Source organism: Andrographis paniculata, unplaced genomic scaffold, assembly GCF_009805555.1.
Source record: "Andrographis paniculata isolate CXL003 unplaced genomic scaffold, ASM980555v1 Contig46END, whole genome shotgun sequence".
NCBI lineage: Eukaryota > Viridiplantae > Streptophyta > Magnoliopsida > Lamiales > Acanthaceae > Andrographis > Andrographis paniculata.
Window position 1 is genome coordinate 4,052,287 of NW_026137580.1, and position 72,089 is coordinate 4,124,375.

Below are 72,089 nucleotides of genomic sequence, written 5' to 3' on the forward strand. Positions count from 1 at the left end.
AAGTGTTTATTTTTCTTTGTAAGCTCAGTCAGTGGTACTGCAGTGGAGCTAAAATCTCGCACAAAGCGGCGGTAAAAGCTTGCAAGTCCAAGGAAACTACGAACTTCCTTGATCATTTTAGGTGTTGGCCAATCCCGAATAGCTTGTATTTAAGCTTCATCCACACTTATCCCTTCAGCATCCACAACAAAACCAAGAAAAATACAATTCTCGACACAAAAGTCGCATTTTTTCGGGTTAGCATAAAGCTTTTCAGCTCTTAACACTTCCAAAACACTACGAATATGCTCTACATGTTCTTCCATTGATTTACTATAGATGAGAATATCATCAAAGTGAACCATAACAAACTTTCCTATGAAAGTACATAAAAATACATGATTCATTAACCGCATAAACGTACTTGGAGCATTCGTAAGGCCAAAAGGCATGACTAACCACTCATATTAGCCGAATGTAGTTTTAAATGCAGTTTTTCATTCGTCACCTTCCCTCATTCTAATATGATGATATCCACTTTTCAAATCAATTTTAGAGAAGTATTTTGACCCATGTAATTCATCTAGCATATCATCTAAATGAGGGATAGGGTGTTGATACTTTACCGTTATGGCATTTACGGCTCGACAATCGATGCACATCCTCCATTCACCATCATTCTTTGGGACAAGAAGAACCAGTACAACACAAGGGCTTAGACTTTTGCGAATCCAACCTATGTCAAGCAACTCATCTACTTGCTTACGTATTTCCTTGACTTCCTCTGGACTTGCCTTGTAAGATGGACGATTTGGAATTGATGCACCCGGAATGAGATCCATCTGGTGCTCAATGCCCCGAATAGGTGGTAATCCTCCGGTTACTTCATCAGGAAATACATCTTTATATTCCTGCAAAAGATAAGCAACATTGGAAGGGAGTTCCATTAGCTCTTGCTTAGACAAATAAATAGGTTAAATCAAAAGTAAATAAGAACTTCCCTCGTGAACTTTCAAATTTTTTGTCTCTCTCAAGCTCACAAATATTTTTCTTTCAAGTTCACTATTGTGTTGTCCACTCACTTGCTCTCTTTTGTCACTCTTATTTTTTTTGCTCACTTTTTTCACTATTTTTTTTCAATCTTTTTTTTTTCTCTCTTTTCTTTGGCTTCTTCCACAAATTGACGATGCATATAAAGTTGGTCCTCATGGACATCCATTGGAGACAGCGGCTTCAAACATATCTTTCTACTCCCAAACTCAAATAAGTATCTATTAAAATATCCATCATGATGAGCTTTTCTATCAAATTGTCATGGCTTCCTAAGTAAAACGTGACAAGCTTGCATCGGTAGCACATCACAGACGACTTTGGTGCAATGCAATTCATATATATAAAACGTGACAAGCTTCCTACGTCAAATATTATTATTGGGTACTAATTAATAAAATATTATTATTTTTTAATATACAATAAAAAAATAATTGGGTACTTTGAGTAGGAATCGAGGGACAGACGAGGTCGTCAAAAGCGATGATGAACACTACAAAAACATAATATATTTGTAACGGAATTCCGTCCCTAAAGTTCACGTAGCTAACATGATTTCATTCCTAATTCCGTCTCTAATGTCATTAATAACGGAAAAAGTAGATTTAGAGACAAAAGTATTTTGTTACAAAAATAATTTTTTCTTGTAGTGGAACCTGCACTACCACCAGGTCCGATTACTCGAAATCGTGCTAAGAAGTTTCACACTAATATTATGGCATTAGTTCTACACTTGGAAGAGGAGAACATGCATAAGGTGGAACCATAGAAGACAATAGGAAGTACATTGTTAACATTGGAGTCAGTGCCGGATCTAAGATTTTGAATTCGGTGGGTCGATAAATTAATATAATTAAATTAAAATTAAAATAAATAAATAAATAAACAAAAATTTACATTAGAAAAATACGAAACTTCAAATTAACAATCATTTATACATCAAAATAGTTACAAATGTTCACGACGAGATCTTATATTTTGGTATCGGCTGACAGTAGCATCTATACTAACTTTTTGTAAACACATCTCTTTCTAGGAATGTAACGAAACAATCATTTAATAATTACTTTTCCATGTTATTCTATCATTTTTTCTTGATAATAGTTATAATTGAAAATAATCTTTCCACGTTTGCAGTTGCTATTTTTCTTTGTCTCAATAAGTTTTATAGAAAGTTCATTTAAATTCTTCAAATCTCAAGATAGTTCATCACATTGAACATCACTAATGAAATTACCTAATAATAATTCAAAAATCATCAATTTTGCTTTTGACAATTCTTTAGAATATAATTATGCAAGTAGTTGCAATATTTTTTTATTAAAAGAGGAAAGACGATTTGAGGGGAAAAAATAAGACATCAATAATTCTTTTGGTGGGTCTTGTTGAATACACAAACCGTCACTGATTCATGAAATAAAAATAAAACTAATATTTAGGGGTACATTTGTAATTTAGTAATAATTAGTATTATTTTTAATTTTATTAGGTGGGCCACCTTGCCTAATATTGCATCCGCCAATGTTTGAAGTGTATCCATATCCATGCACTTCATTCATTTGAAGACCACAATTTATAATACCTATGGGAGTTGTTACTCACATATTATCTCATGTGGGATAAGTGGTGTTTTGTTTTTTTTTTAATAAGGTGGGGCCCTTTTAATATAATTAATTGGACCTTTCTTAGTTATTTAATTAGTTGGGTCTCTTATTTATTCAATTAGTGGGCTTTAAATAATATATATTTAAATAAGACACTTGGTTTCACTTGTAAGACACTTTGAAACTTATATCAATTAAAGTTTTTCTCTTTATTCAATTATATTGGAATTAGTGTGTGAGCGAGAATTACCTTTGCATATGCGTATCATTTTCAAATCGAGCCCTTGGGTTGATTCCTTGGGTTCGTGGCTTTCGAAACCGACCGGAGTTTCTAGCCAAATCGTTCGAGTCTCCATTGGTTTAGAGGTGGTGGGTAGGCAACGCTTGAGTTCACATCCGATCGATTGAAGAATCGGACACCAGTACTATCTCTCTTTATTTGCTTAGTTTTCATTCGAATTTAGTTTTAAGTTTCAATTAGTATACCTTAGTTACTAGGGCTGCATCATCAATTTGGTATCAGAGCCCGTTTTTATCGGAATTCTTATTCCGGTAGTATTAGTAGTCTTTTATTTCATATTGTTAAATTATGTTAAGATCTTTTAAATTTTGGTAGTAGCATTATCATTGTTGGACAAAATACTGCAAAAATACTGCAGAAAAAATAAAAAAAAAATACTGCAAAAAAAAAAAAAAAACCCTCTTTGAAATATATTGTGATTTTGAGTATTGTATGCACTTTTTTATTTGTGGATATAGGTTTTTCTTGCGGTTGTGCTTTCATTGTTGGTTCGTTGCTATTGCTGAATTTGGCTTCTTGGGGTATACGCGTCAATTTATATTGGTTATATTCCGTGAGGTTTAGTTGGCTATAACTCGAGGGGCTTACCAAGGACCGTGAAATTTGAGTGCGTGTGTAAAACGGAGAGGTACATTACATGGGTATACATAAGAGGGTGAGGAAATCATTTATCTAACCATGTATATATATATTTCCACTATATATTTTCTATGGCAGGTGAGAAAAGTGACGAGGAACATGATATGACATCCATATCAAGCTTTGACCCAAAAATGTTCGTGAAGAATATGATGGTGGAAGTACAATGGGTACTTCGACATGAGGTTGAGAGACTCCATGCCCGAATAAATAAATTGGAAACATCAAAAGTAGAAGGGAATGCAGTCCCTCCACTCCCGCACAATGGCATTCCACCTTTAGGACGACGACATCGTGGGAATACTTCAAGGCATGAATGAGTTCGTGATCCTCTAGAAGATGATCGCGATATGACTGAGTATGATGGAGAAGTAGAGGACAATGTTCCCTTTCGAGCACGACGAAGGGCACATAGGAGGGATGCCAATAATCCAATTCGCTCTATAAAATTCCAAATCCCAGCCTTCTACGGGAAATATGATTCAGAAGTATATCTTGATTGGGAGCGGAAGATTGAGCTGATCTTCGATTGTCAAGATTTGGATGGTCCACAAAAAGTCCGAGTTGCGGTCTCCGAGTTCAAAGATTATGCTATTCATTGGTGGGACAATATTTGCCTCAATTGGAGGCAAGGTGGAGCACCGGTGATTAAAATATGGGAGGAGTTGACACGTGTCATGCGAGCTAAATTTGTGACGAGTTCGTATATGCAAGAATTTCATGTTCGACTGCAATCGATGAAGCAAGGAAATAGGACAGTCGATGAGTTCTACAAGGATTTGGAGGTGACTTTAACGCGGGCTGATGCTCGAGAGAGTCAAGAAGCCACGGTAGTGAGGATCTTGACTGGGCTGAATCGAGACATTGCCGACAAAGTGAGATTGTATCGTTTTGATGATATTGATGAATTGGTGGAACGTGCTATTACAATTGAGAAGAAATTGAAGCGTAAGGGCAAACAACAAACATTTGGTACGAAACCCTTCACACCAACTTATACCAAGAAGGATGACAAATCCCAAGTGGCTCAAGGGTTCGGTAAAGGAAAAGATGTTATCAAGGATGACACGCCAAGGAAAAAATATGTTTGAGCTGATCCGGAGAAGCCGAGGAATCGAGATATCATTTGCTTCAAGTGTCAAGGTCGAGGCCACATTGCAAGTCAATACCCAAACAAGAAAACGATGATCCTTAGCAAGTTTGGGGAATACGAGACGGAATCTGAGAATGAGGAGGGGGTTGATCAAAGAGCACATGAGGAAAATAACACGGATGATGATTCTGACTCCGGTGTTGGTTTGAGTTTGGTTACCTTACGAGCCTTAAGCACTATGTCAAGGACCTTTGATGAGGAACAACAAAAAAACCTCTTTCAAACTCGTTGCATAATTGGAGGCAAAGTGTGTAGCCTCATTATTGATCGTGGGAGCTGCACAAATATTGGAAGTGAACTTGTTGTTCGAAAATTAAATTTGCTAACAACACTCCACCCCAAACCATTCAAATTGCAGTGGGTTAGCAATTGCGGAGAGTTGAATGTGAACAAACAAGTGACGGTTCCTATCAAGATCAAGAATTATACAATAATTGGGTACTTTGAGTAGGAATCGACATTTTTTAAAAGAAAACAACTGTTTTGTGAAGATTAGATTAGGTATTTTATTATTTATATATGAATTGCATTGCACCAAAGTAACCCACTCTCACTTTAGCTATTTATTTATTTATTTTGATCGGATTCACCTTAGCTATTTATTATTTGCATGGAGTGTTTGTCGCGGTTCTTGTGGAAGCAAAGCCATAAACGAGAGAGAGATTGACTACCACTGGGATTGTATTGTATTATGACCAAATTTAGATAATAATATACCAATATTCTATTGAGTTGTGTTTCAAATGTTTTTTCTCTAAATATAAATATTCATTACAAAATATTATATTAATATATACTTTTTATTTAAAATATTATTTTAAAAATATATTATTTATTTAAAATAATACATTAAAAGCATTTTTTTTATTTAATTTTAAAATAATATTTTAAAAGTAACTCAAAATACAAAAATATTTCCTATATACATCCAAACGCATATCTTCTTTAGAATTTTCATTAGGAAGATGTTTGAGAAATAACTTTTAGAAGAGTTTTTTAGCTTATTGAATAATTTTTTAGTTGTTTGACCAGTTAAAAAGTTAATCTAGCTATTTGGTAAATTAGCTGTTTGAAAAAGCTTTTTGGATAAAAAAGCTAATTTCTGAAAAGTTCGTATGTCTTTTCATTTTAATTTTGATTATTCCTTATTTATCCTTAAAATTTAATTATTTATTTTATACATATAAATATATTTTTATAGCAATATTTATTAATTATTTTTAATTTATTTAATTTATTAAATTATATTTTTATTTTTGTAAATTTAAAATAATTACTATTATTAATTTTTATTTGTAAAATATATAAAATTTTAAAACTAAATCAAATAGAAAAAACTAAGGTTGTTAATTTATTTATATATATTAAAAAAATAATTAACATAATAAAAATATATACGAAAAATTTATTATTTTATATTTTACATAATTTTAATAAAAAATTATTATTTTTTAGTAAAAATAATTTTTCAGATTTAAATAATAAAAAAAATATTTTATAATAATTTTATAATTTTCAATAATTAATAACAAAAATTCTCATAAATTTCAAACCAAAATGAACAAAATTAAATATTTTTAAAAATAGCATATCAATATCTTTAATAATAATTTTATGTATAAACAGCTAATGTCAAACAGTTATTTTACCAAACATTTTAATACAAACCGCTAATTGATCCTAACAGTTAATTGAATCAGGTAACAACTAAAAACTAGCTAATTCTCAAACGCACCCTAGATTGTAAAATTTGTATATATAGATAAAACCAGAAAAATTCGAAGTATATGGGTTTGTTTGGTTTGTGTAATTTGCTTTTAATTTTTTATTGAAATTTTATTTTTATTCAATATTTTATAATAATCAGTATATTTTTATTGATAACGATCTGAATTGCATATTAAAAAAAATAATAATAATAATAATCTTTTTCGAGAAGGTTTGAAGCATGTTTATTTGAATTTGAATTTCAAAAAATTGATCGTTTGAGTGATAAATCTTAAAGAAGCGAGCGACCCTTCATTTGTTAACAAAGATTGCTCATAAATTTGGCAAATCTAAAAGTTTAATAGTACTGGTAATATATGATAGTGCTGTAGAATATAATTATTGATAAAATGAAACCAAATACACTAATCTATATACTCCCATCGTCTCATGTAATATAGTTGTATTACGGTAGACACGAGAATTTAAATAAAGTATAATTAGTAAATAATTAAGAAGTGTATTAGTAAAAATAATTATTATTTAGTAAAAATAATTATAGATTAAGATTAAGATAAGTTAATAGTTTAATTAAAATTAAAAAAAATTATAAAATTTAAAATTTAAAATGCGATTAAAGTATATAATTATATTTTCAAAAAAAAAGGACAAGTTATGTGGGACTGACGAAAATAAAAAATAGGGACAAATTATGTGGGATCGATGAAGTATTACTTTTAATTTCCGATAGACAACAATCACACTTTATTATAAATAATAATAATAATAATAATAATAATAATAATAATAATAATAATATATTACTCCCTCCGTCCCATGTATTATGGGCCTAGATACGAGAATTTAGGTAAAGTGTGATTAGTAAATAATTAAGAAGTGTATTAGTAAAAATAATTATTGTATAATAAAAATAATTGTGAATTAAGATTAAGATAACTAAATAGTTTAATTAAGATTAAAAAAATTATAAAATTTAAAATGAGATTAAAGTGTATAATTATATTTCAAAAAAAAATGAATAAATTATGTTAAACAGACGAAAATAAGGACAAATTTGTGGGAAAGAGAGAGTATCTATAAGTAGATAGCGCCCCATAGAAAACAAACAATACAGAGAGGGGGGGAATAAATTCGAGTCGACAGGTGGCGGAATCCCATTGGCCATAAGTGTGTGCATATTTCTGGCAAAGACGGTCAGTCGACTCGTACAGAATATGAATATATATATTGTGCAGTTCCTCCTCGACGTACTGATACTGTAACAAACTTTCATTCTCTCTTGCTCCTACTGTCTGTCCGCGTGCTTTTTAATTTGTGCTTGATAATGGAGCCGGGCAATTTCAACGGCTCAGATTTACCCATCGCCGCCGCCGGCTGTTTCATCCCGACCGTCGATCGGGATCATAACCATATGCTCACCCTCTCTCTCTCCCCCTTCCGTTACTCTCCACCGCCTCCTCCCGTCGTCGCGCGGCGGCGATCAGCACGGAGCGCCGGCGAGGAGAAGGAGCCGAACATCATCCCGCCGTACGAGTGGGCGACGAACCGTCGGGCGACGGTCCACAGCCTGGCTTACCTGGTCTCGAAGGAGATAACCGTGATCCGCGGTACGGTCCAGTGCCGGCGGTGCGAGCGGCAGTTGGAGATGGAGTTGGATTTGCAGGAGAAGTTCGAGGAGGTGGCGGGGTATTTCCGGCAGCACAAGGCGGAGATGTGTCACAGAGCTCCCAAGGAATGGCAGTGTCCGGTGCTCCCTCGGTGTGGATACTGCGAGCAGGAGAACTCGCTGAAGCCGGTGATTTCCCCGAAGAAGAGGTCCATAAACTGGCTCTTCTTGTTCCTGGGGCAGATGATCGGGTGCTGCACGCTGGAGCAGCTCAAGTACTTCTGCAAGCACACCAAAAACCACCGCACAGGGGCCAAGAATCGGGTACTCTACCTCACCTATTTGAATATCTGCAAGCAACTCGATCCCAACGGGCCCTACGATCTCTAACTCATCATTTTCATTTTCCATATATAGATATATGATGATGTCTTTAACTGTCGTCTGGGAATTGAATTAGCTAGGGTTAGGGTTTCTACCACATCCATGATACGTAGGGAGATGCTCTTTCATCTCATCTGATAAATCTTGGCTTGATCATGTCGCTACGTGCTTGCCTACCTATTGATATATTTCAGTTAGTGTTTCTCATTAACTAAATAAGTAATATGCTGCCTTGCCTGCTCATGTCGTCGTTCAACGTCCTCTCTCTTTTGTCCATTGCTGAAAACCAATACAAGTCATGACACTCTCAGTTAGTTAGTAGGGTCGTTCCAAATTATTTAATTAATTAATTATATATCCAAATGACTGACAGTCCTTTAAAAGTAGTTAAAGGTATATAAATAATAATACTGTATGTATTTACCCTATGCAAACAATAAAGCCAAAACTATTATATACATGTTCATGTCTGTCTGTTTGATTAATGGATTCAAAACCAGAACAATAACATATCCCTTGCTTTAATTTAATTTGTTATCGAAACTAGGGGTGGACATTCCAATCCATAGGATTCTATTTAATTGGATTTGTGTTTTTTTAATTTCTCAAAGAAATATGTACAAATTTTTCGGATTAAGAGTACCCAATGAAAAAATCAGGTCGGGATCACGAAATTTCATACCTAAAACTCAAATGATACCCGACTTTTATTTTTTAAGAAAATATAATATTATATTTTTCATAATAATATAACTAATACAAATCATAGACCTTAGAATACTATAAGTTTTCAATATAATATAAATTTCACTATTAGAATTTTACAATTTGATCTCGAAAAATTGGTTCGAAATTTGACTACTTCCAAACCAACTTCCTTTTAACGTGGAAAGAAGACTTTAACTAGTGTCAAAATTTTCAAAATTATTTTATAAAGTATCGGAAGAAGACTTTCACTAGTCTTGGAATTTTCAAGACTATTATAGTCTCAAAATTTTTGAATTTTAATCTAAAACTTCATTAGTAATAGCGCCGGCAAAAATTTTAATTAGTTTCAGCTTTTCAAAATTAACCTATTTCAAATGCCCACATAATTTTTAGAAACTGTTTCAAATAGTTTTAGAATTTCCAAGAAGAGTTACATAGCCTCAAAAATTTGGAGTCTAACTAATACTTTTAATTAATATATAATAATAAATTGGATTATAATAAAATTTCAATAAAGAAAAAAAATAAAAATTATATTTCATATTTATTAAATTTCAATTTTAATTTTCTTAAATATTATTACAAAATAATTCTACAATATTACAACAAAATGCACTTTAAATATGAGCATTCAAAAAACAGTATCAGGTACACATTAAAATCAGTATCATATTTGTCGTTCATCTTAAAAATAGTTCAACATAATACATCAAAATCCATGCGTCCGTACATTGTAAAACTACTTAGTCAACTAAACACTATACAAAAAATTGTCCTTTGATACAAAAATAAGGGCAACATCTGATACTATTTAATTAAACCAATCTATTTTATAAATGCCAACAGTTCATTACGCACAGACTATTTCAACATTCATATTAATTACTTGCGAAAATTTATTAGTCTTAGAAAGATGTATAGTTTTATTAGAGTCTACTTTGTCGTCATCATTATTCTCATTGATAACCCGGACAGTTAAATGATCCTTGGGGAGGGCCCCGACTAACAACTCTCTCCGTCACAAATGCATGTAAAATCATCTTAATGCTCCGTTGCATCTATAATATAAACTTTGTCAAAGTAACACAACAAATATCACCTTAGACAACAACAACTTGATAAATATGTCACATCGTCAAAGTAATACAACAAATATCAACCTTGAAGGTTTTTATACATCAAACATAACACTATGACTTATCATACATAAAAATGGCATCATGCTTATATACACAATTAAAATTTTTTGCCTAACAACCACAATATATAACAAGATATAAAACATAACATTCTAATGACTTAACAACTTAAATATTACTACAATCAATATTTTTTTCTACCTTCAAGAGCAGTTTCCATTTGTCTTAATATTTCTTGTTGAGTTTTCATGTTTGCCACATAAGGGCAAGTGCGAGCCTATAGAGTGCTATAGACAACTAGCGAATTGAATCTTCGTAAAATAATTCAGCAGTGCTCCCTTGGGAGCCTAGTCCTGCGATGCACCATTTTTTTTGTAGCCTCGTAGGATTTAATAAGATCATTTTTCATTGTGAGTGTAATTTAAGTATCATAATCTTTAGACATTAATTAGTGCATAGATGTATTAGAATCATTGTAACATTTTTCAAGCGCTATCAAACTCATGATTTTGTAACTAATACGACTAGTGTATAGTTCTAAAAGCTTTCTAAGAGAATTTCTCATATAATGCATGGTCAAAACTAAATTTTATATGTAGCTTGAGATTTATAATAATTTATTGCTACTTCAGCTAATTTCGTAAAAGGATATGTCACATCCTTCTTTTTCTAACAATGCTCGTGAAGCTCGATTGTCGATGGAGGTCTACTCAATTGTACTTCATATTTAAAAAATATGTTAATATTATTTAAACAATTTATATCAAGTTATTTAATTGTAACTATGAAAATAAAACTCTTTTGAATACTTTAAATATTGATGTTTATAACCTCACTAATTTATTTTTTACGAGATCAATGCACCAAAGTCCACCTCTGTACTTATTTAAAAATGCATTATTGTTCTTGTTTTACCTATTTTTCTGTTGTCCTAGACTAAAAAACTTGTAGCATATTTCCGTGAACAATTTCGGCTTTATCGATTCTGGTGTTATCAATCTCCTCCAAGCATTCCTAAAAATCTGTGACAAAAATTGAGATTTTTTTTCACTCAAATAATGTCCGAATACTGCTTTTGTCATTGAATTCTCATCAATTCAAGTTCTTAATATAACACACACAAAAAAAAAAAAAAGATGTTAATGTATTTGTTTCTATAGGCCATCAACTGTTATGGATTGTAAATCCTTTAAAGACATATTTAGGTTCATTTTTCCTCAATTTATCAATAAGAAAAGTAAATGGTGGACTCCTTATAAGGTCCTATGGTTTTTATCATTCACATCAAAAGAGTTTTTCACATATGAATCATGTATGGAATTTGGAATATATTTTCTATTAGTTGTGAATATTTTTATGTCAATATTGCTTCTTTTCAGTTGATGATTTGATTGTGTGACTATTTGGATTGTTGAATTGGTTGATCATCTTGATTGTGTGGCATTGTGAGTATCATAGAAACCTCATTCAAACTCTACAACTTGGTATCATAGACTGAGTTTAATTTGTCACATTATGGGTCGAGCAATGGAAATTTGATGATAAAATTGCCTCAAATAATTATATTTATTTGAAAACCTATGATTCAATTGAAACTATCACCAATCTAATGGTAGTGTGGTTAAATCATCTAAATAACGTAAATTGGAGAGAGAATGGGTAAAGTTGAATATAAAGGATTTGGGTACCATCAAACAATAAGTTGATGTCAGTATTTTTAATTATGTTTCACAAGAGTCTTGACCTACATGATTTGTGGAAGAAATTAGGTTTTTATAAGCTGAAGACTGCTCGTAATAAAGCTTCTTTGATTAAGAAACATGTCTGAATCCAGTGACAACAAAAATGTGATTACATGCCATTAGTTTAGAAGCCTGATTATATCAAAAAGTATTTTTTCGTCTGAAAAGAGAACAAAGAAAGAAGAATGACTCACCGAAAAATGAAGATGATAAAAATACAGTAACAACTGCTTCTAAGAGTGATGATGATGATTTGTGCAACTAGTGAATGTCATCATGTTGATAGTTCAAAATCAAAATGATTTGTAGATACAATGCATCATACCATTGTGTTCGTAGAAGGGAATACTTCTGAACTATAGGGCCGGTGATTTTGGTAGTGTTAAGATGGGTAACTAGAGTTCAACAAGCATTGTTGGGCTAGGTGACATTCGTGTAAAGATTGATATTGACTGCACACTTACACTAAAAGGTGTGCGCCATATTCCTGATCTATATTTTAATTTGTTGTCTGCAAATGTGGTTGATCAAGAAGGCAACACGCCTTTGAAAATAGCATGTGGAAATTGTCCAATGGCTTTATGATAGTTGCAGGAGGTAAACTGTGTTGCTCTTTTCTTCTCAAACTTCTCACAAAAAAACCTCATTCTGCCCACTTTGTGTCTCCAACAATTGTTTTCCGCATATGGTTAAGCCACTACTTCCTTTCACTATTTTCTTCTTTTAATTCGTAGTCGAGTCAAAAGAGAACAAAAAATTACTCATTCCATCCCAACTAATTTGTCCACTTTAACTGGGTACAAGATTTTAGATGGGATGTAATTAAGAAATATATGTAGTAGGTTAAATCCATAATTAATAATGCATGTACAATTCATTACATAGAATAAAAATAAATACGATAAAAAATACATAAATTTAATGAAATTTTTTCAGAATATAATTTTTTTTTTCTAATTCACCACCTAAATTAAAGATAATTAAAAAAATTATAATTAACCACATAATACAACCATTCTTCCTAATTTAAATTTAAAATAAAAAATAAATTTCAGTGCAAAACTTTTCATTCTCCTACTAAACGTGTTCCCTCCAAAACACCAACATGATCACTCCTAATTCAACCCAATTACCCCCAAAAACTTCTTACCAATTTTTCCCCCAAAAACAAAACAAAAATCACAGCTATAATACACCATTCATTTCTATTTATACACCCTTATTTATTTATTTTCATCCACGACTACTAAACTGAAAAAATGGCAAATAAACACCATACAACAAATGAGCACTATAGACTTGTCGAATTTATTTTGGGAATGTGCGATCCATTCGGAGAGCCGATTAAAGGCATATTTCTTGAAGCTGCCGAGAGGTTTAAAATATCCACCAAGACCGTTGCCATGCATTGGAAAGCTGCGCAACACAAACTATCAAAAGGTGAGGATTTTAGTGTCCAAAGAAAAAGGGGAAGTTAGAGGAATGATGAAATCAAACCTGATTTTAAAGCAATCGAGAAGTTATTTGTGCTACAACGTTCTTGCATCAGAACTATAAATTCTCAAAATCCACAGCACACAAATGGTTAAAAGAGTAGCAAATCAGACCTCATACAAATACGGTTAAGTTAGAATTTACTAAGGCAAACAGACATACAAGGTTAAGTTTTTCCTTAAAATGGGTTGATATTTTCCGATGCATTGAAAATTCAGAAATTAAGAGCATCCATAACGTAGTTCATATTGATGAGAACTGTTTTTACATGTCAAAAACTAGTCATCGATTTTACTTGACACCACTAGAAAAGAAACCATACAGAACATGCAAAAGCGAAATGTTCATTACAAAGATCATGTTTATGTGTGCAGTATCCCATCCTATCTGGGATAATGATGGGAAATTATTGTTTGACAGGAAAATTGGTGTTTTCCCATTTACTGAAAAAGTTCCAATTGTTCGGTCTAACAAAAGTCAAATGGCAGGCACATTGGAAACAAAACAAATATAGTCTATAACAAAAGAGGTTATAATTTTTTTTTTGATTAATCAGGTTAGCCTACATTTTCAAAGACATTGAATGTAAGAAAACTTAATATGGAAGTCTTCTACTCTATGATTTAGAGTAGAAGACCCAGTGTTTTCCTGTCTTTAATATTGCATCACATTAAGCTGATGTTTACAACAAACAAACATGTAACTGTTATCATCCTGGCCAATAAAGAAAAGTGGCCATAAAGTTTTTCAAAAAAATTTATTCATCCAACAAGACAACGCAAAACCCTACATAAAGGGAGATGACACAGAGTTTCTACATGCAACAACAACAAATGATTTCAACATTGTTCTTACTCAACAACCACTTAATTCACCCGATATGAATATAAATGATTTAGGATGATTTCGAGCAATTCAAAATTTGCAAACCGAGAAAGTATGCAAGAATATGGACGAGCTTGTAGATGTTGTCCAAACAAGTTTCAATCAGTTGACACCCGAAACATTAAACAAGGTATTCTTAAGTTTACAAAGTTGTATGATTGAAGTAATGAAATTAAAAATAGATAATTGCTACAAGATTCCATATTTGAAAAAATGTAATTTATTTAGGAGTGGAAGTCTCCCAGATTAGCTAACAGTTCCAATGGATTCAGTTCATCAATGAATTCACTGTCTCATTGAAAAAGAAAAGGTGAAAGGCATTGAAAGCCTTTTGAGTAATTTAGGTTATAAAGTTAGAAAATTATAGTTGAAAATCCTTTTGAGAATGTTTACGCTGTAAATCATTCTGACTTAAATCATTTTGACTGTTTATATTTTGGAAATGATCACTCAAATGCAGGTGTAAATACCGTGCAATCACTGCCTAATGAAAATACAATTTGATGAAATGTTTGTTTCTCCAAATTTATTCAATTTGGTACTTAAAAAATTGAGAGCAATTCGTGAAACATGTTTACTGTGAGTACATGTCGCTAATCGAAAGCAAATTCAAGGTCGAAAAATCCACATACCAATATACAAGGGTGTTTTCAATTTCCATCATAAAACATTGATCACTACTCTAAACCCAACAATAACAGAGCACACATAAGAGTATGTAACAGTATATCTATGCCAAATTAAGCAAATTCATGATTGAAAACTTAAACAACCATGAAATGCAATATTCTCTTTTAGCGATGGTATATATCACTTCACAGAGAGCAGTTACCACAAAAGTAAAAGATTAGAATAGATCTCATTGACGTCCTCAAAAGGGACGTGAACACGATGATACATAGAATCGGGAAGGAGTTGAGGACACATCTTTATCGTGTTTTTCCTCCAAATCAAGGACATACCCTAATTTTGTCCAAATTTTATCATTTTCCGTCTCAGCGGTGGCAGCACCGCCTTCAACCCCGGCGACCTTTTCCGGCAAGGAAATAGGGAACCGAGATGTTGTTGGCGCCTTCCTTTTGAACCCATATGTCAAACCTTAGATCGAAAGGCTTTTCGGTATCCGGCATCCACCCACCATCGTCGACACTGGCGACCAACTGCTCCTCGAAGAAACGAAAGGAGTCGCCGTCACCGTGAACCCCAACGAAGGGGGTGAATAGATCTGCCCATCGACGTCGTAGGTTCGGGCGTTTTCAACCTCGATATAATACATAGTGGTTGAATCATCGTCGACAAATGAAAACCCGCAGTTAAGGTAATGGTGAGTTAAGGTTGGGGTTGGGTTAGGATTTTGTTTAAATAGCGGCAATTAAGAAATTGATGAGGGCGGCCAGTGACGACTCCATTGTTCTACCGGGGAGGGCCACGGAGTGACTCAACGATGGCCGGAGAATCCATGGCGGTAACAAAATTTCTGGGGGAGATGGAGGAGAAAGGGGATGGTTAGAGAGAATTTAAATTAGCTCGGGCTCGATTTCAACTGAGATGGGTGGGTAGGGTGAATAGATATTTAGTGGTTTTTTATGTTTATTTTATTATTTTGAAAATTGATTAATATAATTATGGTAATTATAATTAAGATAAGTATAATTAATTATAATGATTAATTTTTTACCAAAAATAGAAATAGACAATTTAAGTGGGACGGACAAAAATAGACAAAGTAAACAATTTAACTGGGATATAGGGAGTACAATACAGTAACAACATAATCAAATTATTAACTGTCTCATCCATTGATCAATGTAACTAGGTCAATATCATAAAATTTCCAAAATTGACGGAACCAACAATAATCCAACAATGACTTCCAAATATATCCATTAAAACAGAAAAAGATCAAACAAACAAACAAATAGAAATTGCTGCAATGCTTGAATTATTATCAAAATGAAGAAGAAGGCAATGACCACTGCCTGTGAAGCAGCAAAGTAAGGATGAAGAAAAAGAAATATCAAACAATGATTAAACTTAGGTCAGATAGTTCTACAATATTTTTTATTATTTTTTTTTAACTAAATTTCAATTTTTTTTATAGTGTAAATAGAAGAATCTATCGGAACCTGAAACTCAGGAGTCAGCTATGTAGTAATATAATAATGTTATTATATTACAAGAATATAATTATCAAAATAAATTCGATATCACAAAAAGTTTATCGAAATAAATTTGATAATCAATTTATCTAAATACTTGATAATCACAATTTATCGAAATAAATTCGATAATCACATCGAGTCGAGATAAAAACTCTTTGATCATTTACTTCACGAGTACGCTCACCCACTCCGCCAAATATGGATACATGATTCCATTATGGAATCAATTCCATGCCGTTCTAGTTGAAGGAAGTATGACTGCCTTACCAATAATTGAAACTCCATAAAAATGAATATGCTTCGGCAGTGCCTCTGGTTTGTGGCGGAATATTTTTAAAGATAAAATGACGTTCGTCTCCAAATTAGGTGACACCCCAATATTTTGGAACTCCGGAGAACTAAAACGAGATAAATTAATAGTGTTGGGAAGACTAAGAGAGTGTTTGGAAAACGATGTTTTGAAGAGCTTTTAACTTATTGAACAGTTTTAGCGGTTTGACCGGTCAAAAAGATAATTCAGGTATTTGGTAAATTAGTTTTTAAAAAAGCTATTTGGACACAAAAAGTTAATTCAGCTCATCTATCCTTTTGAAAGAGTTTTTTCAATTAATTCTTTATTTACCTTTAAAACTTAATTATTTATTTTTAATATATTTAATTTATTAAATTATATATTTTTGTAAATTTAAAATAATTACTATAATTAATTATTACATATAAATTATTTTATTTGTAAAATATATAAATTTTTAAAATTAAATCAAATAAAAAAACAAAAATTATTAATTTATTTATATATATTAAAAAAATAATTAACATTATAAAAATATATATACGAAAGATTTATTATTTTATATTTTACATAATTTTAATAAAAAATTATTATTTTTTAATAAAAATAATTTTCTCGGATCGAAATAATAAAAATAAAAATAAATATTTTATAATATTTTTATAATTTTCAATAATTAATAACAAAAAATCTCATAAATTTCAAACCAAAATGAACAAAATTAAATATTTTAAAAAATAATATATCAATGTCCTTAATATAAACAGCTAATGTCAAACGATTATTTTACCAGACACTTTAATACAAACTGCTAATTGAATCAGCTAGTCAAACCAGCTAATTGAATCAGCTAGCAGCTAACATCGAATTGCCAAACGCACCCTAAAGCTTCAAGAGAAGCAGAATCGATGCCAGAATTTTTCCGGAAATATCTACTAACGTCCGAGTAAAAAAGAAATACAACCACCGGAAACGAAAGGAAGAGAAGAAAGTTTGTTAGTTTGTTTAGAAATGAAAAAATATCCATATATATAGGCATCCAACGGACAGGGATTAAATTATTTTAATAAATTGAAGAAGCAAAACCCTAGGCACGTTACCATGATTCAAAATATTAGACATAAAAGACTTTAATACTTGCATGCAATTTAAATTTTGAATCATGCACAATAATGCATTTGTCCTTGAGTGAACTTGCATGCACGTGACGTGCTAACACTTGTAAATCAATTTATAATTTCCAGTGTACACAAGGAAAATTGATCACTTACATTCTGAGTGTGTAACATAGATAGGCAAATGGTAACCGCACAAGAAGACCACTATGTGCATTTCCCTCGATGTCAACGTGACCAACTGCAGTCAAACCACATCCACTTTAGTAGGTTAAACTATAATTAAATTAATATAATAAAGAATATAGCATTGCAGAAGATCATACATTCAACATCTCAAGCATTTTCTACTGCTTTGTGAAAAGGGTTTTCCAAAAAACATGCTTCTTCTTTTATCCTTGATACCTTCCACTGAAATACATCTATATTAATAACTAAGAATCAACAAAACACTGAGACTGATTTCTGCTAATCGACTCTTTGAAGCTTCACCAGCTAACTAAGTAGTTAAAGGGCAGCAATACCCAATAATACTTCAGTCGGGACAATAGAGATAAAAAGCGGATAAAAGTTCTGCTAAGTACTAGCAACAACAATAATCTGGATACAAGGAGAAAATGATGAGTTGCCCCCTCTAACTTGAAAACAGTAAAAGAGAACCAAGTGCACAAATACTGATACCAAACAAGTTTTCCTTATGTAAATTATAACTACAAGTTATCCCAAATTAGTTAATTGCCACACGGATTTCAACCAAAAATCGGAAAATCCATACCGTATAAGAGTCAAGTAACATGGAAACAGAAAAGATGGATGATGACTTTTGCAGCAACACCTGCTATGAAGCCAACTCTTTTAATAACACCAAGCTGATCTCCCTCCTTCAGAGATTATTGTAGAAGGCAATGTATTTAAGGGGAATTGCATGTATTTGAGTAGTAACTTGCACACAACCAGATTAGTCAGTGTGCCTTCCTAATTCCTACAGAAACACATCAAACACCAACCGATTAATTGGAAAAGAAGTGAATGCTAAGCTTCTAAAGTTATTTGACATTCACCTGGCCCACTGCTGCATCTATGAAAGGATGCACATCACTAGGACCTGGTATTGGTCCAGAGAGAAGTTGTGTTGACATGGCAATTTGTAGGAAGTTAAGAAGCTCTTGAGGATGCACATAACAATTCAACTACTGGGATCATGTCATATAGAGTATTAATTGTTGTAAAACTTAAATTAGGAAGCTTTGTGTTTGATATTCCTAGAATGATTTTAATGGCTTTAGGGACTAGTGGCATAATAACCAAGAAATATGGATGGCAAACTCATTTAATTGGCATTATGATTTATGTCTGGTATTTGAAGAGACAAGCATTTTAAAGAGGAAAAAAACACACGCCTATTGGGGGAGAGAACGACTAGGGCAGAAACGCAAAGGAGCAGGAGACTGACAGATTCATAGATCGCGCATGAACAAATCGAAGAGAAGATTTCCCCCTCCCACTATGACTTTATCTTTCTCTTTTGTTATTTGTTATTTGATTATGGAATAGATACTTTTCTGGTTTGAGGGGTGATAATGTTTTGGTTCTTTTGTTTTGAAAATTCTTGATTTTCTTTATAAAAGTTTTTTTTTATTATCAAGATTTGTCTAAATAATAGCGTTTGTGATTGTTAGATTGATTGAATATTTTGGTACCAATATTTAAATTAGTCTGATAATCTAAAGTCAATTCAGGTAGGATATCCGTAATTGTATTTGCACTTGAATAGGTGACAACCGGGTTGAATAGTTCCTTCCCGGGGGTTAGACAATCAAATCTAATTGCTCCTCTTAGGTAGTAATTGTTTTGAATTGGGTTTTTTTTAATTGGAATGCGGTTAGACAATATTCTTATGGGTACACCTAGGTTTATTTGCTTTGTAAGAACTGGTTTGAAAACACGGTGAGAAAAATATCAGAGAGTTCTTGTGCGTTGGGAAATTTTTACCTTCTCGATTGCCAACATTAATGTACATGTTGCACAAGTTACAGCATAACAGAGAAGTACATAGTGCTAAAATATTGTGCATTGAAAATCAGCACTGCATTCAGCTACTTGGAATCTAATATTGAGGAAAAGAGCCAAGAAAACTTTGAAAGATCAAGCATACCAAGTATATGAAGCATGAATATTGTGCAAACTACAATGGAAAAGTCTGTGCCTGCTCCTTTCCTTTTTCAATCTATAGTTTGCTCAAAAAAGGAACAGGCACCATCTTGGTTTTCCTATATGTAAAATTGAACTTCAATTACCAATTTATAATAAGCTAGCTAATTCAAATCAGAATCAACTTGTTCATCGTCTTACAAGTCGGTGTTCCAAGTTTGCATGCTTGATTATCGAATGTAGAAGTCCGGGTGAAATTCCAGTGTGCACAAGTTGATAAACTGCTTGAGCTCCAAAAGTATCACGATGTTGCCCTTTACATCGAGCAGCAAAAAAGATGGATCTCTGGTTGTCTCTGTAGTAATCACTATCTGGAGAATATTAAAAATTCAAATTTTGATAAGGAAAGCAAAACTTAGTACAATAAGGAAGAGTTCCAAGAACGTCCCCAAAGTAAATGCTTACATTATCCATGCCCAACGCAGATGGAATAGTGCAAATAAAAATTAACAAAGAAATTACCATGAACCGATTTAAATATGGTGCCACAATATTGTAAATGTTACACCAGAAGACTAACCTGGAGAATGTCAGGCTCTCTTTCTTGGATTCGTCGGCATGTGACCTTAAGGAGTTGAGTAATCTGCCCTTCATTTAATAATTTCGAATATCTCGGCCTTTCGACTGTTTTACAAACCTATTGAAACAAAAAAAGGAAAAAAAGAAATTAGAATATAGTGTGCTCTAAGAATCTACTCACATGGCAACTAAACAAACCTCCATTGGCAATGATCCCATTTACAGGTGTAATCATAGTTATAAACCATAATTGGCCACTTCTAAAGGCTTCATATAATATGTATTAACTCCCACCTTTAAAAAGTGACGAAAATGTTTAACAATAAAGGGCAAGAAAGAATGTTCGCTTTTGCATAGAAAAAGTAACTGAAGATTGAGTAAGGTGACCACGACTGGAACAAAAATGCAGCAACAACTATGACAAGTTATGTTTCTAATAATTATCCGTGGCCTGCCATCAGCCTTCGGTAATTTTTTTTCCGCAATTAAAAACCATTTAAACGCTTAAAAAGTTTATCATAAGATTTACAAAAGTAGAGCAACTGAAAACAATATCCAAACTATGCCCTGTCTGTATTCAAGCCTGGTTCAATACCTGGGGAAGACTGATATGTATTCTTATTCAACTTTGTCAGCATATCCAGATCAAAAGAAAATACAAAAAGTTTGAAAGGGGCTGGTCTGTGAAATAAGAAAAAAATCAAGAAGTTTCCCCTGTTTTCAGTTCCAGCGATGGTGGGATCATTTGAATCAATTCTTGATTTTAGAGCATATATGGAGATCCAAGTATCAGAATTAGGAAATCAATCACAAGTAACTAAATTAACCTTAAAAACAGGTCCATATCTACCCTCCCTAGCTTCATATATTGTGGCTGGAATGCATGAAACAAAAGCAAGAGATAGTCTTGGGACACAGCCATTTGAATAGCCGTAGACGTGTTGTTTCAAAGTTCACGAGTGTATTGCACCCAGATTCTATATCCCATAACCTCAACTTGAAATCTGAACCTGAATATCAAAAGCACACAAAGGTCTCAGTATCATTGACAAAAATCTTCAGACAGGAATGATTATATTAATTTCAATACCATAGATAGTGGGTGCTCTATATATATGAATGAATCTATTATATAGTGCCTTCAATCCTAAAACTACTTAAGTAATGGCGTGATTTCTTCCAAATATGAATGAAGTGATGCACGAAATTGATTATTGGGTGATTAAATGAAAGACAGTCCCACTTGGAAAACAAAAGTTCTTGCACCATGAGCAGCATAAAAAGGCAAGGAAACTAAGAGAAGGGAGGAACTAATGCCCAAGCACCGCATGCTACAAGGTATTTAGTTCAGATATTAGCTTCCAGAGGTAGCAAAGGAGGTTTCATCCGCAATGTCACTTATAAACCTTAACAGTGGCATCGAATAGAGAGATTGCCTACATCTCTTAAAAACATTATTATTTCAAATGCAATTGATTTGTTCCTACACTTCTAGAAATCACCTTATCCAAAACTCAGTAGAACAACTTGAATACACAAAGAAACTTACTCTTAGACACCGACATCTACACAAAGATTATATTATAATTTATTAAGAATAAATATGTATTTTATACTTTTATAATAAAAATAGTTATATTAAAAATTTCACTAACATTCGTTCATTTATTGTGTAAGAATAAATAAGTATGACTATATATAACGATGATCAAGTATTAATACAACATATTTGACAAAAAAAAAAGAAGTTAAAAACAAATGTTGATATTGAATTTTATAAAAGTGAAATACAAGAACTTAATTAAAATCATTGATATTAATATATAGTCTATTTAAGAGGTAGAATACTTAACAATCCAATTTGCATAATAATAATAATAATCATAATCATAATAATAACATTAATGGCCCTTGCTTTCTGAGATTAACAGGATGGATTAACATGTATATTGATAAGGAAATGACTACTCATCGGCATTTTAGAGAGGAAATAAACTGAATATAGCAAACAAGAGTCAACTCTAACAATTAAGCATGACAATCATATTCATATTTATGTCAGGCACATGCAATTTATTATCAAACACTAAATAGACATTTTCAAAACCGAATAATAATAATATTAGCATGTCTTCTTTCCATAAAGATGGATAATTAATATAAGTTTAATTATCGAACTATATATGATGAATCTGTAAAGTAACATGTTTTTAATGAATACCTTATTCATGATTCTCTGTATCGAAAATAAGCTTTGCCACATTTGCAGAAGTTGGAAGACCGTGAGAAAAGATATTGCATCTGATCTCATGATCGATCACTTCACAGCAGCTACCCTAATCTGTTGCATTTGCAAATATGAATGAATGAATTTGTAAGAACAGATCGAATAAATGGTAATTCCTGCAACTTAGTTTAGAGATGAGAATTAAACATTGACTAAGGAGGAGTTTCCCAAAGACGACTTTCTTGGAAGTGTTAAAAGTGACAGATCGCATTTGAGATGAGTGTTTTCCTTTGTTATTCTTGTCTGAACCTTTTACATTCCAAGAAAATCCATATTTGTTTGAGGGAAATTTCCTCATAGAAATAGTATAAACCATCACCTGAGAAGATCTTGGTAATGCGTGTAGGCTGAGGCTGGACTATCTCAAGTTTAAGGGAACTGAAAAGAGAAAAAATATTATCATATTTTTCAGCAAAATACAAAAACGCTTATGTATGGAAAAAAAAAAAAAAAAATCTAAAATAGGGCAACATCCTCCATTGCTTGACATGATTTAAGATGACATTCCACTACCATACAAACCAACTTATGAAAGAAAACAAGGTTGAAGCAGGCAGATTAAGTAGAAATTAAAGAATGACAAGGTATAATAGCTTATAGGTCTCACTGCAGAACTTTTGTATTCCAGCTCTCTCTCGTGAATTATTATTTAACTATCATATTGTTTATCTTAGGCACTCCCATGGTCAAGTTAATATTGGAATAACATGTCGGGACAGCAGCACGCTTGTGGAAATGTAAAAGAGCATCTAGCTGCCGCACGACATACACTTTGTGCATCAAGACAAGCAATGAATGAGAACACCTGAACTGAACAGAGAGCATACAGAAAACCATAAATGAAACCTCTTTAACTTTACATAATGGAATTGGATGCAAGTAATACCATAAGTCCTATCAACAGTACAAACAATGATAAGGCCATATATAGAACAACATTTGATCAATGGTCTAAAGAAGCTAACTAACGCATCAGAAAATTTTCAGTAATACAAGCTTCAACCATTGGTTTGGAAATTAAAGCTCAGAGACAAAAGCTTCCAATCCTTACAAGTTACAAGAGGGTAAAGATCACCAAAAAAAGTGTTCCAGCAAATAGCATCGTCATTGATGTACTCGAATGATTATAATTAACTTTGTAGATAAAAAGCAGTCAACTGTATACACATCTATATTCCCACACACATTCCTTGGAAAGCTGAAACACTAAATAAATACCATAAATAAAATCAATAAAAAACAAAATCCTCAAAAATCACCTTGACACAATAACCATCACAAGGTTCCTTGACCAACCATATGTTCATCTGAAAATTCTTAACCCACACACACGCTCCCATTTTCCTAGTTCCAGGCCATAAATTGCATTTTCCCAAAACACAAGTTGGTAACAATATTCATAACCAAAAAATATAAACAAAAGTTTTAGGTAGAACAATTTCTTGACAACAGGGAGAGAGAAGGGGTTGCAGAATAAGGTATTCGACAACAAAAGCAACAATTATATGTACACGCATTTATGCAAAGGGATTCAAATAAAGTACCAATTTTGGAAGGTAGAAATAAATGGTGGCAGACCTTAAAAGAAAAGCTCGTAACAGAAACAGCACAGCTAGCAAAGGGATGGATTTTAAACTCCATGTGAGTGAAAAATATGGGGGTGATGAATATTTATGTAATTTCTAATCTCAAAATCTACATTTTTCATGTAAATATTCATTGGATTCATAGAATTAAGAGAGATTTTTTGCTATCCAATAGTAAAGTTAGTTGTATCTTAACTATTATTCCTTCATAGTCCCCCCTGAATAAATATTTCAGGAACTAAGATTTGCAAATAGACTAGTGTGATACTGCATAGTGGCTCCTACAATGTTTATCAGACACTATATTTTCTTGTTTGATTTGTTTTTCAGATTCCTCATGAGTTACAAGTCTTTATTTTAATGACTTGTTTGATGCATAAGGGCAGCGACGGATCCACCTTGGGGCTCCCAAATTTTTTTTATTAGTGTAATTTTTTATATAGTAATTAAGATTTGCAACTCCAATTTATAATTAATACTCTAGATGAACCTCCGTATTATTATTATTTTAATTTATAATAATATATAATATTTATATTTATAAATATGTTATATAAAAAAATAAAATATTTTTATCTTATATATTACTATTGTTATAATTTCGTACTATTTCTTTTGTCCCGTTCATTTCTTTTCTTTTTCACAACTATATTATAGTGTCAATGGAAATTGAAAAAGTTAGATGATATCAATTTGGTAGAAATAAATCGACAAGAATATTCTTATATTATTTCTTTTACATACACAAACAGCCGAATGATTAATTCAAATAAAAAACAATAGGCTATGTCAAGGCTCGAAATAAATTGAAACTAAAAATAAATAGTAAAAAAAAATTGAAATAGACAAACATGACAATTTTACCCACCCGGAACCTCAAAACTTGTTCGGTCACTGCATAAGGAGAACCTACCGCGGCAAAGAATCATTAGTGTATGATATGCACTTTCATGAGCATTTATGTACTTTTAAGAAATTTCATGACTTCTATATTATGTATAGGATGGAAACCAAAGACCAGCATAGAATAATACTTTTTGCAATCCCAACTACATCTTCTAAGCTTGAGAATGCTGAGAATCCTATAGATGAAGGGCCACACCCATTTGTTGATGGAGCAAGAGGGGGAAAGAAAAGTGTTATCCATGGTAAACTAAAGGGAATAGGAGCAGTACCTAGGGGTAGAAATCCTGCATCATTTGGTTGGACTGGTGCTGGTTTTGACATCAACAGTATGGTGTAAAAGCAGAATTACATGTCCCCACCTGGTAATAGTCTATTTCTACGATGTTATCTTTCCTCGTGCAATTTGATCATTATTTCATCGAACCAACTACTAGAGTTCTATCAACTATATACAGGAGAAAGAAAAGCTATCCCCTGAATAGACTTAAATTGTAAACATTGTCTCAGCACTTGATTTATTTGTTTTTATTTTTGAAGTATCATTAGCATGCTCTTTGCTATTGTGACAACTACATAAATCATCGTTTTCCATACCTATATTAAGTATTATAACAACTAAAATCTTAAGGCAACCCTCCTCATCGTATTATTTCACATATTCTTGCACTTGTTAATAAATAACTAAAGGTAGGTGTCGTTACTGGTCATTTGTTTGAATTTTGGTTGATGTCTGCAGGCAGTCTAGACAACAGATGGACTTCAATTGAAGACTGGGCCTTCGTCATTTCAATTGAAGACTGGGCTTTTCGTCATTTCAACCCAATTGTTAAGGAGACTCATTTAGCCTATGTCCCAAAAACCGATTGATGATGATGAGTATGGTCCAGGTGATGAGGTGTCCTGCAAGTGAAAAAAGAGGAATCTATTCAATTTTCAACTGATGGGTGAGTGGGACTTTTAGTGCAGAGTTTGTTAGATTATGAGAGGGTGTGGAAAGGTGATATACAAAAGATAATCAGAAAAACAAAACAATATGGAGAGGTAGCCTGGGTAGCATTTAAGTTGAGGAAGGGTTAAGAAATATGGAAAATTTCTTGACGCAGGTAGATTAAATGATGTCCATGTATCTTGAAGTTTTGATGTTTTACATAGGAGATTACACCTGGGTTAGAACACTCCAGAAGTAGGCTGGTGCAGCCGTACTAGGTTAACAACTTGGTTGTGTTATTTCCATTGTCTTCAGTACTATAAGCATTCGTAGTTTGCCCCAGAAGCAAACAACTAATATGTGCTTTGGGTATTTACTGGTTCATTGTTCTTCTAAGTGTTTGGTGCTGCTGTGTATGCGAGTTGAGTGTTTGGGGACCTACAATTGGTATCAAAGCTTTGAAGGTGACAAGAAAGTTAAGAAATCAATTGTATCATCATTAGTGGAGTGAATCTTTCGCTACTCGAAATTGTATCTACCCGCACTATTGCTAAGGAGGTGTGGGATGCATTAATTGAAACATTTGAAGGTGACAAGAAGGTTAAGAAATCTAAGCTTCAGACAGTTGAAAGAGAGTTCGATCGTTTGTTCATGAGGGAAGACGAATCCATTCTTGAATATAAAAACGTTTCAAGTCTTTAGTAAGTCAAGCACATCAGTTGGGTCTAAAATTACTGCTGTTGAAGACAGTGATTAAGAACTTGCTCTCATCACAAAACGAATGGCTCATATAATCCAGGATAAGAAGGCCAAAAAGTTGAACCAACAAGGATATCAGACAGGCAGTCCGAACGCAGTCTGAACAACTGACAGACACTCTCTGCAAAATTTCCAAAAATTTGGTGCCCTTACTAAGGCCGGTGTTCACAAGGGTGATGGATCGAAGATGGTTAAAGTGTCAAAGAAATTAGGCATACCAGATGACATCAGGTGTTATGGATGCAATAGGTATGGGCATGTCAGGGGCTGAGTGTCCAACTGCCAAGAAAAAAGATAAGATAGCAATGGGAGTTGCATGGAGCGACGATGAAATCGAGGAACAAGGAACTGTCCAAGAGAAACAAAAAAATGTGGAGGGTGAATTGGTTGCTTTTACTATAGAGGATGATGAGAAGAAAGAAGCAAAATAGGATGTTAAATTTACTGAAATGAGCTGTGAAGAATTGGTTGAGGCGTATGATGTGCTAGTTGCTGAGCATACAATCTTGGTTGTGCAAAATGAAAAATTGAAGGCCTGTGTTATGAGGCTGAATAAGAAGATCGAGGTATTAATGGAAGTGAATGGAAAAATAACATAAATGAAAGATGAGTTTGCTGTGGAACATGAAAAATTGTTTCAATCTTCAAATGAACAGATGGAGAAAATTGGCAAGTTGGAGATGGAAAAGAAGGAATTGGAAAACGAAATCAGCAGGTTAATGAAGGGGAAACAAAAGCTTAATGAGGTACTTAATGTTAGGAAACCGTATGGAGATCACAGTGGAATTGGATATATTTATAAAGCTGGAACTTCTCAGACAAAATTTATCAATGGTGGGTTACTCTCAGAATCAACTGAAAGTGATTCTGCTGGTGGAATCCAATCTGTTCGAAATACTTTCAAGAATGAAAGAAATGTCTGGAAGTTGGACAGACAACTATTAGAAGTTGGACAGACAACTATCAAGCTGTAAGTATTGCAAACGAACAGGACATCAGTTAGTGAACTGTGATCAAATCAGACGAGATTTGTCTCCGGGGAGAAAAATTTTTGGGCTATCAAAGCAATTGAAGGACAGTATCATAGCAAGATTGGTGTGGAAACCGAAAAGGAATCAAGGAGCATGTCTAGTTGCATTATCCATACGAAATGTCGAAAAGAATGAAACATGGTACTTTGACAGTGGATGCTCTAGGCACATGACGCATCAAAGGGAGCTGTTGACTAATTATCAGGAAACAGACTGTGGGAATGTCATGTTTGGTGATGAAGCAAAAGGAAAGATTTCAAGGCATGGTACTATATGCTTCGGTGGTATTCCTGAGCTTAAAAAGGTTTACTATGTTGAAGATCTTAACACAACCTTAATCAACATCAGTCAACTATGCGATGAAGGTATGGAAATTAAGTTTACAGAGATACATTATGGTCACTGACGATGACTATTCTAGATATTCTTGGGTAAGTTTCTTGAGGGAAAAATCTGAGGCGTCTGAGAACTTCCGGGTGTTATGTGAGCAAGTGTCTAATGAGAAGGGATCTAAGGTCATGAGAATCAGAAGTGACCACAGCCGAGAGTTTGAAAATAAGTCATTCGAGGATTTTTGCAATCAAAGAGGAATTATACATGAATTTTCAGCTCCCAAAACTCCTCAGCAAAATGGTGTTGTTGATAAGAAAAATAGAACGCTCCAAGAGATGGCAATGTGTATGATGCATGCGAATGAAGTTCCCAAGAATTTGTGGGCAGAGGCAATCAACACTGCCTGCCACATTGTAAATAGGATTTACTTGAGGCCGCATATGACATCGACATCATATGAAATTTGGAAAGGAAAAACACCAAATGTGCAATATTTCGGAATGTTTTGGTGCAGGTGTTATGTTTTAATTGACAGAGTGGCACTTGGTAAGTTTGATGCAAGAGCAGACGAGGGAATCTTCTCGGGATACTCGAATAATAGTCGTGCTTATCGCATTTTTAACCTCAAATGTAGAAAGGTCATGGAGTCAGTCAATGTGAAGTTCTGCAGTGTACTGGGTGACGAAAGAAATCAATACACAGATGAAGAGAGATTGGAACTGAATAATGGCTCTCGAAGTTTAGACGTGGAGAAAAACATTGGCGGTGAACAAGAGTTGGACATTGTCCAGACATCAGACGAACCGAACTCTGGAACCAGCAATTCTAGGACAAGACCTGAAAAACCATCATTGAGTAGCAAAAATCATCCCGTGGATCAGATTATTGGTAATCCCCAAGGTCCGATCTTGACTAGGGGGAAGTCAATTAACTTAAGAGAACTTGCTGCATTAAACTGTTTTATCTCGATGGAACTGAAAAACATCACAACAGCTTTGGATGATGAATTTTGGGTGGCAGCCATGTAAGATGAATTGTTACAGTTCGAAAGGAATGAAGTGTGGGAACTCGTCTCACCACCAGAAGGGGCTAACATCGTAGGAACGAAATGGACATTCAAAAATAAAACTGATGAAAAGGGAAACTTTGTTCGAAACAAAGCTAGATTGGTTGCTCAAGGATACTTACAAGTTGAAGGATTTGATTATGATGAAACCTTCGCACCAGTTGCAAGATTGGAGGCAGTTCAAATGATGCTCTCAATAGCCTGCACCATGAGGTTCAAACTATTTCAAATGGATGTTAAGACTATATTTTTAAATGGGTGGCTAAAAGAAGATGTCTATGTCGCTCAACCCAAGGGATTTGAAGATCCAAAATATCCTCACTATGTGTTCAAGCTAAGAAAGACATTATATGGACTGAAACAGGCTCCACAGGCCTGGTATGAATGACTGTCAACTTACTTACAGTCAAGGAACTACATTCAGGGATTGGTTGACAAACACTCTTCATAAAACGGGAGAATAATGAGGTAATGATTGCACAAATATATAAGGATGACATTGTGTTTGGTTCAACTGTAGGCTTGTCTTAAAGATGAGTTTGAGATGTCTATGATGGGAGAGTTAAAATACTTTTTTGGGACTGCAAGTTCGACAGTACGGTGATGGGATTTTCCTCAATCAAAGCAAGTATGTTTAAAGCATAATGAAGAAATTTGATATGGAAAACTCAAAGAGTATTCGAACATCAATGGGAGTGCAAGATAAGTTGTCAAAAGATGAGCTTGGAGCATCTGTGGACCAACAGAAATATCGTAGCGTGATTGGTTGCCTACTCTACCTGACAGCTAGCAGGCCTGACATTAGCTTTAGTGTCGGAGTGTGTGCTCGCTACCAAGCAAACCCCAAAGAATCACACTTCAAAGCCGTGAAAAGAATTCTGAGGTATGTAAAGGGAACCTCTGAAACTGGCATTTGGTATTCAAGAAAATCGTCATTGGTGTTAGCAGGATATACAAATGCAGACTGGGCCGGTTGTTGTGATGATCGAAAAAGCACGTCGGGTGGATGTTTCTACCTTGGTAATAACTTGGTTAGTTGGTTTTCAAATAAAAAAAATTGCATTGCGCTACCTACTGCCGAGGCCGAATATGTTGCCGCTGCTGCAGGATGTTCACAACTATTATGGATGCAACAAATGTATAAAGATTATGGGATTCAATGTAAGGAGTTCACTCTTACATGTGATAATTCAAACGCGATAAACATTTCGAAGAATTTAGTGCAGCATAGCCCGACTAAACATATTGATACCTGGTATCACTTCATCGTAATCTTGTTAAGAATGAGACATGCAGTCTTCAATACATTCAGACAACTCACCAACTCGCAGATATCTTGACAAAACCGTTAGATTCGACTCAGTATGAAAATCTTTGTCGGAGCCTTGGTTTATTTTTACTGCAGTAATAGATGTGTGTGATTGCACAAAAGTAGTAGTTTGGTTTTATAGTATCACCCTTTTTTTTTAATGATCTTTGGAAGTGGATGATTGATAGGGTTTTGGCTTCCTAATATCTACTCTGGTAAGCCTATTTGGATTAAGTTTGTATTGAACCTATGTATTTAGCCTGTTATATATCCAAATTTATGGGCCCAAACCAGTTGTCTTCTTGCTCAAGCTAGTTTATGGTATGATATGTCTGTAATCAGTCTGCCCAGAGCACAAGCTTCATCAAATGCTTCGTGAAGCCAAAGCGTGCGACAGTATTCTCTGCTATCACATCCCCTGATCACTCCTGAGAGTCGAATAGACACATTCCCTATTTCATTGCTCAAGTCAAGCAATCCTCTTAAACCCTACAAATGGTGCGTACACGAAGTGGTCGAGGTGGACTATCTTCAAGGCGCAATACTAATGTATCACATCTTCGAAGGAATCGTGTATATGCACCCCAGTTTGTCATGGAACCCACCACTGGTGTTTCAAATGCCCCGGTTTCTCACACTGATATTCCAGACATCAATGTTGTCCCTTCGGGTGAAGAGTTGGAAAATGTAGTTATTGGGGAATCTGTTAAACAACTCCCTGTTGTGAACCCTGGTATTAGTGGATCTGATGGTGGACCGAGCATTGAACTGACAAAGCAGGATGACGAAAGGGATGCTACTCTTCTTTCTACGGTCCTGAGAAACATTCAAACTCGATCTAGGGGATGCAAACGCCGTCGTGCAGCCTCCGATTTAGCGGCCGGTGAGTCTTCTATCCCATCTTTGGATGTAGTTGATGTTGTGGATGAGAATTTCTTTACTGTCGAAGCCATAGAGTATATGCATGATATATATGTTCACTGTGAGTTCATACCTGAGTACGATCTGAGGATTCTGAATATAAAGAACTTGGATTTGAGGCCTATTTAAAAGATAAGAAGCTAAAATTCTGGGCGACAACTCAACCAACGAGTAGGTCGTGCTGGTCTGGAATTCCTCTCTTAGGGAATTTTGTCCTTCTCTGGTTCGTGAGTTCTACTGTAACCTCTCTTCCGAGATTAAGGATCCCTCTCCCTCTTGGTTTCATAAAATATTCATCCGGGGAAAACTGTTTGATCTATCACCAGATATAATCTCGAAGTACCTTCGTGTGCCTGTTAACTCTCATGCTCATGGTCCTGTCATTATCTTTGAGTTCCTCAATATACTGTTGCTCGCTTCATATCTGGGGACAAAGGGTCGAAGTTTGGACGTCCCGGATTTAGCCCTACTATTCTTACGGTAAAACTTCATTGTCTTTACCATCTTTGTGCATATAATATATTCCCAACAAAGAATGGTTTTGCGGTGAGTTCCTCGATGGGGATGTTGATTTACTGCATTGATAATCATGTTTCGCTTGTGCATTTTGGTCGGGTGGTTCTGGAGAGGATGCTAAAATTCACTGGAGACAAGATTTCCGAGTCGGGGAATCTTCCGTACCCTGCCTTAATCACAGGTTTGCTAGGATTGTTAGGTATAAAGCCTCGAGATGGGGAGGTGACACATGAAGTGAAATCCCATGGGCCACCCTCTAGTTTGTCTTTCGCACACGACGACTTTAAGGATGGTCCGGCCTTGTCGGGGATGCTCTCGCTGCTCACCTTCGCCGGGAATTACAAAAACTGGATCAAGAAGTTGTCTTTCTCTCCACTCATTTAGTTGACTTGCGAAAAATTGCTAGGAGAATTCAACAAGCGATTCCAGGTGTCGGGAGTTAAGCTATAGAGGATGATGGAAAGTCCAACAACTCTTTTGATTGATGTCTCCCAAATGGGGAGATATATCATATTTCAGGAGGAAAGATGGCATGGTTTGCAGTAAGTTGATTTTGAAGTACTGGTATATGGTGTTTATGTATGGGTTAATTATGAACTTGGACTGCATTGCTATTTTGCATTCTGTATTTTGGCTTGATGTTTTTGTGATGTGAACTTGAACTGTCCTTGGTTGTTTTTGTGATGTATGTGTGTTCTGAGGTGGTTAGGTTCTGTGTTGCTTGGCATTGTAAAAAAAAGAAAAAACTCATGTAAAATCTCTGTCGGTTGGAAGACATCAACCAACAAGGGGAAGATTGTTGTTACTAGTCGTTTGTTTGGATTTTGGTTGATGTCTGCAGACAGTCTGGACAACAGATGGACTTCAATTGAAGACTGGGCCTTCGTCGTTTCAATTGAACACTGGGCCTTCGTCGTTTCAATTGAAGACTAGGCCTTCGTCATTTCAATCCAATTGTTAAGGAGGCCCATTTAGCCTGTGTCCCAGAAACCGATTGACGATGGTGAGTGTGGTTCAGGTGATGAGGTGTCCTGCAAGTGAAAAAGGAGGAATCTATTCGGTTTTCAACAAATAGGTGAGTGGGAATTTTAGTGCAGAGTTTGTTAGATTATGAGAAGGTGTGGAAATGTGATATACAAAAAATAATCAGAAAAACATAAGAATATGGAGAGATAGCCTGGGTAGCATTTAAGTTGAGGAGGGGTTAAGAAATATGGAAAATTTCTTGACGCAGGTAGATTAAATGATGTCCATGTATCTTGAAGTTTCGATGTTTTTCATAAGAGATTACGCCTGGGTTGGAACACTCCAGAAGTAGGCTGGTGCAGCCGTACTGGGTTAACATCTTGGTTGTGTTATTTCCATTGTCTTCATTACTGTAAGCATTCGTAGTTTGCCCAAGAAGCAAATAACTAATATGTGCTTTAGGTATTTACTGGTTCATTGCTCTTCTAAGTGTTTGGTGCTGCTGTGTGCGAGTTGAGCGTTTGGGGACCTACAATAGGGATTCAAATGCCAAAGCTCTATTCTGATTCCATCATAGCATACTTGTTTTTTATTTGACTAACTTAATACCTTAACTTAGCATCCAATCTAAATAACCACTTCGACAAAAAGTTTCAAGCCAAATTACTTTCATAAACAAATGCTATATCATACAAGCACCAACCTAACCATACAGCCCAAAATTAATAACAAAACAGTTGCTACTCTTTCCTAGCTTTAGCAGAGTGCATTGTGATGCCTGCATTAATTACAAGGTTTTTTAGGTCAATAGTCTCTATTAAATCTATGTTCCTGAATTTTTATAGAAACAAGGGATTAAGTGGCACCGGCAACATTAACATTCGTAAGGTGATTGAAAATATGGATTTTGATGAAGATACCATATCATAATCCTGTCCATCAATTTGACATCATGGAAACTTTCCCAGATTTTTTCGATCAATTGACAACTTTCCCAGGTTTTGTTGATGCATCTATTCTTCTTACCAGACCTCAAATTGGGGGTGGCCGGCTGAGGGCAGGAAACCCCAGCAAAACTCTTGGCTCTGGTCACTAAGGAAATCATGAAAGTAGTGGACTTTTCTACAACAACATTGCCATCGCCGTGAATGGAACACCTATTTCCTACAAAAATAAACAAATTTCAATCAAAGAAATAAACACAAACCTCAGAAATACCACTAAAAACCGAAAGCACAAAATGAGTCCATCCACTCCATTGCATAAACAGAAGTACTACACAAGTCAAAACGATTCCTTACAACACGAAGACCAAACAAAAAAGTTAAAAAACCCTAACAACATCCACACAACTAAAAATCCATCCGCTCTCAAATCTTACCGGTGGGTTTGTGAATAAATTCTATGAAAGATAGAATTTGCAGAAAAGCTGAACCCCGAAAAAAAAAAAATTTTAAAAAAACCGCATAACTGACTCTCCGAATATGAATATACGCTATTAAAAATTTGGTTGCAAAGAACCCTTCGCCAATGAACGCGAGAAGGGAAGACCAAAATCGACCGTGGTGAACAATGACGAGGCCATAACAACGACAAGAGGAATGAGAGTAGCTGGAGGCGGAGACTTCAAGTAGGGTGGAAGTAGGGTGGAAGGGTTTGGAGGCAGCGACTTCGAGTAAAGGATGAAGGGTTTTGAGAGAAAGAGAGAGGGATATATATGAAATAAAAAAGAATAGATGAGGGTAAGAATCTCAAAGTAGGTAGCCATCCGTACTGATTGCTATTTATAAATATATGATATGATATACATTTATTTCAAGACTAATCATTCCAAAGCCAAACAACTACGCTATAATCAATCAATTTTCATTATTTTAACCAATATTTACAAATTCAAATGTATAAATGTGCATATATTGTGAAAAAAATATGTGAATCGATTTATTTAGAAAACAAATATCTTGTTTCCTTTGTACATCTAGTGATCCCATAATTCATGGTATAAAATAGAGGATGATCCCATGATTCATGGAATAAGATATAGGATAGTTTTTTTCAATTTTTATTAGGATTTTTTGTATATAAGTCTTCCAATCTTTGTATGTGACATGATACAATTTTTTTATAGAATTAATCTTCTTCTTCGTTTGATTTTTTATTCAAAATCTGGGATGGTATCAGAGCAGTTCTTTCTTAGGAACTGTTCTTGATTCTACTAAGCCTCCGTTCGACCAGCCTCAATTGCTGAGTTTTGGACTATTTCTCAAAGTTTATTAGTCCTGATTACCGGAGGCTGCAAGTTATAATGTGTCAGATCTAAACCATGCTGGACAAGTACACATCGCTGTTGCACCACAAAGTGAAGAGCTGAGTGGCCTTTAAATTAGGAAGAAATTGAGAGGCTAAGGTCTCTAACAAACCATCTTGAGAAGTCCTCAGGTACTTGTTCATTGGTATATTCAGGTACATTTCCTATTTCTATTGGATTAAATGCTTCGGACACACTATTTTACCAATTCTTGGATCATGGACTCCGGAGCCACCGATCATATGACCCACTCATCTAAATACTTTTCAACATATACCCTATGTCCTAGTAGCCGGAAAATAGCCACAGCTAATGGATCTCTAACAACCGTTGCAGGAGTAGGAGATGTTCTAATAAACCCTACCATGACCCTTAAAAATGTCCTTCATGTCCCCAAATTATCCACCAATCTTGTTTCTATACAAAAGCTTACCCAAGATCTATCATGCAATGTTGTTTTTTATAGTAGTTGTTGTGTGTTTCAGGACAAGGTTTCAGGGAGGACGATTGGACGTGCTAAAGTAAAGGACAACCTTTATTACCTTGAGATGTCAAGACAACTGAACCTGGTTGAGAGTAAAGGTCTAATTTCAAAAATCCGTTTATCCAATAAAGAGAAAATTCATTTTTACCTCGTCGTTTAGGACATCCATCATTTAAGGTTGTTAAGGTCTTGTTTCCCACCTTGTTTTCGGATTTAAGAATTGAGAAATTTCATTGTGATATGCATGAACTCGCCAAACATAAGTGAGTGCCTTTTCCGATTAGTAATAAAAGATGTTTTGTTCCTTTTCACCTCATTCATACTGACATATGGGATCCTTCTACTATTCTTAGTGTCTCTAGAGCACGATGGTTTGTTTCTTTCATTGATGATTGTACCCGTGTCACTTGGTTGTTCCTTTTGAAGTCCAAGTCTGATGTTAGTACTTTTCTACCAAATTTTTGCTTAATGGTCAAAAATCAATTTGGGGTCTGTGTCAAGAGATTTAGGTCTGACAATGTCGGGGATTATTTTAACCAAGTCCTCACTCATTACTTTCAAAATAATGGAATTATTCATGAGTCATCTTGTGTGTATACTCCATAACAAAATGGAGTAGCAGAGAGAAAAAATGGTGACCTCCTCGAGAAAACTCGAGCAATGTTGTTTCAGAATGGTGTACCTAAAACCTTTTGGGGAGAAACAGTTCTTTCACACATCTCATAAATCATTTGTCCTCTCGTGTCTTGCACCACAAAAGTCCAATGGAAGTTCTCCCATACTTTCATCCAGACTTAAGAACCACGAATAATCTTGTTCCTAGAGTCTTTGGGTGTGTGTCTTTTGTTCATATATATGGTCCAAACAGGGGAAAATTGGATCCTAAAGCCCAAAAATATATCTTTTTAGGGCACTCTTCCACTCAAAAAGGATAAAAGTGTTATCATCCTCCATCCAAGAAATTATTTGTGTCAATAGATGTCACATTCAATGAGAATGAATCTTACTTCACTAGAGTACCCATCTCAGGAAGATAAAGATCAAGAGGGTTTCTTTCTAGATCCTCTTAATCTCTCCACTAGTCCCGATAGTAGTCCTCTTTTGCCTGAACCTGCTCCTACTGCTCCTCATCCTGTTCCTTTGCCTGAATCTACGCTTGCTGCTGATCCTTCATCTGCTCCTGCTGATCCTGCTGATCTTTTGTCTGCTCCTGCTGATGTTGCTCCATTGTCTACTCCTATTGCTCCTGATATTGCTAAAAAACTTGATGAAGACATGAGGTGTGCAAGGAAATACAAAAGGACGGGAATAAAGGCTGTCCCATAACCAGCAGGAATCCCCAAAAGTCTAACCTGGAGCCAGTAACTGAGGTAATAACTTCTGATCCGAACTCACATGTTGAAGTTATAATATTACCATGACTAAAACACAGGTGAACCGGTTGTTGATGATGAATTGAATTTACCTATTGTTGTTAGAAAGAAACCAAGGGAGTGTAGAAACCAAGGTTGTTACGGCGATTATTTAGTCGCGGAGCCATTAGACTGCCATATCGCCTAGGCGATAAGGCACCCAAAATGGTGACAATATGGCAATGCGGCGACTTGGTTATTATAAGTTTCTAATATTTAATTATAAAATATAAAATTATAACATCAAATCTCTAAATTTCAAATAAAATATGAAAATACTAAACATAACCATCAAAATACCAATATGTCAAAATATGAAAGTTTCAAAACCCCAAAAAAAAAAAAAAAAAAACCCTCAATTTCTCAAATTCACATTAGTCTTCAGTGTTCATATCATCATCTTCATCATTTTCTTCATCCTCATTTGCCAAACGTCTGTTAAAAGGGCCATGGCGATGGTCATACACGATGGGCGGACCTGAGGATTCACCAACACCTCTACTACGAAGGTTGGAACTATTGAAATTACTTGAAGCACCTACGGATGCCACTCAAGATCTCCATCTTCATGAACCAAATCTCTAGAATCATCAACTCATTCATTGTCCTATTGAAATTCTTAAATAATTAAGGGATTAAAATTGCTTTCTTCTTCCCGGCGCTTTTGAAAGCGATATGCAATTTTTCGATTATATTGAAGATACACCAAATCATTTAGCCTTTTGTGCTCTAGTTTATTGATTTTCTTGGTATGAATTTAGAAATAAAACTTTATATCAAAATTTGAAGATTATTACTAAAATATTAATATAAGTAAATTTCGAACAAATTTACTTACAAATTCAAATGTGCTCCAATTGCGATCACAACCGGCAGAAGAGCAACATAGACTAATAGTCTATACGAAAAGTGATCAAAGTTCTTCGTTGTCACCACTATATGCATCCCACCAATCAACTAAAATATATATATAAGAAGGAATATATTCAAAATTTAAAATTAAGTTTCATAGAAAATAAAAATATATATATGTTGAAGAAGCTTACAAGGACTCTTTTGCATTTGATGCTTGATTGTCAATTGACGGCCAAAGCTTCCTCGCATTGTAACGTAATCCTCTATTTTACCACTAATCTTATCCATCAACTCTTCATATTTAACCATATTTTATAGAACATCATTAAACAACTGACGTTGCTTACGAGCAAATACGAGATCACTTTTCAATTCAAAATATTTTGAAGGATTTAGGAATAGTGCAGCCCCATATAACTTCACCTCCATTTGATCGCTCTATCGACCCTCAATTATTTCCATCAACTTGGCCAACAACCTTGTTTTGTTATTGCTCGTAAAAGATTCAGTTATCTTTTTCTTCGCGTGATTCATAGCCGAAGAAAGCTCAAGCATGGATGGCTTTTCATCACCATCAACAATCCTTAAAACAATTAAAAAATGAAGTGTTGCCCGTAAACAATCTTCTACCCGATCCCAAAATTTTGATGACATAATGGTTTCCATCACTTTTTTTCTTTTTGATGTTTTCAACAACTTATTATCGCTCCAATCATCACTCACAAATAACCGCCTCAGTTCATTCCTATATTTGTTTAAACTCTGCAAAGTGAGAAATGCGGTAGTAAATAGGGTAGTCGCTGGCCTTACTAAATCTCTGCCACCTATCTTTTTCCTCGCTGCACAAAGAATTCTCTCATGTCGATAAATAAAAGTGGTGACATCCCTAGCCTTTTGAATGTAGGTTTTACCAAAATTTCGATGAAAGAATGGTTTTCATAATTTTTTTTTTCCTTTTGATGTTTTCAACAGCTTATTGTTGCTCCAATCATCACTCACAAATAACTGCCTCAATTTATTCCTATGTTTGTTTAAACTCTACAAAGTGAGAAATGCGTTGTAAATCGGGTAGCCGCCGACCTCACTAGATATCTGCCACATGTGTTTTCCCTCATTGCACTGAGAATTCTCCCATGTTGATAAATAAAAGTGGTGACATCCCTAGCCTTTTGAATGTAGGGTTTAAATTCATTCATTTTTTCAATATCTTCTAGCATGAGATCGATACAATGAGCTGCACAGGGTGTCCAAAAAAGACCAGGAATGCATTGTTCTAATAATCATCTTGCCACTTTATAATTTGCTCCATTATCCGTCACAATTTGCATAGCATGCTCATTGCCAATTTCTTCAACCTTTTTTCCAAGCAGGTCAACTAACATTCTTGCATCATGTGACTCAGCTAATGCATCAATAAACTCCAAGAAAAAAGTCCCCTTTGGACTAATGACAAGAAAATTTATTAACGGTCGCCCTCTTTTGTCTGTCCAACCATCTGACATAAGGGAACACCCATATTGCTTCCAAGCTTCCATGTGTCTTTCTTTCAACTTATTTGTTACATTTGCGGAATCCTCAAGAAATGGTTCCCCCAATTGATGATAACTATTAGGTCTCAAACCGGAACTATATTGTCCGATGGCCTTAACCATAATTTCATAACTTCATGATTTGGAAGCATTGAATGGAATGTCATTTTCATAGAAAAAATCAGCAATACTACTTTGCACTTCTTTCGTTTCCTCTTTTCGTTTTGTAGAAGCTTCGATGGTTTTTTTAACATAACCGTCCATATGTCTTTCTTCAACAATCTCTTCAAGAGTCTTTCGAATCATTGCAACAATTGACTTACTTTATTTTCCAACTCTTTGAGGTTCAAAAAACTTTAAAGTTGATTGAGCCATCTATTTTTTACTACTTGTTCCTGAACTTGGATGCAATGAAGGCTTGGAAGATGAATTCATAGATCCCGTAGATTGATTTCCTTCTAATTCCTCATTATCTTTGGTATCTTCAAAATAATCAAATTCGGTAGTACCCCACGATGCTTTATTCATCACTTTTTGCTCATAAATTGATGTATTTCTTACGAATTTCTTCTATGATGTTAGGCATTTAACAACATCATCGTAATTCCCAACTAAATGCCGCTTTAACCTCTTGATCTCATAATGCATTTGTCTATGACAAAGAACACATTCAATTAAATCTTTGTTATTCAAATCCGGCCAAAATCTATACTTCCATCCCGGATCAGATAATTTGGCCTTTCTTGCTGGATCCTTTGATAAATCTTGAACATTTTCATTATCGGCCATTAAATTTGAACTAGTAAAAAAGAAATAAAATAAAATGCATAAATAATAAGACAATCATTAAAATATGAATAGAATTAATACAAAAATCAACATACTTAAAAATAAAATCCATAAAATCAAATAAGTTAAATTAGAATTATAAAATTAATTAAAAAAAAATAGCTTTATATAAAGAACTTATTTATATAAATATATATATAATTGTCTACAAATATAATATATATATATAGTTGCCTACAAGTAGAATCCAACTAATATATTAATATTATATATATAACACCAACGAGAGAGTACATTATATATTGCTTGTTAATTGAGTAATAGATATAATAATGTAGTTTGTCCTATAGCTTCATCGTAGTATTCAATAGTATAGTACATGAATAATAATAAAATATATACACTCTTCGCTAGAAAGAATTATTAATATAAAGTACTGCACTAGTCATTAAATTCTGATCAGCATATTAATAATAAAAAATCGTATGTACATATATATCATATACTAACCTTACACTATGCACTAGAAATAATAATACTCCCTCCGTCCTACATACCATGTCCACGTTGCCGTTTCTGTCTGACCCACATTCCATGTCACTTTCTTTTTTTGGAAAATATTATACACTTTAATCTCATTTTAAACTTTTTAATTTATTTTTTTTAAATTTTAATTAAACTAATTAGTTATCTTAATCTTAATTTATAATTATTTATATTTGTCAAAGAATAGCTGAGTTATAATGTTGTTGAGATATTTTAGATATTTAGTTTTAGATTTGTTAGATTTAAATTTAGATTTGGTCATATCCATTAGATTACATTATTTAGATTTGAGTCTATCGAGTTTGTTTTAGGTTGCCTATATATAAGCCCCTTATTTTGATTATCAAGAACGCAAGCTTTAGAGTTTCCGCAAAATATTTTAACATGGTATCAGAGCTCTAGAAATTTTTCTAGGGTTTTGTAGTCTTCTTCAAGCAGCCTTCGTCGCTGTGTTTTGTTCTGGCCTTAATTGCTGTGAATTTTTCTTCTTCACTAAGTCATGTCTGAAACCATCTTTAAAGGAAAGAATGATATGCCTAAACACTTTGGTAGAGATAACCAAGGGAAAGAAAATAAAGACAATCTTTGGTGTACTTATTGCAAGAAACCCAGGCATACAAGGGAGAAGTGTTGAAAGCTGAATGGTAAACCTCCAAGCCGAGAGTGGGGCTACCGTGGGGGACAGCAGCTAAGGCCTCAAGCGCATATGGCAGAGCAGCCTAATATTGAGGAAAATCCAGCAATAGGAGGGTTCAATAGTAAAGAAATTGAGAGATTGAGAAGTTTGTTGGGGACTCTTGAGAAGCCTTCTGGAACATGTGCAATGGCTCTTTCAGGTAAATCTGTGTGCACAAATGTCTTAGACAAATTATGTACCAACTCTTGGATCATGGACTCCGGTGCTACAGACCATATGACCCCCACATCTCAACTCTTCCACACTTATACCCCATGTCCAAGTAATAGAAAAATTGTTGTGGCCAATAGTTCCTTAGCCACTGTTGCAGGGATTGGAGATATACATATCACACCTAGCCTTATCCTTAAAAATGTCCTCCATGTGCCCAAACTGTCAACAAGCCTTGTTTCCATTCAAAAGTTGACGCATGATCTTAAATGCTATGTTGTTTTTTGCTCTTCTTATTGTGTTTTTCAGGACCAAGACTCGGGGAGGAGGATTGGACTTGCTAAGGAAATGAACGGTCTTTACCACCTTGAACCATCTAAAAAACCTAAGAGTAACTTGCCTTCTTCTTTCCTTAGTTCCTCGAATAAAGATGCCATTTGGCTATATCACCTATGTCTTGGTCATCCTTCTTTTAGGATTTTAAAAATAATGTTTCATCATTTCTTCCGAGGATTAGATATTTCTGAATTTCATTGTGACATCTGTTAATTGGCAAAACATATCCGTGCATCTTTTCCTATTAGCAATAAGAGAAGTTCTCATCCTTTTCACTTGATTCATAGTGACATATGGGATCCTTCCACTATACCTAATGTTTTTGGGGCTCGTTGGTTTGTGTCCTTAATTGATGATTGCACTCGGGTCACATGGCTCTTTCTTCTTAAACAAAAATCTGATGTTAGCATTGTTATACCTAATTTTCATTCAATGGTTCAAAATCAATTTGGGGTCAAAATAAAAAGCTTTAGGACAGACAATGCTAGAGATTATTTCAATCAGATTCTTTCACCTTACTTTCAATCACAAGGGATTATCCATGATTCATCATGTGTGGAGACACCTCAACAAAATGGGGTAGCTGAAAGAAAGAATAGGCATTTACTCAATACCACCCGAGCCTTACTGTTTCAAGGGAATGTTCCTAAGTCCTATTGGGGAGAAGCTGTTCTTACTGCCGCATATATGATAAATAGACTTCCCTCCCATGTGTTAGAAAACAAAAGCCCCATAGAGGCCCTTCATAGCTTTTACCCTCACTTCAGAACCTCAAATGGCCTCACTCCTAGGGTATTTGGGTGTACCGCCTTTGTTCATGTCCACAAACAACATAGAGGGAAGCTAGACCCTAGAGCCATCAAATGTGTTTTCCTCGGTTACTCATCCATTCAAAAGGGATACAAATGTTACAACCCCTTGACCAAAAAATTTTACATCTCTGCGGATGTCACTTTCGCAGAAAATAGACCTTTTTTCAAGTCCTCTCTTAAGGGGGAGATTTCAATGATGGAAGATAGTACTTGTGAGTCTTTCGAACCACTTAAAACCCTTGACCTTCCGCATGTGCCACCCCGCAGTCACTCAGAACAAAACCCTCCTCATGTTCCGGTTGAACCTGAGTCCTCTGAACTAGTCACATCTGAGTCACCCGATCCTGTCACTGAACCCATATCATCTCCTTCTCCAACCAGCATCACTCACAATTTTCCAAAGTTTCCTCATGTGTATTCAAGGAGAAAGACCGTTCCTGAACTGACACAAGTCCAAGAATCCAATCCAAATTCTGAGAAAGAAATCACGGTAAGATCAAATCCACCTTTACACACACAATCTGTTGAACAGTCCACTGATTCAACTACTGTTTTGGATCTTCCCATTGCTGTTAGAAAAGAAACCAGAGAATGCACTAAACGACCACTCTATCCTCTATCTCACTATGTCTTTTTTAAGTGTCTATCGCCAGTCCAAAATGGATTCATTATGAGTTTGAACACCATTGCCATCCCTCACAATGTGTCTGAGGCTTTGTCAAAAAGGGAATGGAGGGATGCTATGAGAGAAGAGATGAATGCATTAGAGAAGAATAAAACATGGGAGATCGTTGATAAACCAAAGGGAAAAACATTGTTGATTGCAAATGGATTTTTACATTAAAGTACTAGGCTGATAGATCCCTTGAAAGATATAAAGCAAGGTTAGTAGCCAAATGATACACTCAAACTTATGGGGTAGATTATCAAGAAACATTTGCTCCAGTTGCAAAAATGAACACAGTAATAATTTTGTTATCATTGGCTGCTCACTTTAATTGGCAACTGCTACAATATGATGTTAAGAACGCATTCCTCCATGGTGACTTAAATGAGGAAATCTACATGAATATTCAACCAGGATTTGAAGGGGACACTGGTAACAAGGAGTGCAAACTGAAAACCCTTTATGGGTTAAAACAATCTCCTAGAGCATGGTTTGGCAGATTTGCAAAAGTCATTAAGGAATTTGGGTACAAACAAAGGCAAGGTGACCACACGCTTTTCATTAAGCATTCAGCTGTAGGGGGAGTGACTGCTCTTTTAGTCTATGTGGACGACATCATAATGACTGGAAATGATGAGAAAGAGAAGCATGAATTAAAGCTGAGACTAATGAAAGAATTTGAAATAAAAGAACTAGGGAAATTGAAGTATTTTCTCGGTATTGAGGTGGCATATTCCAGACAAGGGATCTTCATATCTCAACAAAAGTACGTGCTTGATTTATTGGCAGAAACAAGGAAGATTGGGTGTAAGCCGATTTCTACTCCAATAGATCCAAACTATAAATTGGGAGAAGCTAAAGAAGAACTAGCTGTGGATAAAAGAATGTACCAGAGGTTGGTTGGCAGACTTATATACCTTGCTCACGCTCGACCGGACATAGCATATTCTGTAAGTTTGATCAGCCAATTCATGCATGATCCAAGAGAACCTCATCTTCAAGCTGCTTAAAGGGTACTGCACTACTTGAAAGGCAATCCAGGGAAAGGAATCTTGTTCAAAAGGAATGACACTCTTACTTCGGAAGCCTACATCGATGCTGACTATGCTGGCTCCCTAGTGGATAGAAGATCAACTGCAGGGTATTGTACTTTTCTTGGAGGTAACCTAGTGACATGGAGGAGCAAGAAGCAGAATGTAGTGGCAAGGTCATCAGCAGAATCAGAATTTAGGGCAATTGCTCAAGGATTATGCGAATTACTTTGTGAAAAAAACAGTGGCTGAAAAATGGGACAACCAAGATGGTTCTTTTAACGTGGAATTAAAGGACCAAGTTGTAGTTAGGGACCACCCGACCAGGAAGACGGGTGCGGTCGGAAACAAATGGACTCGAAATAAGAAACCTCTACCAATTGATGTGGATCATCGCTTCCCAGGCATAAATCGTACTCAGATTCGGAATGCCAAACGCAGATATGCTGCGAGATACAGAGACAAGGTCGCCTCATCAAAGCAACCGAACGACAGCCGAGGCACTGCCAAGTATACTGAGCAAGGTCGGTTCATCAGGGTCGTTTCGTTTGAGCAGCCGAATGAGGCAGGGGAAGGTCGGTTCATTGGGGGAGCCTCTTCTGAGCAGCTGACCAGCGTCCGGTGCAATGAGGGAGGTCAGTCCATGCGGAAGATAGATAAGGGCTTGTCAGATGAAAGAGTTAAGGGTTTCAGATGTCAACATTGTGAGAAGGTTAACTTCAATCCATCAATAGAGGAGTTTCGTTTGGAGTCTTTGACTGTTCAACCCGAATTTGAAGTTGATAACAAAGTTCCAGAGAAAGATTCAAGGTCTGTCAAATCTCGAATAGGGCCACGTATCCCCTGCCGAATGACAAAAATTAATTGGGTTGAGGAAGAGCCTCTGTGGGCAAGTCTGATGGATGAGTCTATAGAAGAGCCAGAATGGGCAAACATTGCAGACCCTGACTCTCAATTAGAAGTCCCTCCAATAGTCTTCCTTCCTATTCCAGAAGGTGTAGCGTCTCGTTTGAAGCCCCTGTATGTTAATGCTCATATTTGTGGGAAACCAATTACAAAGGTTTTCATAGATAATGGGGCCGTTTTTAATGTAATGCCATTAAAGACTCAAAAAATTAGGGAAGGGGATTCAGGATCTATCTCTTGTAGATTTTGAGATGACTAGCTTTACTGGGCAACCGACCAAACCAGAAGGCGTGCTGGTCGCCTCCATTGAAGTCGGCCCAAAGAAGATTTCGTTTGTTTTCTTCGTGGTGGATGCAGATACCACCTATTCAATCCTGCTTAGACGAGATTGGATTCATGCATCTAAGTGTGTGCCATCAACACTGCATCAACAATTGATGTTCTGGGAAGGCAACCAGGTCTTCACAATGGAGGCAAATGACAATCCTTTTGAAGCATCAGAACAAGTAGAAGAATCAGTTTTCTATTCTGGTTATGTACCTCCAATGTATCATTTTCTTATGGCTAATGACTACCCAAAGAAGGGTTTTAAATTCATTGGCCAGAATTCAATGTTCTTTTAAAAGACCAAGGTGTATTATGTGGCTCTTAAGTAAGCCAGACCTACTTTTTATATAATACTTTCCTTATGCAAGAAACAGAATTACAAGATTGTAGCTTACTTATTAATAAGTATTACTTAGATCAGCTCTTGAAAAAGTAGAAAAAGTCAAAAACATACATAATGTTTATTCTCAAGAATATGAACAATTTCGTTGGCCCGATTTATTAGAAAAAACAGAGCCAACTTTTTCAGCACAAGATCCTTTGCTGGAATTTAACTTAGAAACCGACCTGGTTCCAAAAATAATCAGAATGAGTGTTTATTTGTCTAAAGAGCAACAAACATCGATGCTCGGAGTTATAAGAAACAATATTGAATGTTTAGCTTGGGACTATTCAGAAATGCATGGTCTGGAGCGAAGTCTGATAGAACATCGATTGCCCATTAAGAAGGATTTCAAGCCCTGTAAACAGTTTCCAAGACGTATGAGTCCTGACCTGATGCCTCAGATTAAAGAAGAGATTCAGAAGCTTCTTAAAGTGGGTTTCATCCGACCTTGCCGTTATGCAGACTCGTTGGCCAACATTGTACCAGTGGTTAAAAAAAAATGGTAAAATCAGAATATGCATTGATTTCAGAGATCTTAACATGGCTACCCCTAAAGACGAGTATGTGATGCCTATGGCCGACGTGTTAATTGACTCAGCAGCAGGGCACAGGATTCTCAGTTTGATGGATGTTATGCAGAATATAACCAAATCTCTCTGGCAGAAGAAGATATTCACAAGACAACATTTAGGTGTCCAAGAGCATTAGGCATTTATGAATGGACAGTTATGCTTTTTGGCTTGAAAAATGCTGGGGCGACTTATCAGAGGGCCATGAATGCAATTTTTCATAACCTCATTGGTAAGTCTATGGAAGTCTACATTGATGATGTTATTGTCAAGTCTTCTAGTTTTGAGGAACATTTGAAGGATCTTGAGGATGCTTTCGGTCAGATGAAGAGATACAAACCGAAAATGAACCCAACTAAGTGTGCTTTCGGTATAACAGCTGGGAGTTTTTTGGGGTTCTTGGTTTATGAGAGGGGTATCAAGATCGATGCTAACAAAGCCAAAGCAATTCTTACCAGCAGACCACCTCAGACAGTTAAAGAGATTCAAAGTATGTTGGGAAAAATGAACTATCTCAGGCGGTTCATTTCCAATGCGGCTGGCAAGGTCAGGCCAATCACTAAATTATTGAAGGCAGGAGGAAGCCCTTTTGAGTGGGGGCCAGACCAACAGATGGCTTTGGAAGCTATAAAGCAGGCATTAACTCAACCACCTGTGTTGATGCCTCCCAAGGAAGGTCGGACCCTCAAACTTTATTTGGCAAATACTCATGAAGTGGTCAGTTGCTTGTTAGCTCAAGATGGAGATGATGGAAAGGAAAGGGCAATTTATTATTTGAGCAAAACTCTCACAAGACCAGAATTGAATTATACAATGCCAGAGAAGATGTGTTATTCATTGGTGTTTGCATGCACCAAGCTTGAACATTATATGCTGCCTAGGAGAGTTGAGGTTTTCTCAAAGTTTGATCTCATCAAGTTAATTTTGCAAAGGCCTACAATGCAAGGCAGACTCATGAAGTGGGCCATTAAATTAGCTCCCTTCGATTTGTATCATTCTCCCTTGAGGGCGGTCAAAGGCCAAGCAGTGGCAGATTTTTTGGCAGACTTCACAGGTTGTGAAGAGCAACAGACCGGGTGTATACCTTATGTAAGCACCCGAAATTGGTTAATGTTCTTTGATGGTTCTACCTCAGGAAACAGATCTGGTGCAGACGTCCTGTTGGAAGGTCCAGACGGCCAAAGGGTCAATTTGCAGCTTCAATTGGAAGATATGACCCATAATTCAACAAAATATGAAGCTTTGATCTTGGGATTGAAAGCCTTGATAGCCAGAAAAGTTCAGTCGGTTATTATAAAAGGGGACTCTCAATTGGTGATTAACCAGGTAAACAAAAAATATGTTTGCAATTATCCCCAGCTTCGGAGGTACAGGGATTTGGTAGGTCGGTTGTTATCAAAGATCTCCGAAGTGATAATCGAGTTCGTTCCTAGAGAGGAGAATCAGTTTGCGGATGATTTAGCTCAAAAAGCTTGCAAAGGAATTTTGAAAGATATGTGCACAGAGGTCGGCCCTGAGTTTGAAACAGGAGCCGACTGGAGGATTGAAGAAGGAACCATCTGGCAGACTGACGTAGGAACCGACTGGAGGACAGAATTTGTCATGTATTTGCAAGATCCAGGAGCAAATGTACCAATTGGAATTTGATTGAAAGCTTTGCGATTTCAATTGGTAGAAGGAGTGTTATATAAAAGGACATTCGAAGGATTGCTTTTGAAGTGTTTGGGTCCCAAGCAGGCTTTGGAAGTGATGATAGAGGTACACAGTGGAGTGTGTGGAGCTATCGAGCAGGTCTGAACATGAGATGGGCCATACATAGGTTAGGTTTCTTTTGGCCAAAGATTTTTTAAGATTGCATACAATTTGCCAAGGGCTGTCAAGAATGTCAGAGGCATGGACAATTAATTCATTCGCCAGTCACAGAGTTACAAGCTATGGTAAAACCATGGCCCTTTAAATCTTGGGCTATGGATATCATTGGAAAAATCCATCCTCCCTCATCCAAGAACATTGTTTTATCTTGGTTGCAACAGACTATTTTACCAAATGGGTGGAGGCGGTTGCTTTGAAAAGCATGGATCAGAAGGAGGTTATTGGTTTTATGTTGAATCAGATAATCTATAGATATGGTATACCTCATTCATTAACAACCGACCAAGGTCTGGTCTTTACTGGGGAGAAATTTGTGAGTTTCTTGGCAGAATTTGGCATTCGGTTGAATCATTCCTCGCCTTATTATCCTCAAGCTAATGGGCAGGCGGAAGCAGCTAACAAGATTATTATTCGGATTATCAAGAAAACAATCGAGGGGAACCCAAGGAAATGGCATTTGTTATTATCTCGAGCCTTATGGGCACATAGGAATAACAGAAGTTCTGCCACAGGGTTTTCACCATATCAACTCACTTTTGGACAAGATGCTGTGTTGCCAGCCGAAGTGCAAGTTTCATCTGGACGCACAAGTTTTACTAATGATGAATTTACTGAAGAGTATCAACAAATGATGTTGCAGCAGTTGGAAAGTCTGGATGTCAACCGACTTCATGCAATTGATCAGATTCTGAAGCAAAATGAGGTCAGGGCCAAGACCTATGGAAATAAGATCTTTTACAGAACGTTCAAAGAAGGAGACTTGGTTTGGAAAACTATTCTGCCAACTTACAAGAAGGTCAATCAATTAGGAAAGTGGTCTCCAAATTGGGAGGGACCATTCATAATTCAAAAGGAAATTGGAAATGGTGCCTATATTATTATAAATCAAGAAGGTAAAAGGGTACATGAATGTATTAATGCTAGATATCTGAAGAGGTATTTTCCTGCCTTTTCAGGTTACAAGAAAACATGAAACAGTAAGTTTTCAGAACCCATTTGCCAAGGGTTCGAACCTAATAAGGGTTCATTCATTTTCAGATGTTGAATCGTGCTGAGGGTTGCTTTCTCCTGAGTCAGAATCATCATTCCAGTGATTAGGGATTACTTCTGGGTCTTCATCAATAAGGTCTTCTAAGCTAGGTCGGTACTTCTCCCGCTGATCTTGCATTTTCTCAAGATCATAGTCAGTTCGGCCTTTCATGTCTGTCAAGGCTTGGCGTTCACGGTCAACAAAAGTGCGTAATCTTGAAAAGACTACACGTTGATTAGAGAAAGTGTGATCCCAGCCAAGGTCTGGGAGTATGGCTGTCACATGATGTTCAATCAAATCCATGATGATCGATGTCGGGAAGGCGACTTTGGATATCTCGAAGGGTCTCATACCCTTCTAGCACGTTCTCCATCAGGCGAATGACACGATGGATGGTTTTTCTGCCTCATTGGGAAAACCTGAATTTGAAATCCAATTGTTTGAGGAGGAATAGCAGGTCTTCAGCGTGACCTCCAACTGGATGGTTACCCATGAAAAAGGGTTGGATGACACCTTGCCAATTGTTGACAGGAACATAAGGACGGTGGGGAGGCATTTTAATATTATGTGGCAGGCATATGCAAGGTTGATTTATGAGTCAATGTTTATTTGATGATTTACAAGAGCAACAAATATTTATAAGGAAATGATTTGTTCTGTTCCTGAAGAGTGGGGAATATAGGAGGCGATCCTCAATAAGAGGAGAAAAATTTTATTTACCAAGTCAAGAATTACAAAAGAGATCCTAATGCAAGTTTTATTTGGGACCATTTGTCTTCGGATCTGAAGCGTCGCCTGTTATTAGCAGCCGACTGGTACTGCTTTATGAGTTGGGATCGGGCGTGAATCTTCAACTCCTGATCTAGGTCCGCTGCATTGCTTTGGTACCGATCAATCAGGCGTTGCTCATCGTTGATATGTCCTTCCAGGACAGACCTCTCTTGATGGAGCGCCTTCAGCTCTGCTTCTTTCTGCTGGATTGACCCTTTTATTTGGGCCTTGGCGTTGTTCAGGCCTTCCAGTCGACTGACTGCTTGTTGAATGGATTCCTTGGTTTTGGTCAAGGAAGCCTCCAGGCTTATTCGATCCAAATCAGGCAAGGGTGTCTCAGCTGTCAAAAGTTGGGCGAACAGGACTTCATTTCTGAGTTCGGATAGTCGCTCCATCAGGTAGTGAAGAATAGGGGCAGCAGCCGACTCTGAAGACAGTTGGAACAAGAGACCACCAATGCCTTGAAGAAGGTTGTCCAGCAAATCTGACCCCAGGTCGGGGAAAGATTGGTCAACAGCCTGTGCAATTATAGCTCGGACGTCAGTCGGAATAAGGACGGCCGACAACAGGGCTAGATCAGAATATCCCTGAAATAAAAGATGTTTATCTCAGACTGAATGAAGAATGAATATTGAAAATTGATTGTGAGAAGGTTGCTCATACCTCTGGACGGATGATGGTTGTTGAAGGAGCCAAAATAGCCATAAGTTTGGAGGGCTGGTCATTTGGTATTCCAATAGCCGACTCGTCAGTTGCTTCCAATGGGCGTTGAGGTTTAGATCTAGGTCCCTGAAGGATGAGAATAAGATGTACTTGATATCAAATGAACATCAGGTTTTAATTGGAATGAAGAGTCGGAGTGTTTACCAAGTTAACAGAGGTTTCTGAGTCAGATGAGGGGATTTCTGGTAATTCCGGTAAGAGACCTCTTGGTTGAACATGCAAAGGTTCTTCATCCTGTCTACCCGCTGCTAGAGGAGGATCGGCTGCCCCTGGGTCGGCAACCTCCAAGGCGGCTGCCCCTGGGTCGGCAACCTCCAAGTCGGTTGCTCTTTGGTTGGATGTATCTGGGACGGTTGCATCAGAGACAGCAGAAGCAACATGAGGTAACCTGTTCATATCTGAAGCAGTCGCCTCACTAGGAGATGAAACTCTTATTGTTGCATGTTCGGTGGATGAAGGCATTTTATTCGGTGCCCGGCGCTTGATCGGGGGCTCAGGTTCAGGTAGTGGGTCGGTCGGTGGCTTCATTGTTTTAGTTGGTCTAGAAGTAGGTTGGGCGGTCGCTCGAGCAGAAGCCACTCCTAAATATAGAATTAAGGATCAATACCATGTTAAGGAAAGGATTAAGTTAAATTGAGGGTATGGGATTATACCTGGACGGGGTCGGGACCTTATAGGGGGCCGACCTGATAGGCGTTTTGTGGAGGATGGTTGACTGTCCCCAAAGGGCGGAATAGTTTGAGTCTGAAAGGCTCTCCTTTTTCTTTGTGGAGCACCCGACTCATTGCCTTGAGTAATCAGGTTTCTTTGGGTATTAGTCAGAGGATTCGCCCCTAAAGTTATTGCAGGTGGGGGAAGAAGTATGCCCAGTAAACGATCCTTGTCAGGTGAAATCAAGGCCCAAGTAACCGACCACCACTCCCGAAAGGATTCAACGGAAGTTGGAGAAGGTTTGTAAGGAATATAAGAATTAGAGGTGATGTAATTTATGAGTTGGGATATGTATGGGGCAATTGCATCAAAAATAGCTCTCCCATCCGGACTTTGAATTGTTAGATGGGGATGAGCAATAGGACCAGGCAAGCCTTGTTAGCAGCCAAATTGGCGTGCCACAAATTGAGGCTGATAGTTGTAGGTATAAAATATTTTGGGGCCCTTTTTATCGATTTTCTTGCTGGTAAATAAAGATCTGGGTTTAAGGGCAACATCCCAGGAAAAAGGGTAAGTTGGATGTGGAAGTGGATTTGGTTGAGACAAAGGTGATGGAACAGGGAATGGCCAAAACACGCCGGATGCATAACCGATATACATTTTGTGTGGGTAAAAATGGTTCTCATTTCGATTATCAGTAAGCATAGCAGTTATGATTGGATCAGACGCTTGGAGGTTATTACGACCTAAGCAAAGTCGGTTAAGGGCTACTCCTAGAGAATTCTCAAGTGTGGGGGCAACATGAGGATGACCAAGTTGGAAGGCGTCGGGAAAATAGAGACGGAACCATAGTTCCAGGAACCAAAAAGGACCCGACGCAGCATTGTCTAACTTCTTACCATCTTTATCAGTAAGGCGGACACTGACCCTGGATAACCCTTCAAAGAGATTGGCAAGGAAAAGGGTGCCTAATGAGAAGAACCGACCCGAGGCTATGTGTATGGCAAGGTCAAGATGAGAAGGGAGGACACATTTCGAAGGAGAAACAACTACATACTTACAGAGCCAAAAGAGCAGAAAGGCTATGTGTTCTCGATCGGTTACAGGGGTCCCGTCTGTTCCTTGTTGATTGATTAGAAATTTAGTCCAGCCCCATTCTTTCACATCTGTCAAAGACCAACCCAAGTAGTCTGAGTTGGATTCTTGCCCATCTCGGGCACCCATTACAGGGTCTTCCCCAACAATTGGCAAGTGCGCGATCATGGCCACATCCATAAGGGTGGGGCCGATAGGGGCTGTTGGAAGAAGAAAGGAACAAATCTCAGGGTGCCAGAACGCCGCCATAGCCAAGAGGACTTTTTCATGTAAATGACATGGGAGAGTTGACAGAAATATGGCCTGATCGATTTGTTGAGTTTTCCATTGCTCCTGGTAATGTTCTGCTACTCTCTGGTACCAGGTGCGGTAGGGATCCTTGAGGTCTGTCAAGTGTGTTTTAATGCTGTCATGAAGACGGGTTGCATTGTAGTTGGGGTTGTTGATCGCCAGCAGATTCCTTGCCTCCAAGACTTCTCTCATACGATTGGAGTCTTCAGCAGTTGTGCAGTATGGACGAACAGTTGGGTGCGCATTTTCGTCGCCACAAGAGTGGTTTCAGGGATTGATCCATCGACAGGGAGTGCAGGGATGTATCGATTCGCCATGTTTAAGGTTGTAGATATTATGATTCACAAAGGCTCGTATTGAAGAAAGGGAAGTTAATCAAGAGTGTTGCAGTAACTGGTGCAGTTGCTAAGGGATTTTTCAGGAGGGTTGTGATTTATGAACTTCCAAACGACGATTGATAAATGGCGTTTGAAAGTCCCTTGGCGGTGGGCAAGTTGTTACGTATGAAATTTAGAATTAGATTAAAAAGCCCAAGATACAAGAAAAATGGGCCTGGCAATAGAGTTGATCGAACTGGTTGAAGGGTACGGCGGGGAACTCAAGGAAAATTGGTTTATTTCTAAGGAAAATGCAGGTCGGGAAGTCCTCAAGACGGAAGTCCTCAAGACGGAAAGTCCTCAAGACGGAAAGTCATCAGGACGGAAAGTCCTTAGGTCGGGAAGTCCTCAAGACGGAAAGTCCTCAAGACGGAAAATCATCAGGACGGAAGGTCCTCAAGTCGGGAGGTCCTCAGGTCGGAAAGTCCTCAGGTCGGAAGTCCTTAGGTCGGGAAGTCCTTAGGTCGGGAAGTCATCAGGACGGATGGTCTGTTAGTTGGGAGGTTTGCGGCTGGACCAATAAGTCAGATGGTCTGTTAGTCGGGAGGTTTGCGGCTGGACCAGTAAGTCAGATGGTCTGTTAGTCGGGAGGTTTGCGGCTGGACCAATAAGTCGGATGGTCTGTTAGTCGGGAGGTTTGCGGCTGGACCAGTAAGTCGGATGGTCTGTTAGTCAGGAGGTTTGCGGCTGGACCAATAAGTCGGATGGTTTGTTAGTCGGGAGGTTTGCGGCTGGACCAATAAGTCGGATGGTCTATTAATCGAGAGGTTTGCGGCTGGACCAAATAAGTCGGATGGTTTGCAAGTCGGGAGGATTGGCAGTCGGGCCAAAAGGGCGGAAGGTCTGTGGTCGGCTCAAAGAGTGAAATAGAGTGATAATTTGGATTGCTGAGGACACGTGTCAGCAGGAGAAGGGTTGGCAGACGGTTGAAAATGAGACGTTGTAACCGTTCGGGCGACGGTTTCCAGTACAATTTCTCAGAGAGTATTTAAAGATTTGGATTTTTCTGGAAAAAGAATCTTCAATCAACTTCAACAAACCAAAGTCAAATTCGGGGATCACCACTTTAAATTTTCAGCATTTAATTTCCAATTAATTTCTTTTATGTACCGTACAGTGTTTAGAGATTCCTAATCTCAGGCGCTGATTAAACTTAATCAAGTTTAAAGATATTTTCCATATCTTTGAATTTTACTTTCTGTTTATTGAAAAAATACATCAACAGTTATAATTAATCGGCCTTCTGAAAGTTTCAATTTTGCAATCAACAGTGGAGCTTCTGTACGTAGAAGATGGGATCAATGGGTTTATACAGAGATGAAAGAATGCCATCCAGTTTAAATTATCAAAAGATATACAGCAAACAACCCAGCTATCATTGTGGTTGCAATAAAATCCTAAGCTTCACAGGAAACAGTGCTCGAGTATAATGCAGTATATAAACTTATTTACAGTGCACCTAGGACCTAGTTCAGCCACTTTATAATCATGGAAAAAATAAAATAAATTGAAGGACAAGCACATTGATACAAAAATATTCAATGTCGGATCAAGAAACAGAAACAAAATCAAAACCAAAACCTTGCAATGGCTATATCCGTTGCTTCAGCAGATAATAAGCATACTGTTTTTATTCAGTTAAACTGCTTGCCATAATAGTAGCTTTTCAACAAAGAGTACAATGAAAGTAGCATACCTCTGTAACTTGGAATGAGGAGCCTCCAATCATAAGCTGCCATGTACATATTTTTGTCATCGTACGCAATGCAAGCCAAGTCGACAAGTAGAACTGCCCAAACAAAATAATCAGTGGCTACTAGTCCAGAAACTGGCCTAATCTTTATACCAGGAAGGTTCAATTCAGTTTCAATATAAAGCAACATGTGCTCAACTAAGCACAAGGGTCTAAAAAATAGTACATACAACATGAGTTAACTTGGAAAATTCTATCAACCCCAAAATATATCATATTGATGCCAAAGACTCTTGGAATAACAGTGCAAGGCAAAGAATATATAAATAATCAATTGGATCAAACAGATCAGAAAATGTTATCTTGCACACTAAACTACAATTTTAGGATTAATGGAAGGTGCATAAAATATTCTTGTTGAGCGTCACTACCACATTCCCAACATATGATGTTCCATAAACAAAACAAATACTATTCTGCATAGAATTCCTTCTTTCCGTGTAAGAAGGAATAACACGAGAGAATGCCATTTCAAATCAAATTGTATTGCAATTTGCATCTCATGGTAAGCTAACATGTCATAGCAATATATAGAAATTACCAAAATTAAATAAATCTCAGATCATTTTACTTCTTCCCAGTGGTATAGCTGAAAGTAATGAAGATCCAGAACATTGACATAATGAGATGCTACTTCATACACCGCGGGGAGCTGGGAAACGCCGAAATGAAGTACTCAAAATCAAACCTCTCCAAACACAACTCACAAAACCGCAGACAGCCTGAATTTCAGCTGCGCGACCAAAGGAATACACGAGATTTTAGAAATTTACATATTAATTGAAATGGACAAAATCTGACAAAAAGAAAATTTTCACAACACACAAGAAATTGCACAAAATCATACACATACAGAGAGCAAGACTCAACATCCTTGATGATGGATGGTGGGTTGGAACATAGAGTTGGAAGCCGAATCGCACAAAGGAAAAAACAACCCGCAGTATGAAGATAGAAGAGGTGGGAAGGACTAAAACATAGATTCCACAAGTCGCCCTCCTATAGATGGGGCTAGGGGCTTGGAGGGGTTGGGAGCCAGGATCCCATGCCCTAGTGAAAGCATTAAACAGTTTTTTGAGTAAAACAAGGTTCAAGAATGACAATAATATATACGTTATATTGAATAGTGCAAATATATCAACCATCAAAAGGAATGCAAAAACAAGAAACTCAAAAACGAATGAACAACAAATAACACATAGAACTAATGCAAATATTATTGAAGAGCACAGACATACCCTATGATCAGCAGTATTATGGAACCCTTGGTTTGCTATCCCATGTCTCTCTTGCCTCAATAAGATGGGGGCAATACCGCTGGGCCAATACTTCAAATTGTTCGGCAAATAACTTTTTACCATACGGACCAATGTGCAGAACCATTTGATTCTAACGCTTCCGACACACATCTCCAGATCTGTTATCAAGAAGATTATCCCAGTCAACATCTTCCATTCAAGTGGCATCGAAGCTATAAAGGGCATCTAGCAAGCGATAGTCATCTAGATCAGCCCACAAGCCTTCCAGTAGTACCATAGGTGAGCTTAACTGGTTGTACCATTTAAGACAGCAATTTGCTTGAGACCGAGTGGATAACTAATCACTTATAGCTGTCCAAGGAATATTGTCCCGCAGCATTCCATACTTGGACTTTTTCTCACCAAATACTTTCAACTGTAGGTCAAGGTTTACTAGATTGAACAATTTTTGATATTACATGCCCTTTATATTCTGGTGGTTCCGCCAAGTATCCTTTACATGAAATCTATGCTTTCCAAGTTCTTCCGCTATTTTTTTAGAACAGTTGCCATGCTTTTTTTTATATTTCAAAACTGCATCATACTCTTCTTGAGTCCACTTCCGATTCTCAGACCTTCGAAACAAAATTTGAGCACGGTAGTAGACAGCTACATATGGTCGGTATGGTATGGCAGACCCTATTTCTTTCCAACAACCTTTCACTTGACGCTGCTTTTTACAGTTCAAGACCATGTCCAAACCTTCCTCACCCAAGTCATGTTCCTCTATGCACTTTTGAACAGCCTCTTTGACAATCTCATCTTCTTCACGTGTGAACCGCTTCCCCAACACCACTTTATCTTTATCACCATTTTCTTTTTCAGTATTCAAATCACTTGGTACAAGAAAAACCTCATCCTGGGCCATAAACCTCACCTTCTTATTACTATGATGAGATAGTCGGTCACTTGGACCATTCTCCACAAATTTGTTTCGTTTCTTCAATCCTTTCATAGCTGATTTTATACAATCATCTTGCATGTCATGAGAATCATTTTTCTCTAGTTTGCCAATTTGATTATTTTCTTTGTTAGTAGACAATCTGTCATCCCTTATTTCATCAAATCCATTTTTCACTGATTTTGACTGCTTCATTTTCCTCTTGTTTTCTTTTTCAACGTCATCTTTTTTTCCTCACATTCCTCCCCACCATGCTGTGCTGACAAGATCTGCAACTTTTCTTTCTTTCCTCTTTCTTTCTTTTTGTTCTCGGCCTTCTTAAGCAAATCTTCATTGTGCCCATTGGTATCTATTCCGCCCATTGTTGAACTACTGTCATCACTTCTTACTTTCTTACCAACTCCAGCAATTCTGCTCCGTCCATGGATAAGCCACTACTTATTTCCCTCTTTTGTCCCTCTAATTGGCAGTCACTTATCAGAATCTCTTTGTGCCCCAACAATTTTGATCTGCCAATAGCAGCACAGTACACTTAGGCAAGTCAAAAGGGAAGAGAAAATTACAATACAATAACAACATCATTGTCTCATCCATTGATATACGATTTTCAAAATTGACTGAACCAGCAAAAATCCAACAATGACTTCCGAATATATCCATTAAAACAGCAAAAACATAAATATAATATATATATGTATAGAATTTGCTGCAAATACTTGAACTATTATCAACGTTTAGAAGAACACAGTCACCGCAAGCAGCAAGGTAAAAGAGAAAGGTCAGAAACTTACCTTTCAGACATTCACAGCGCCGAACAGCAAGGTGAAAGAAGATTAAAAAAAATGATATGACGGCGGCGGCGGCGACCACCGGCGGAAGAAGTTGCGAAATAAAATTTAAATAAAAAAAATGAGAAAAAAGATAACAAAAATATTAAAATAAACTCAATTTCCTTGACACCAAAGCAGAGGAAGAATCAGAGGAGTAAAAAAAAAACCTCACAGAATGTTCCAGAGGGCGACTTTAAAAATAAAAAAAATAAAAAATGGAAAGGCGGCAAAGCAACGTAGAAGAAGAAGGAAGGTGAGTATAGGTTGTCAACTAATAAAAATATTTTTGTTCAATTGGTTGATTCGAAATTCGTATTAAAAATTTACGATTAAAATTCGTATATAATAATTTGATTCGAATATTATTTAAACACAATTTTTTTTAATATTCGATTCATATTTGTAAATATTCTACTTGGATAATATTATCTATATTAGTATATATTTTTAATATTATTATTTTAGAATAATTTTTTGTTTAAGAAAAAAATATCATTCTTCTGTCTCAACTAATAATTAAATAATTTAATTAAAATAAAAAATTTATAAATTATAAATTTTAAAATATAATTAAAATATATAATTATATTTTCAAAAAATAAAATGAAAAATTATGTAGGACGAACAAAAATAGAAATATGAGACAAATTAAATGGAACGGAGATGGTATATTTTAATATTATTGAATAGTAAATAATATATATTTTCAATTATATATACTATATATATTAATATTATTATTTTAAATTAATTAAATTGAAATAAAATTATTTATAATATTATTAAAAAAAACGTATAACTAATATAAATAAAATAATATTATAAAAATAATATATTAACATAAATAATTTCATATAAATTCTAAAATAATATATTCAATATTACAATTTAAATTTTACACAAATAACTATATAAAAATAATATTTTGTGTTGATAATTAATTTTTTACTAGTGGATAATGGATATATATTATACTTTTTTTTTTTTTTTTTTTTTTTTTTTTTTTTTTAAACATCTCATATTTGAACTTGTGATCTCTGGATCTCAAATCGACCCCAACACCAAGCCATCCCGGGACTACTTTCCTACATTGTCTTTGATTCTTCAACAATTGGTTGCTATTTTCTTGTTCTCATCTTTGTTTTCCCCAAGTTTGTTGTCTATTTTTTCTTTTTAGTATTATTTTGTTGTTTTTTTTTTAATGCAATATACATTGCAGTAATATTTTTTCTATCTTTGCAGTAGAGATTATTTCATTTATTTATCTTCTTGATCTCGGTAACTATTAAGGTTCTTATTTCTCTTTTTTTTGTTTTTTTGGTTATTTTTTTTTATTATTATTTGGTAGTGTTTAATTTTTATGTTGTAGTATTTTTTTACTAATATGTATTTTTCTTTATTTTTTTTTAGAGTATAGTGTCCTAATTTGATGTAGTTCATAAAAAATCTTATTTTTTTTATTATCTTGATCTTTAGGTTTAGGTTGTTATTTATTTTTCTTAAGAAAAAAAACATTATCTATAAATTTTTATTATTCTTCAATTTTTTATTAATGTGTATTTTTCTTTATTTTTTTCAATAGAATATTAAACCAATTCATTTTGTTTTCTAATAGTTTATCGACAACTTTCTCAATCATTTTTTAGGTTGGTATTTTTATATATTTTTATTTATTATTTTCTTTTATTTATTATGTTATTTTGTAGTTTTATTTTTACTTATTTTGTATATTTCTCTATTTTTACATCAAAATCAATATTATCTAATCATTTAAGTTTATATTGCAGGATTATGGATAATTCAAATATAATAAAATTAGGAATGATAATGGGTCGGGTCCAGCGGACCCGAAACCCGACCCGAATACACATGGTTATACCTGAAACCCAACCGAACCCGATCCGAATACACATGGTTAGACCTGAAACCCAACCGGACCCGACCCGAACAATATCCAACAAGACCCAATGGACCTGACAGATCTGAATTTTTTTTATTTTTAAAATTGGATCCGAACCCGAACCCATCCAGACCCGATATATATTAAAATTTATATATTTTATTCAAAAATATTATAATAAAATAATAATAAATAAATCTAAAAACAAATTTTTAACATAATTTATATTACTAAAAATTAATTTATATATATGTAATTAGTATATTAATAATATATTAATCGGGTCCGGGTCTAAAGGTGGACCCTACCCGGACCCGGACCCGATAAGGGTACACAATACCCGACACGGACCTGGACCCGATACCTGAATAATTGGACCGATCCCAAATAAATAGGTCGGTTCGGGTCGGGTTTCGGGTCAACTCGGACCCATTGTCATCCCTAAATATAATTAGTCATTCAAGAAGATAGTATTCGAGAGAAGGGAAATGATCTTTGTAGAGGTGATATTTCATTAAATGACAGTAATGGAGCAAGACATGTGAAAAATATAAATACCGATGAAGAGAGGATAATGAAACGGAAGATAATCGGAAAAATAATAAAGAAGATGATGGAGAGGAAAAGAAATGTCATTTTCAAAAGAAAATGAGAAAAAAATGTTCAAAAGCTTATACAGATTTCATTGAAGTAGCTTTGGATAATAGAAGTACAAAATTTCAATGTATACGTTGCAAAACTTCTCTGACTAAATCAACATCGGGTGCAACATTTTATCTTTGGAATCACTTAAGGAGGTGCTTGCAAAAAAAGATTTTATAATAAAAACAAAAAACTTTTTAGCTTCAGCTAGTCCAATCCAAAATTGAGATGAATCCTTTGTCAGATGGTAGATATGATCATTCGAAACAAAGAGAAGCCGTTGCCCTTTGGATTTTGATGAATGAGCAGTCATTTAACATTGTGGAAAACTATGGGTTTACTTATATGTTAAGTATAAATCAACCATAATATCAGAAGATTTTTTGTGCTATGGCAAAAAATGATGTTATTAATGTATATGAAATAGAAAATAAAATGTTGCATTTGAAGTTAAAAGATGTCAACAAAATTTCCTTGACTACAAACATTTGAAAGTTAAAAATGCAAAATATTTCCTATATGTATGTTACCGGCCACTTTGTCGATTCACATTGACAATTCCAAAAGCGACTTCTTAGTTTTTTGTCTTTCCCTCCTCCACATACATGTAATATAATATTTTACTTAAATATGTATATATATATTTATCATAGTTACTAACAATAATTATATGTTAATTGACATTTTAGGGGTTGATATCAATGATGGACTTATAAAGAGTACGAATGAATGGGGAATAGAACATAAAGTCTTCACTATCTCTGTGGACAATGCTTTCAATAACGATGCGGAAATTCAAATTGCTAAAGAAACATTTTCTAAAAGTTGTAAGTTGCCTTTGGAAGGTCAGTTATTTCATATTCGATGCACTGCATATTGAATCTTGTGGTTCAAGATGGTCTTTCTGAGATTAGACATATCATTGAAGATGTCAGAAATAGTGTGATTTACATGTCAGTCGGAGTCTAGGTTGAGAAAACTTTATGATATCGTGCATCATTTTGGAATATCCATTAAAAGATTAATAATTGATTGTCCAACTTATTGAAATTCTACATATGAGATGTTAGTTGAGGCCTTTAGAGTATGCATTCCCTATATTTCAACAAAGAGAGTCTTTGTACACTTATTGTCTCAGCCTTGATAATTGGAATAAGGTGAAGGATGTTATTGACATATTATAGGTTTTCTATGAAGCTACTCATGTAATTTCTGGAGCTCATTATCCTATTTCAAATGTTATTTTGTTGTTATTTGGAGAATGAAACATGTCTTGAATGATAAATGAAATCACATTGACGAGTTCATTAGGGTGATGATTCACAAGATGAAGCAAAAGTTTGACAAGTATTGGGGATGTTGCCACCTTTTAATGGTTATTAGAGCATTACTTGATCCTAGATTCAAAATGAAGTTAGTTGAGTTTTCTTTCAATATAATATACGATGAGAGTAATGCACGTACCAATGCGATGAAGGTCCGTGATGCATTATATAACATGTATTTTGAGTATGTTGAAGTTGATCAGCGAAATCTCAGAAGGATATCACTGCAGAAAAATTTCACGTTGTTGGTAAAATCTGAATCTTTTTTCCCTATCCATTCTATTTTCTTCACTCTCGCGCAGTTTTCTTTTCGCATAGTTTGTTGAGTAGTTTGCCGTTCTTCTTTGCGCACGCAGTAGCTTCATGTTTTTGCAGTAATTCATCAACTATATTGTTTTGAGTGTAATCCATATTTTATAAGGTTGAAAAAGCACTTACAATTACTCTTTCCGCTCCATTGAAATTCTAACATTCTCATGACCCAATAAAAAAAATAAAAGAAAAAAAAAACATAACGCGTTGGTGGCGACTTCGGTGGAGGCATTCGACGGTCGTCAGCATCACTAGAAAATAGGACTGGAATGTCGATGGAATCACATAAGAGAAAGAAAAAAATTAGGGTAGAAATGTTTACGAGGAGAAAAAAGAAAAGAGATGAGGGGCATATTGCAATTTCAACTAAATTAATTAATTTTCTATTAAAAAAATATTAGATAAGTTAGTATACGTGTTATTAAATAACTGGTTAAATTGGATTTTATTTGTTATACATGGTTCGTCTAGTGTGACTTACCTTGTTGGATTTAGTTTGCAGGCTATTAGGTTCAACCGAAGATCTACCCAGAGTGCACAAGTTGGAACCTAAAATTCAGAGGCTCCAAGACTGTTTGTCAATTCCGTCGGTATGGGTTTCGGAAGTACTCCAAAGAGCCTGTCCGTCGTCGAATTTGGGGTAGCTCCTATGGTGGAGCCTGCACGGCTTCGAGCCTAAACGAGGCTTTGAGCCTAAACGACCGATTTCAATGAATTTAAACTAACATCTACTAACTACTGGAAAGTGGATAAAAACATATTGGAAACATAAATTAACAAGAAATTAAGGTAATCTCCTAAAACCTATGGATAAACTAATAAAATGATAAAGATTTATAGAAGATATATGTGTTCTTGTCATGTGTGTGTTCTTTTCACTATATTTATCTTAATATCAAATAACTACATTTTCTACTAAAAAAATAGTTTCAATTATTCCTTCTACTACCTTCAACTGTCTGGTAACCTCTATCCACCAGTTTTCAACCGCTAGATTTGCTTTGAACCGCCTCTATTACATCTGAACCGGCTCCCCACTTATTCTGAACTACCTCCACTGCCCTTGAATCGATCTGCAGCTCGCCCCGAATTGCTTCCATTACATCTCTAGTCGGTCTACGGGGTTTTGTTCCCAACAGCCTTGAGTCGCGTGGATTCTTCGCTTTTCCTCTTGTTAGCTTGTTCCATGGAGCTTTCTGAATAAAATATGAAAGTCCATAGGTCTTCCACTAATGCTCCGTACGAAATTATTAACCCAAGGCCAATGAAGGTGGTTATCACATGATCTGTGGAAGCTGTTATTTTCTGTCTTGTGGAGCCAACCGTCATCTACTTTGTGGAAGCACCGTAGTCCAATGGAGGCAGTTGTTTTCAACCCAATGGATGCAGCAATTTCTCACTTTATGGAAGCATTGTTCCGGGATGGAGGCGCCATAGTCCAAGGAGTTGCTACCCCAAGTTTAATGGAGGTTGCTGCCCCATGGTCCGTGAAGGTTGCTGCTTTCGGCCCTGTGGAGGCAACAATCATTTGCTTTGTGGAGGCATCACAGTCCAACGGATGTTGTTGCTTTCGGCTTTGTGGAGGTAATAGTCTTTGGCTCCGTGGCATGAAGCTCCATTGTTGTTGGACGGCTCCGTGGCTTGGGAGCTCCGGCTCCGCTTTTGTCTTCGAGCCTTCTTCATATTCGGGTGCTTTTGGACCCGTGTCCAACAATGCCCTCCTCAAAAGGGCTGGATGATTGCTTCTATTGAGCGCATGTCCTTTTGCTCTAAGCCGTATGCTTGTATCAACTGTAATAACTTCTGTCGACAAGGGATCCTTCTCGGCCTTCACTTTTTAAACTTCATTTCCATCCCAAAACATCAACTTTTGATGAAGTGTCGAAGGCACACACTCGCATGCATGAATCTAATTTCGTCCCAAGAGAGCCGAATAGAATGGTCTACTATCGATCACCATGAAAGTTGATGATATTTCTTTTGTTCCCACCTGCACATCCAAAGTGATCATACATGCCAGTTTGTAAGAATTTCCCATAAAATCGGTAAGCCGTACAAATGTAGACATCAAATCGTCACTAGTCTTTCTGAACTTCCGTAGGGCCTCAATTGGTCACATATTCACAGAAGCTCCACTGTCTACCAGAAATTGGTCAAGCGGATGACCATTAATCGAGGCTCGAATGCGCAAAGGCTTGACATGTTGGTTTTGTCCAGGCCCAAGCCTCTTAAATTCTATCATGGTTGCCACATCATTCCATTTGAAGATAGGTTCTTCGTCAACAACTTCTTCTAACTCTTGAAATTCTTCCAGAGCTTTGAATTCTTCTGGAGACTTATCAATTTGCTTTCTTTTTGGAAAAGATTCTTTCATCTACTTTCCTCTTTGAAGGGACTCATCCGTCTGCTTTTCTGTTAAAAGAATCTCCTCCATCTGCTCTCTTTTTGGAAGCGGTTCCACAGCCTGCTTCCTTAGCGGCTCCACAGCCTGTTACTTTCTAGAAGCGGCTCCACAACCTCATTTATTTCTAAAAACAGCTTCACAACCTGCTTCCTCAGCGACTCCACAGTCTGCTTTCTTTTTGGAAGTGGCTTCACAACATGCTTTCTTTCTGAAATCGACTTCACAACCTGCTTCCTTTCTGAAAGTGGCTCCACAGCTTGCTTCCTTATCAGTTCCACAGTCTATTTTCTTTCTTGAAGCGGCTCCACAACCTACTTTCTCTTTGAAAGTTGCTCCACAACCTGCTTTCTTTTTTGAAGCGGCTCCATAGCATGCTTCTTTTTTGGAGGTGACTCTTCCATCTGCTTTTCTTTCGGAAATGGCTCATGTGACCTTTCCTCCTCCATGTGAACCTGCAACTTTCTTCTTTGAGTTCGCCTATTTTAAGTTTTATTGAGTCCTCTTCAGCTTATTCATAATCTATTTTTTATTCTCTTTCATGATATGAGGCTTTCGTGTCTCGCTAGGAATGATGGTGATCTAGTTGGCCTTGGTAACAGTGCAAACCCGTTTCCCATTCGCAACCTTCTTTGATCCTGAGGCTTTCGGACTTGGAATGGTGACACTGACATTAGGCTCCCTCTTTAATGTCCTTTGTCTTATTTTCTCCATGTTCGAACTTAAGACTTTATCAAATATCACTTTTGTGAAGACGGCTTTTTTAGCAGGTGCCCCAAGGTAAATGGAGGTTGCTGCCCCAGGGTCCGTGGAGGTTGCTGCTTTCGGCTCTGTGGAGGCAGCAATCATTTGCTTTGTGGAGACATCACAGTCTAATGGAGGTTGTTGTTTTCGACTCTGTGGAGGCAACAGTCTTTAGCTCCGTAGCATAAAACTCCATTGTTGTTGGATGGCTCCGTGGCCTGGGAGCTCCGGCTCCGCTTTTGTCTTCGAGTTTCCTTCATATTCGGATACTTTTGGACCTATGTCCAACAACACCTGAAGAATAGTGGTGTGGGTTCTCACGTTAAAAAAAAAAAAAAAAAAAAAAATCTCTATTTTTTGTTGTGTTTTATGTATTTATATATATATATATTTGTGCTGGATGACTTACCAAATTGAAGGAACAAGGCATTGATACGCTGGAATGCAACAACGACATAGACATTCTGCTGATAATTGACTTTTACGTTAGTTTTTTATATTTTTAATTTGCAAGTTAAATTTTATAATTGAAATTTTCTTAATTGTTGGTATTGCAAATATTTTATTTATACACGTGAAAAAACTGTAGAGATGTGATAATTGTATTAAAAGGGCCTTTGCTATATAAAATAAAATTGCAGATAAATGATAGTAGAGAATACAATGATAAAAAGAAAAAAAAATTAGTAGAGAATTAAAATTAATTATATCGTTGGCTAAAATAGATAATTCAGTTAAGCGATGTGAAGAAATGCTGCTATTTGAATGGATCGATTAAGAATAAATAATTAATCAGGCAAGAAAAAAATTTTAACAAGTAAAAATTAATGAAGAAATATTTTTGATAACTTTTTTTTGGTTAAATAATAAATTAAATATGATATTTTGTAGACCAAATTTTAGTGTAAGTTTTTAAAAAATAGTAAAAAAGATAAATATTTGAATAATAAATTAAATGTGGTATTTTATAAAATTGAAATAATATAATTTTAAAATATAAAAAATTAATTAAACAAAAAAATAAATATATTGCATCAATATACAATACAATTCTCTGCGTTTCTTTGTCATATACAGAAAAATAAAATAAGAGAATGAAAAATAATTTATTTTTCAACTTTTAATTATCTGTCTCAATCAAACAACACAAATGAGACAATTTTCATTTATTTTGCATCATTTCTTTGTTTGAAACACACCCTAATATCTTCATTTTAAACTCTATTATTGAGAAAATTATTTCCTATAAATATTTGTAAATTTGTTTTGTGTTTTTTAACATTTATTTTCTACAATTATTTAGATGATATGATATTGTAATACCTTATTAAACTATGAATTTATTCACTTCATTTGACATATGGTTAATATATTACTAAAAAAAATTATCAAATAATTGATAAATATTATTTGTAAAAAATATAATCTATAGACATAAATTTATAATAAACTTATTAAAATTAAAAGTTTGTATTTATTTTAGTAAATAATTGATGTAAGATTACATATAACATAGTAATTCAATTATTTTTAAAATTATGATTATGTTTAATTGTACCAATATATATATATATATATTAAATTTTATTTTAAAAAATCATAACTATACATTCATTACAATTTATTGATAAAATATACTCATTCAAATTTATTTCTATTTATCTTGTTAGTTAAAAAATACCATTTTTTTACTTTTTTTTTTTTACCATAAACAATTTTTTTTTCTTTCTATTTTTACCTATTTTTAAAAATTTGTGTCCGATCAAATGGACATAATTTTTCATACGGAGTGAGTATTATTTTTTACTCACTAAATATCATATCAAAATAATCTTATTATTTAAATAAAAAAAACTTAAACTCAAACTAAAATTAATCAAATTGGATCACATGCTGAAATTCTCAATTCAACAAAGTTGAATTAAATCTTAATCCATAATTTTAATATTAAGTTTTAATTTAAATATCATTAATCTAAAATGAAAGGTTGTGATCTCTTTGAGCATATATGTTGATTTCTTTTACAATTCAGCATATGATTCAATGGCAAAATTAATTTATTTAGAATACACATTTTCTCCAAAATTAACAATAAGTAAAAATCCTATTATTATGCTAGTAAAAAAATTTTTAAAAAAATTGTACTCCATCTTTCCGCAAAATTGGTCAAGTTTGTTTTTGACATGCAATTTAAAATTTTTTAGTTTACATAGTTAATTAGTTTAGTTAGTTAATGTAATATTTGTAATAAATGGTGTATTTGACAATTATATGTTAGTTGATTCGATCGACTGTTAGCTTTTAGCTGATTCAGTTAGATGATTTGACTAGTTGATTCAATTAGCGGATTGTATTAAACTGTTTGGTAAAACAATCGTTTGATATTAACTGTTTATAGATAAAATGATAATCGAGTACATTTATATTATATTTTTAAATATTCAATTGTATTATTTGAAGTGTAAAATTTTTAATAATTTTTGCTATTAGTTATCGAAAATTGTGAAAATATTATTAATATATTTATTTTACTATTTTAAGTTATTTTTGCAAAAAATAGTATAAAATATAAAAAAACCAAATTTTTAGTATATGTATTTTAATTATATTAATTATTAATCACTTTATTATAACAATTTTTAATAATTTTAATATATTTGTTTTTAAATAAAAATTTATATAATAAATATATATTATTAAATTAAGAAAATAATTTTTTGTAATTTAATAAATTTACATATTATACAAACAAAATAAATAATATATAAAATAATTAAAAAATTTTAATTACTTGAAATTTAAAACATAATAATTTAATCATAATTTATCAAAAATATATTTATAAAATAATAAATAAAAATATATGTGTAAGAAAAATAATTAATATTTAAGGTCAAATATGGAATAAAGAGAAAAATAATTAATATTTAAGGTCAAATATGGAATAAAGATAATTAAATATAGTTTTTCAAAAATTATTTTTTAGGTCCAATAAGTTGTTTCAAAAAACTTATTTACCAAACATTTCAATTAATTTTTTTACTGATCTTTATATGATGAAATATTGAAATAAGAATTGGAATAATTTTACTTTTTTAATATTTAAGTATTTTATTTTAAAAAATTATTATATTGATTGTAAATCAATATGCAATTAGATAAAATAAGATTAATTTTAATATAAATAATATATCAAATTTCTTGAATTTGATTGTTAATAGAGGGATAGTTCAATATTTCATACCAAAATTTATAATACATATTTTATATACCGTACTAAAATTTTTGTACGCAATTTCATCGTATTGAGATATTATACCAATAATTTGGTATACCGAATTTATAGATAGAAAAATACTGAATTATAGAAATAGCACATGCCGTACAAAAAAGAAAAACCGAAAAAACACCAAATTCGGTGTACTGAATTTTTTCGGTATGGTATCGATATATTTTTTTAATATACCAAAAAAATTGATACGGTATACAATAGTATTATCTGTATATATATTGAGTCATTTCTAAATGAATTGCATGTACAGTATCAAAATATAATATTTTACACTGAAATATCGAAATAAAAAATAATTTTATAATTTTAAGAATATATTAGAAAATTAATTATTTTAATATCAATACAATAAATTATCGATATATACCGATATATCGAATACTAAAATATCAAATTGTATATGGTATTTTTGGTATATAATACCAACAATACTAAAAGTATACGCAATTACCGTACTGAAAAAGTTCGGTACGGTATCATACCATATAAAATTTATGATATCTAACCATTTGATAATTTTAGTATTTTTTTATATGGTAAATACATTATTTTAGCAAATTGATATTTTCCACTCTTATTTGTTGATAGTGATAAATACATTTTTTTTTTTTTTTTGAAATATGAAAATAAAATTCAAAATCAAATCTTATTATGAACTAATTTTCAATCGTAAAATGTCAATTCAAACTTTTTTTTATGTTATATTAAAAATTAATTAACAATTTTTAAACACCACACAAAATACTTATTTATATTATATTAAATTTTTGTTTTTATTTTTATTATTTAAAATTTGAGTCACACTTTAATATACAATCAAACAAACAGTAAAAATTAGAAGGATTAGTAATTTAATTTAAATTTTTAATTGTAATTAGTATTTACTAATTATTTATTATATTATTAAATGTGACCAATTTTGCTGAATAACTAATAAAAAAAGTGAATCAACTTTCCCGACAGAGAAAGTAATATTTTTTTTTTTAATTCTATTAATTGAATCATACACTTATTATTTATAAATAATATGTATATTATTGAAAATGTTATATTAATAAATATACAATATTCAAATTACTCCATTCATTTCAAAACAATAGAGACATTTGTGATTGACACGATAATTAAGAAATAATAATATCATATTTATAGTGAGTGTAAAAGTGTATCTAAAAGACCAAAATACCATTATTTTATATATAATTGTGAAAAAATATGGATAGTTTTGTAAAAAAGTAGAGAGTTAGTTAGAAAAATAGAAATGAGACTATTGTTTTGGGACCGACAAAAAGGACAAAATGAGACTATTATTTTAAGATGGAGGGTGTACAATTTTTTTTGTTGATTTTACAGTGCATAGCATAGGTATATGCTAGTATATATACTATATATTTGAAATCACGGTAGAATTATTGAATTTACATAAATTTGAAACATTTTTATATTATCTATTTGTTTTATTGTCTTACAATTTTCTAACAATTTTAAGTGAACTAATGGTATTGGTAGTGGATTTACAATTTTCATTCATTTTGTCAGTTTTTATGAAATATGTAGTTTTATTTTTTGAAAAATTGCAAAAAATGCCCTGTACGTAGGTCCAATTATTATTTTCAAACACTTTTTTTTACTCTGGACATTATTTTTGCCCTACAGCGCCGGAAAGACGCACGTGACTGTCACGTGTGCCTCGTGGCATGGCCGGCACATACGTGGACGTTGCCATTGCCTTGTTGTACCCCGCGTGATGTATTTGAAATCAGGGTAAAATTATTGAATTTACTGAAATTTGAATTTTTTTTATATATCTATTTGTATTTTTGTCTTACAGTTTTCTAACAATTTTAAGTGAACTAGTGGGATTGGGAGTGAGTTTACAATTTTCATTCATTTTGTCAATTTTTATGAAATGCTTAGTTTTATTTTTAGGAAAATTGCAAAAAATGCTATGTATGTAGGTCTAATTGTCATTTTTTCGAATACTTTTTTTTCACTTTCGAAATTTAGGAGATTATGTGTACTCCGGACATTATTTTTGTCTTCCGGCGCCGGAAAGACAAAAATAATGTCTGTCACCTGTCCGACGACCATGTGGACAACAACACAGCAAAGGCGGAGTCCACGTATGCGCCGGCCATGCCACGAAGGCGCACGTGACGGTCACATGTATTTTTCCGGCACCGGAGGACAAAAATAATATCCAGATAACACATAATGTCCTAAATTACGAAAGTGAAAAAAAAACGTTCAATAATGATAATTGAACCTATTTACCGGGCATTTTTTTTCAATTTTTCCTTTATTTTTTCGTTTTCCAATTTTGCTTATGCAAATACACTGCTATTTCCTTACTTCTACATCCGACTTCCTCCTTCAAAGCGTCGTCAATCTGCCACGCATTTTTGATAATTTACGCTCATTTGGTATTCAAAATTTGATCTTCTATTGTTTCTAGCTACTTTGTTTTTAGTATCATGTTTGTTTGATTATTTTTATTTTTAAATATTTTTAAATACATAATTAAAATTTCAATCTATCTTTGTTCGCTAGATTGTGCTGCTGCTGGAGACCTCTCTTCGTCGTCGATAAAAGTTAGGTTGATTATAAATATTTTATTTTTTATGCTTTTATTCATGCTTTCTAATATTTTATTTTTTATACTTTTATTTATGCTTTCTACTATATATAAATAATTTAATATGATATTTTTTACATTGTTGTGCATTCCTCATAATTTATCCCATTTGGTATTCAAATTT

General features: G+C 34.9%; 2 protein-coding genes and 1 long non-coding RNA gene across 4 annotated transcripts; 1 reads left to right on the forward strand and 2 right to left on the reverse strand.

Annotated features, from left to right (window-relative positions):
* The first annotated feature begins 7,778 nt into the window (after positions 1–7,778).
* LOC127252490 (uncharacterized) lies at positions 7,779–8,463 on the forward strand. Its single transcript, XM_051276682.1, has one exon. It carries the CDS (start codon positions 7,779–7,781, stop codon positions 8,448–8,450), a length of 672 nt encoding a protein of 223 aa, XP_051132639.1. The 3' UTR covers positions 8,451–8,463.
* Positions 8,464–19,802: 11,339 nt separating this feature from the next.
* LOC127252550 (uncharacterized) lies at positions 19,803–34,983 on the reverse strand. 2 transcript variants are annotated; one of them, XR_007839094.1, is made up of 7 exons: positions 34,881–34,983; positions 34,240–34,483; positions 23,318–23,376; positions 22,933–23,052; positions 21,539–21,721; positions 20,713–20,829; positions 19,803–20,503 (listed from the first exon to the last, which is right to left on the reverse strand). It is a non-coding gene; the product is annotated as an uncharacterized LOC127252550 (long non-coding RNA). The 2 variants fall into 2 exon arrangements; XR_007839093.1 differs by lacking the exon at positions 34,881–34,983 and adding an exon at positions 34,701–34,851.
* A 15,360-nt stretch (positions 34,984–50,343) lies between these two features.
* Positions 50,344–58,923, reverse strand: LOC127252491 (uncharacterized). Its single transcript, XM_051276684.1, has 9 exons — positions 58,676–58,923; positions 56,924–58,393; positions 56,539–56,735; positions 56,227–56,418; positions 52,694–55,721; positions 52,172–52,603; positions 51,663–52,099; positions 51,459–51,584; positions 50,344–51,382 (listed from the first exon to the last, which is right to left on the reverse strand). Exons 5-9 carry the CDS (start codon positions 53,745–53,747, stop codon positions 50,756–50,758), a joined length of 2,676 nt encoding a protein of 891 aa, XP_051132641.1. The 5' UTR covers positions 53,748–55,721; positions 56,227–56,418; positions 56,539–56,735; positions 56,924–58,393; positions 58,676–58,923; the 3' UTR covers positions 50,344–50,755.
* Between the last annotated feature and the right edge of the window lie 13,166 nt (positions 58,924–72,089).

Coding starts and splice junctions, on each gene's coding strand:
- LOC127252490 (XM_051276682.1), top strand. CDS start 7,779: ATGGAGCCGGGCAATTTCAACGGCTCAGATTTACCCATCGCCGCCGCC.
- LOC127252491 (XM_051276684.1), bottom strand. CDS start 53,747: ATGAGAGAAGTCTTGGAGGCAAGGAATCTGCTGGCGATCAACAACCCC. Junction 52,100..52,171: donor AAGGTCCCGACCCCGTCCAG/GTATAATCCCAT, acceptor TTCTATATTTAG/GAGTGGCTTCTGCTCGAGCG. Junction 51,383..51,458: donor CAACCATCATCCGTCCAGAG/GTATGAGCAACC, acceptor CTTTTATTTCAG/GGATATTCTGATCTAGCCCT.